Consider the following 72,089-nt stretch of genomic DNA (forward strand, 5'->3'; position numbering starts at 1 on the left):
TGAGAAGACCCGTGTAATAAAGGCCTATAATATTTCTGTTTATGGCATAGATTTCTCCTCAGATTAGGCCAATAAACCAATGGTAAAATAAAAATAAAAACGCTTGATCAAAGGCCCGGCCCGAGTATAGTGGTGGGAAATATCGGGCAGAGAATCTAAACACTGACTGGAACTACTTAGCAGGTGTCTGTAGGGCTATATCAGGAGTTAATGCACGCACTGCAGCCAATCAGAATCAGAGTATTCCCCCAGACCGTGGTCTAAACAATATTATTCACGAGTTATAAACAACCCCTACACATCAATATTAATGATAACCCTTCGGAAATTGCCATAAGTGAGAGATACAATTTCGCACGTTGAGCACACAGTTGTGTGACTCGTTTATTTAGTAAGAGAGAAACAGGAAATCAAAACGTGCTGAAGGTAAACAAATCACGCATGGGCTCTGACGTCATGAGACGCTCGTAATCCTTAAAAGGGACAGCGATCCCTGAACCACCAAGATAGTAAACGACATGCCTAACACAATTGAAAGAACAACACATAACAAAATACTGTAGGTGAATTATGTTACACTCACTACAACCCATTAAATACGGTATGATTTCTAGATGTCATGGCAACGTCCGCTCGCGACACTGGACTTGCGATCGAGGCATCGACGCGGACGTTCATTCACATAGCCAAAAAACAAGAGAATAGATGGCTAGATAAAATAAACATCAAGACATACAATTCTAAAAAGAACAGATGAAGCAGCTACCCTTTTTTCCTTCGCGGTTTGCCTACAGAGCAGCGCACCTGCATTTAATATATCTGTGTATTGTCACAATTTCTCAGTATCAAAGGTGAAAGTAGAAACGGGTGGCCAAAAGCTGTCATTTGTTAGTTATCACAGACAATTTTCAACAATGAAACAATGAAAATAGGCCTACGTGTCCCTGATCAAGTTTCAATAGATTAAATAACGTGACAGTGTCACGTATTTTCGTGAGACCATACCTGTACTTCCATGAGTATACTTAAAGGAAGTATACTATCCGCACTGTCTACTACGTTAATTTTTCAGATGTGAGTGCTGTTCCAAATCGAGTACTCCGTGGTGCACTAACCGGAAATTACGATCACGTTTGCCGCCGTGGCTCCTCCCCCGCAATAAACATCCCGCTTTGAACGGTGAACTCTTTACGCCTAGCAGCTATAAAAAGCTATAAAAACTACAAAATGACTATTAATGCAGACTATGTGGGAAATGCGCCGACTTTGGCTCAGCCTGGCTCCGCCTCTTTCGCTACGTAGCTAAGATGGCTGCCGTTGAGTACGGGGAGTGTCCTTCGATCCACACTTCACGATTAGCCCGTTTTGAGTACGGCATCCGGGTCCTTGAAGTATACTTCTTTTCGCCGGATCTGAATTGGAACGTACTGCGTACTCAAATTTTGGCTAGTAAGTACGGACAGTACGGGTATTGGAACACGGCACTGTACTTACGTGACACAAACCAGCACCGCAAACGTTCTCTCCCGCTTGAGATGACGTCTTTCTTTATAGGTTCATGGGTCTGATTCGCCGATTTCCCATGATGATATCCCCGGAGATTCTCGGGCATCTTCGACAATTTGGCTATAGATTGTCTCATTACACGCTAAATAATATAATTATAGCCTAATTATATATATAGCCTGTACATATATATAGGCAATATATATAATTAGGCAATATATATATATATATATATATATATATATATATATATACATATAGCATTTGTGGTTTTGGCATAAACATAACTAGGGTGCACTGCAGTGACGTGCAGTCAGGGTAGGCAAGGTAGGCACTGCCTACCCTGACAAAATTCAAACGTAAAAATGTTAATAATTTAATTTAATAAACTTGTATTTGTATTTGTACTGTGTATTTGTCTTGTGTTTTATATATGCAATATATACGTTATTCCAATTGTTTAGACGTTACGATGACAATTGTATCAGTTACGCAACATCAAATACAAAAACCGGTAGAATAAGCAGTGCCTTTACTGTCCATTCATTGTGAACGGCAACGAAAAACTAATGTGGCGCATGCGCACTTCGATCCTGTATTCTTTAACATCTACGCCGAAAGGCACAACTCTGCTGTGCCTTTGTACGTAAATATGTTATGCCAGTAATCATCTACGCTACGTATCAAACATGGACCAATCGAAATCGAGATATTACTGGACATTTGCGCAGCTGACGTCATTACACCGGCTACACGTAATCCCCGCGAAACTCAAAAAGTTAAAATGACAGCAGCAACATCTACCGATATTTTAGAGCTAAGAAATTTCTCTAAACTCAATTTTACTAGCAAAAATGAGCTACTGGCAAAAGGGAGGCCTATGCCAACACTTGATGCACTCTTGCAGAAAAAGGGACCGAAAATTGTTCGCTCGTTTCAAACGGATTGTGCGCCGCGCTTGTGCATAGCCTACTGTTGTCACGTAGCCTATTAGCCTAAACAATAAATGAGGTAATCTGGCTTTCATAACTCAGTGCCTACCCACTTACTGACTTCACCGCACGTCACTGGTGCACTGTACTATCTGCGCACACCCTTTCTGAAGCCTCTCTCTCGCTCTCTCTCTCTCTCTCTCTCTGTCCCTCCCTCTCTCTCTTTCTCTCTCTCTCGTAGCGTTTTGTGGAGCACGTTCATTGTCTGACAACACTCACATTCAGAAAGCATTGGTTTACATTTCGTTCTGTGTAGCACGCAAAAAGTCGGACTATCGTACTCTGGAACACGCTTCAATAGATTTACGTTTGTGCGCATGAGCACGCAATCGCGTGATACCGGGTTGTGTCGACACAAGCCAACTGACAAAACCCGGAAAGTTTGTTAATAAACGCCGCGGGGCTCAATCATGGACATAAAAAGAAGGCTAAATCTGTTTTGGTTTTGATTTCATTGAACGCAGCCCGTTCTTTCGCACAAACAAAGCCATTGGAAACACGTCTAAAAGCACTGATGAATGCATATGTAACCCAGTTCCTGTTAGGGACTCTTATTCTGAAGGAGGAGAACGGAAGTGTCTGCGTGTGGGTCGCTGTTTTGACTCTGTGTTGGGAGCGCTTGAAATAAAGTGGATCTCCCCGTTCAGTGAATGGAGTTAACCAATCCTTCTTTTATATATAACCCAAGTATACAGGGACGCTGGAAGTAATTCACAGTTGGGGGGGCTGAGAAACGTTCCGATGACGTCATAATGCGAAAGGTCAAACATAAATAAATAACGTTCTCGATAGGGTGTTACACTTGGTTATTTATATGCCTAGTAATCATGTGATAAAGGCTATAATGAGATGTCATCACAACCAACCTGTATTAGACCAGAGGTTTTAGAAATACACCATAAGGCCAACTTGTGAATGTGCTTCATTGAATCACACATGAAATGCAAGTATTTCTCAGAATATGTCTTTAATTAAGACCTCAAATATTTAATTACACGCACAAGGTACTGATATTATGCATTAGACAGTGTTATGAACAAGTAACATAGCCTAGATGAGGCTAACTGATTTGATAGTTTTAACAAACTTAACGTTAAGAAAAAAAACTCCTTCCTCCGAACTCCGAAGCAAACGCACGCATGCAAGCACGCACACAGTGGTGAACACCCTGCCTTGAAAGATCTGGAGAAGTTTTCGGTAACACTTTATAATAACTACACACAATTCATCATTTATTAAGCATTTTTTACCTATTGGGTAATGGTTTGTTCGCCATTAGTTATTTATTGTTCATACATAACGTATCATTAGTAAAGCATTTCTTCACACAGTTATAAATGGGTTTGTTCATAGTAAATAAGCCTTCTAAAAAAGTAATTTTACCATTATTATCTAGGTACTTAGGAATGTATAAGGCCGGTTAAAACCTGGAAGTTGATGATTAACAGACTATCTAGACCTACATTTGTTCATGCCTTAAATAAAATGTTATGATTTAGAAATAGGCCTCAACTAATAGCTGGGGTGTTAATACATATGTTACAAATACTTACCAATTAGGTTATCCATGATTAATACATGAGTTACTACGGATTAGTTGACTACATGGTGTGAGCCCATCTAAAGTGAGCACTTTCTATGCTTTCCAAAGCATTTATAAACGAATTGCAAACATAACCTGGACACAAATATGTATTATTCTATTTGGACATGCCTTCAGAACTATGCCTACGGATAGTTAGTGTTACTGAATCTTTAACAAGCACTTAAAAAAACTTCAATTCATGATTAACTCATGAGTTACTACTGATTAGTTGACTACATGGTGTGAGCCCATCTAAAGTGAGGACTTGCTAAGCTTTACAAAGTATTTATAAATGAGTGGCTAGCAGATACCAAAGAGACACAAGTTAAAACAAAATATTATTTTAAGAAAAGGGAAAGAAGCTATGTGCTGAAGTGCTGAAAACGTACAAATATTTATTTTAAACTACATAAATTCTTCTTTTCAACAAAGAACACACAACAAAAAAATACAGATAAAATATGAACAGTGGTATTGTACAGAAAATGTAAAAATTACTTTACAGGAACACTTGTAAAGCATAATACAAAATGCACATAATTATTTCTTTTTCAGTGGTAGCAGCTTACCACTGGCTTTAAGCGTGTTGACTGCGTCAACTATTTCTACATCGCCTAGAATTGTCAAGGCACAGTGTTCCGCAAATGCTTTCAATTTTGTGGAATGGGTATACGTTTTCAAAGCTTCCTTGTACTGGTCTGGGGCAGCAATGGAAAGCTCGGCGATTGGTGCATTGACCACCACTGTATTACGGTCAACACCGACCTTTCGAAATGCCCCAGACATGGTTCCAAGCCTCTTGTAGCATTTAAGAATCTTTTTGTACCGGGCCAAAGCCTGCTCGGGATTCCGGGCTGCAATTAAGAGAACATACAATTAGTGCTATCTATAGTAGTAGTTTTGTCATTTATATTACTGTACTCATATTGTACTCATCTTTAACACACACACACACACTATCTCCTTGCACACAAACACACACACACAACGGCACACACTATCTCCTTGCACACAAACACACACACACACAACGGCAACTATGCTCAGTATGTGTTGCCGGTGAGAGGCAGGAGAAGCTACAGTGGTGGAATGCCCACACACACACAGGGTGAAGGAGCACACACACACACAGAGTGAAGGAGCACACATACACAAAATCTACTTCCCCACACACACACACACACACACACACACACACACACACACACTACACTATGAATCTAGTGTGGCTTGTCAGCTACACACTTAAATCTGATTTCAATCTAGAATATGAGATGACCACAAGCTATTCCTCTAAAATTCACTGTGTGAGTGCTAGAAACAATCACACATGCAATGTCACATCATATGGGAGGAGCCAGCCTGGAGAACACAACACAGCGAAGCAGGAGTGATCTAGCACCCAGGTGAGTGGAAAGTGGTGAAATTAGTATTTCTAACCTCTTTGCAGTGTTTTTTCCATTTTAACCATCTTGGATGCCTTCTTTCTCCCTTTCCCCTTCTTCTTCCTCTTCTTGTCCTCTGAGGATGAGCTGTTGGATGATTCTGAGTCGGTACTCTTTGAACTCATCTCGGAGGAAGATGAGTCCAGTGTAGAGACACTACTGGAACCGGCAGTTGCTTTGGGCTCATCTTTTTTAAGAGCTGTTTAAAAAGATTAAAATACAAACATAAGAGTCACAACACATAATACATAACAACACATATGTGCACGCATACAATGCACAGATCCTGCAAGTTCATGGTCCCACTTTTTCCCCCACTACTTTTTAAAGTAATTGTAATACTAATGTGAATGTTAAAACAACAATCACAATACTAATGTAAATTGTATTCGGGAGATATGCGAATAACAGGTACACAAACACACGCAGACTGAGAGTCAGACGTTCCTGTCATTAATTGATAGATGTAGCCTGCTGCCAAGCAATAGTAGTACTATTTCCGATCGAAGCAAAGACTGCCTCTTAAACCAGAACCTTACTAAGCGAAGACTTTAACATCATGAGTTTGCGGTTGTGTGTTAATAACAGCAGTTCAATAACCTGATGGACTGTGGAAAGGGAATGTGTGAATCTGCTAATATGGATATAGGGCTTTGACTTTGGCCCAAAAATCATATTCAAAGTTTGTTTGTTTATTAATATTAATATTCAAATATTTATTAATACTATTTTGACCATTAAATGCCTTAAGTAAGACCTGGGCTGAATCTGAATACTTAGTAAATACTATTTCTGTTCAGTGTCTACTACTTCACCGTACTACAGCTATGCGTAGAACGCCTCTGAAACTCCACCGGACGTTTGGAGATGACGTATCTCCCCTCAGATGCCGGCAAAATTACCTTGATAAGTTACCTGTTTTCCGTCTTGTCATCGTTGCTATTAAATTAAAAATGTCTCTTTTTACTTAATTACTTACTTTACTTTTTTAATGTCTCTTTTTTTCGCCGCTTTCTACGACGTCTTTCTAACTGTACGTCCACACCAGGAGCGACCAAAGCGTCAAAGACGCTCTGGTCGCTCACAAAGTTTCGCTGCGAATTTTTCTGTTCGCTTTGGTCGCTCATGACGTACAATTCAATTATGCAGACGCATTTAAAGGAGCCGTATGCGTTTAGTAGGCCCTACAGACAGCCATATCAAATAGTGAACTCTCCCATACACCTTGGCCATATTGCCGAGACGGTTTTGCTTGTTCGATAAAGTGCTTCGACAACAAGTAGGACAGTGATTCCCCCCAATATAAAAAAAATCCTAAAATGTAGGCTAATTACAACCGAGAACAAAAAACCCTGCGTGCTGTAGTAGTTAAAATATGTTTCACTGATCTGGATCTGCAAATCATGATCTGCACTCATTCGTCGCATTCAAAACAAATAGACATTGAGACACATGGCTAATTTGCATACGTGCACAGGACTGGTTGGCTCCGCAAGGCAAATAATGGAACATATCTATCTATCTATCTAGGCCTTTCTGTCTATCTATCTATCAACGCGTGTCTAGTTTTAATGTGATGTATTGTGTGTATTATCCAGTCAGACTTGTTCTGTGTGGTATTGTAGGCTACTGTCCTGTGTGGGACGAACCACCTAAATGGATTCCCGACGATTTGTGTCGTTTGGTATTAATAAAGACTTGACTATGTTACGTATTTTAAGAATCTAAGCTACCCACACCAAAATGAAGCAGGACCAAACATATAAGCCGTAAATACTATACATAGCCACAAGGGGAGCAATACCTTATTGGAGGCTGCTCCAGCCACAGATAGCAGCACTTTTATATATACGAAGAAGCCGAAGTCATTACGTCACCCCGGCTACGCCCACTTGGCGGTCTCTTACCTGTGCACCCAGTGTGAAGAGACCAGAGATTAATAACCACACGCGCGCAGGGTCACGGGCCTCTGCCCGTGGCCCATAGATCAGAGATTTGCAGCGACACCCGCGAGGGGACATGGGCCTTTGCCCATGTCCCGTAGTAGCCAGAGTTATTATCTCTCACACGTGTTCCATTCTTTAGCTACAATTCCCTCCGTATAGCTTCAGTTACCATGCCGAAACATGCAGACGACTTTATAATAAATGAAGTGAGTTTAAAGCAACCCGGGATTGGACAACTTTCTTCGAGAAAACGCAACAACTATCTATCTATCTAGACTATTTAATTAAAAATTATTCACCTCAGGCTCCGTGAATAGTGGGGAATAGAGGGATAAAAGACAAGAGATATATCCCTTGTCATTTATCCCTCGTCTTGTCGATTAGTTTGTCGCAAAAATGACTTCCGGCGATTTGGTCGCTCAATTCGCTTCTGGTGTACTGTCCGTCCACACCAGAAGCGAATTGAGCGACCAAATCGCCGGAAGTCATTCACTTTCTATGGGCAAGAGCGACCAGAGCGACCAAAGCGACCAACGCTACCAGCGGCCAAAGTTGAGCGACCAGAGCGTCAAAAAGAAGTTGAAAACTTTTTAACTTTATGCAAATGACTATTATTCGCTTCAGCGACCAAACACTGACAGCCAATCGGAATGTAGACGCTCTTCGCTTGCGTGGATCCCAGGGAACATCGGCAGGCACTTTGGTTCCTACCTACCTTTATTCACTCACTGAACAAAATGTCGGCTGAAGTATTAATCGCGGCTGTAACTGGGCACCCGGTGTTGTACGAACCAACCCTTTTTCAGTTCAGAGATCGAAACGCCATAGTGGTTTGGATATCAAGTGATGATAAGCGGGAGTATTTATAGGCTACATCTAGAACGTTCGTATTTAAGCGGGAATCATTATAATTTGCTCTACATGCCACCAATCTAACCAACCAATCGCGTGTAGCATGCTTTAAACAAAACCAAAAAAGTATTTGAAATCGTCACATAAACAAACTAATCGACAAGACGAGGGATAAATGACAAGGGATATATCTCTTGTCTTTTATCCCTCTATTCCCCACTATTCACGGAGCCTGAGGTGAATAATTTTTAATTAAATAGTCTAGATAGAATAGATAGATAGTCAAGTCTTTATTAATACCAAACGACACAAATCGTCGGGAATCCATTTAGGTGGTTCGTCCCACACAGGACAGTAGCCTACAATACCACACAGAACAAGTCTGACTGGATAATACACACAATACATCACATTAAAACTAGACACGCGTTGATAGATAGATAGACAGAAAGGCCTAGATAGATAGATAGATATGTTCCATTATTTGCCTTGCGGAGCCAACCAGTCCTGTGCACGTATGCAAATTAGCCATGTGTCCCAACGTCTATTTGTTTTGAATGCGACGAATGAGTGCAGATCATGATTTGCAGATCCAGATCAGTGAAACATATTTTAACTACTACAGCACGCAGGGTTTTTTGTTCTCGGTTGTAATTAGCCTACATTTTAGGATTTTTTTTATATTGGGGGGAATCACTGTCCTACTTGTTGTCGAAGCACTTTATCGAACAAGCAAAACCGTCTCGGCAATATGGCCAAGGTGTATGGGAGAGTTCACTATTTGATATGGCTGTCTGTAGGGCCTACTAAACGCATACGGTTCCTTTAAATGCGTCTGCATAATTGAATTGTACGTCATGAGCGACTTGAGCGACCAAAGCGAACAGAAAAATTCGCAGCGAAACTTTGTGAGCGACCAGAGCGTCTTTGACGCTTTGGTCGCTCCTGGTGTGGACGTACAGTAAGCCGCTGTTAGTGTCGGGTCAGCCATCTCTTCTTCGTTCGTTACCAGACTCCGGTTGCATTGTGGGATAGCGTAGGGACCTACCGTTGTATACTGTGGCGGTAGTACGCATTCTTTAACGTTTTCCATACTACACAATGCGTACTGAGCATTCGGACGCGCTATATTTGTGGCGTACTACAAAATGCATACTATAAGTATGAGTATTCAGATTCAGCCCTGGATTGGGTTTTGCGAGATTGTTTTGCGAGGTTGGTTTACCTGCATTGCTATGGTTATCGGTCTTGCGTGTTCCAACGGTTTATTAGGTTTCTAATAAATCGCTGTCTAATCAATACTTCAGTCACTGCCTCTTCTGTGGTCATTACAATATTTTGAATAGACTGCGTCAGGTTCTCCGACGTCTCTCCCTCTTGGCCTGCCCATAACAGGTTCGAATATTAAGGGCTGCCTAATATTTGTTCGAATTTTGATTTATTTTTTGATATTAGAATTATATTCGAATTACGAAGTTCGAAGTCAAAGCCCACATTCTTGGACCACTCGGCAGATGACTGTGGCGGACTGGAGGCGAAGAGGACACGCAATGCCTTCCTTCTACCCTACTAAAAACAAACCAACACTTTGACTAAACATTGTGTTGGGAGACTTGCCGGATACTAGTTGTTCCTTGAGGAAATTTCTCTCCTTGGTCAACTCCTCTATTTTCTCATTCTGCCATTCCATTTTCTTTTTGCACATCTGCAACTCATGTGCTTTATTGTTTAGTGCGAGCTGTGCTGTGGGGGCTGCTGACGCACCTAAAAGAAATACATATGTCATTATTGAATTAATGTAGAAAATCTAATTAAAGTCAAATCACTGGACACTGGACAAATCACAGGAATTCAGTCAAATGTCTTTCTTCTATTCAAGCACGGGTTTCATAAAGTAGCCTATAAAACATTAACTGTTAGCCTATTAAAGTAACCTCATCTGACAGAAAGAAATTAAACTAATGGATTTCAGTCAATTTCCTTTTCTAACGCCTGTATAGCTTATTGTTCAGGTATGCAGTGCGAAATACTATACAATTAGTTCATTACAGACTGCATTCAGAGGTTTTCATTCAGTTATCTTATATAAAGGAAATTGACTGTTATCTTATACTGTCTTTATAATACGTTCACAAGATTAATTTGGTTTGCTGAAATCAGGAGAAACATGCTGAATTAATTTGTTGACGTTCCATGGTAGTTAGGCTACAGTAAACTCTCACTTCTTATTCATTAAATTGCTGATGCAGTTCAGTGCCCCCGCATATGAGTAGCTAGCTACTATATGTGACTGTACTGTATAAGTGATTAGCAAGCTAGCAAGCAATCTACCTCATTGTCAATCAATGTAAGTTTAAAAAAACAACAAAAACACATATTTATACTCACCAACACTGCTGCCTTCCGCTTCTGTCTCCTCTACATATTTTTTTCCTCTGGTCTGTATCCGTTTTCTGTTTGCCATTATTACTGATACTGTCCACCAACTGGAACAGGTGGCTATATCACTATAGAATAAGCGCGAAACCTTTCTTTGTACCACGTTGATGACGCGATTCCTACTGAACGCAGGCGTTAGATTCTATGACAGCACGATCCTGGCGGCATCATTCACCAGTGCAATGACAAGATTCAGCAGTGTGAGAAACCTTCTACATCAGGAAGTCTCTAAACAAAATGCTTGGAAGCTTATTAAGTGGTTTCAGAGGAAGAAACTTTTGAGAAGAAAAAAATGAAATGCAGTAAATGCTATCATGGCATGGAGCTGAAGAGAAGAGGAAACAGTGTGGACCAATATGCTTGGTAAGAAAGGGATAGCTGAGATGAGATACATTCAGTTTGAATAGCATGATATGCTGCAATTTTTTATTGTAAAAAAACTAAGTAATTTATTTCTTCAACTTCATATGGGACTAGACTGAGCCTACTTGGGGTGCACATGTTGCACACTTGAAGAAAGTAACTCTAAACAGTGTGCTGGGAAAGATTGCCTTCATTTATTTACACATTTACACATATTTCAGCTCACTTCATAAGCAACGACTGCTTCCCTTTTCCTTATCATGTATTTTGTAGTTTATAGTAAAATATGGGGACATGTACAATTGTGCTGATTGTATTTTAATTGTATGATGCACCTCTCTAAATAACAACAACGGTATGTTACTGTTTGTTAGGATCTGTCGACGGGCTGCACATTACAGAAAGCCCACACAAAAATCTGTGCGGCATAAGTCAATGTTCAGTCATTCAAAGGTCTCTCTGAAAAATTGGATGCAATTCATGTACAGGTAGGTAAGCAATACATTTCAGTTTTAAGAAATCACCTCGCCATTCTGTTAATTTAATTGATTATGGAGCCATACTTTTATTAACTTTTTATAGTTTTACCTTTTTATTTTAATTGATTACTATTTGTTTTGTAGCTGAACATGTTTAAGCCTACACTCAATGTATTATGATTGCATTATTATTCGTATTATTGTAATGTATGTGCTATTGTTGAGTTAACATTATATTTGTCATTGCTTGTTATTATTGGCTATGTTGGTACTTTTTAGTGTTATGCGTTATGTGTAAGGTTAACAATAGGTATATAATCTAACCACCTTTATACAACCCTATTAGCAAAATAACTACAAATGTTATTCCAAGGAATTATCAGTGCATGACAATGCAAAAGTGACTTAACATGTCATTGAAAGCTAAAATAGATAATGCGTAGAAAGACTGTTGTGTTGCTAGACATGGTGGCTGCTAGGTAGTAGAGACAGAGAGCCTTTAAAGTTCAGCAGTTAAGTGAGCAAGGACCTTTTGAAATAGCACCATGCACTTGAGCAGAGGAAGTGTAGAAAAGTAAAACACACCGAGAAAAATAGCCTATATTTTGAGTACTTGAAACATGCAAAGCATTTTCTTTTTAAAAATAAATAAAAGAACAAAATGAATAGTATAGAGTGCTCGGTTAATATGTGCTTGATTGTCTGAATATGATGTTAACCACATTTCTATGTTGAAGGTTCTCAAAGTATTTTTGGGTGCCGTCACGGCTGTTGATGTTTCAAACAAAACAGAGAGCTAGCATATTCAGTGGACAGGCAGCTAGTGGATCGTTAGGAGATGATTGCTGTATGTGACAAAATAAATGTTCTAGCTAAGAAACTGCGTAGCAAGACTTTAAGCCAGTCAAGCTGAATTAATTATTGAAGAAACAATACAGTGTATTGTTTTGCTTTTTGCTGGTCTCTTTGATTGTGTTAAATGTATTAACAGTACAACATTTTTTGTATTTACCTTTGAAGATTTGCACAGGGTCTTAGAATTAGACAAATTGACATGATGGAAGACGGCATTGCAGCCAGTTCAGCCACTCTGACCAAAATGGCCAAAAAAATAAGGGAGGTATGTGTGTTTGCGATGGAGAGGTTGAGGAGGCGGACACGTCAGCAGATTGGTGGGAGAAGGGAGTTTGTAGCTATTGATGAGAGCCATTTTCGACACAAACGAAAGGTATGTTTTTAGCTTTAGTTTACAACATTTTGATACTTGTGAAAAACAGTAATCAAGTTATTTTTTTATAGTAATATGATTGTATAATAGTAAAATATATAACTGATTATATCTGTATTGTTTTTTTAGTTTTTTTTCAAAGTATGGAAGAGGAAGGATGGCTGGTGGGTGGAGACGGCGGAAGTGGGTATTTGGGATGCTTGGCGTGAAAGGAGAGGCAAGGAGGCCAGTTTTGCGCCTTGTGGAGAAGAGATCCAGGGGGCATCTCGTGCCTTTAATAGTTCACCATGTCAGACCAGGGACATCAATTATAAGTGATGAATGGCGTTCCTACCGTGTACTCTCAGGGCTTGGGTACCACCATCATACTGTGAATCACAGTAGGTGGTATGTTGATCCGCGTACTGGGGCTCATACTCAGCACGTGGAGAGGGCCTGGCGCTCTTACAAGGAGCAGATATGGAGACTGAGGGGCAATCGGTCAGAAAGTCTGCTCTCTGACCATTTGACCCTCATAGAGTGGAACGAGTGGCTGGCGAAAAAGCACCACCATGGTGCATTTGGTCGGCTAATGCACGACATCTCAAAAAAATATAAGTAGGCCTAGGTAGTGTTAATTAATTGTACATGCATATGTTTATATTGTTGTTTGTTTGTTTTATGACAACATAAGTATGCATTAATTGTATTTTTTTATTTATTGTAATTTGCCTTTTTTTAATGTTTGTTCAATACCATTGTTCATAGCTTATTTTCAGTTTATTTTTTTCCCCCTGGGGTGTGTGATCTTAGTCACTGTTTAAAAACACAATTTGTGTTGAAAATAATTATAATGTATTTAGTTTTAAATAAATATTTGTACGTTTTCAACACTTTGACATTTCTTTCCCTTTTCTTAAAATAATACTTATTTTACTTGTGTCTCTTTGGTATCTGCTAGCTTTGAAAAGCATAGCAAGTCCTCACTTTAGATGGGCTCACACCATGTAGTCAACTAATCCGTAGTAACTCATGAGTTAATCATGAATTGAAGTGTTGTTAAGTGCTTGTTAAAGATGCTGTAACACTAACTATCCGTAGGCATATTTCTGAAGGCATGTCCAAATAGAATAATACATATTTGTGTCCAGGTTATGATGGCCACTCATTTATAAATGCTTTGTAAAGCATAGCAAGTCCTCACTTTAGATGGGCTCACACCATATAGTCAACTAATCAGTAGTAACTCATGAGTTAATCATGAATTTAAGTTTTTTTAAGAGCTTGTTAAAGATGCAGTAACACTAACTATCCGTAGGCATAGTTCTGAAGGCATGTCCAAATAGAATAATACATATTTGTGTCCAGGTTATGTTTGCAATTCATTTATAAATGCTTTGTAAAGCATAGAAAGTGCTCACTTTAGATGGGCTCACACCATGTAGTCAACTAATCCGTAGTAACTCATGAATTAATCATGGATAACCTAATTGGTAAGTATTTGTAACATATGTATTAACACCCCAGCTATTAGTTGTGGCCTATTCCTAAATCATAACATTTTATTTAAGGCATGAACAAATGTAGGTCTAGATAGTCTGTTAATCATCAACTTCCAGGTTTTAACCGGCCTTATACATTCCTAAGTACCTAGATAATAATGGTAAAATTACTTTTTTAGAAGGCTTATTTACTATGAACAAACCATTTATAACTGTGTGAAAAAATGCTTTACTAATGATACGTTATGTATGAACAATAAATAACTAATGGTGAACAAACCATTATTTAATAGTTTCTTAGAAGGCTTATTTACTATGAACAAACCCATTTATAACTGTGTGAAGAAATGCTTTACTAATGATACGTTATGTATGAACAATAAATAACTAATGGTGAACAAACCATTACCCTATAGGTAAAAAATGTTTTCATTAGCAAAACGCCTGGCTGGGAACGAAAAATCTTTTGGCTGAAAACTGAAAACTGTAGCTAGTGCTAGCTTCCCCGCTAGTAGCAGCAACAGAATCCACCGACGGCGCCGCAGCAGATAGCATCGCCGGCTCATCCAAGCTCTCCTCCTCCGGTCTGATTGGGGGGTGATCCTTTGATGGTAATGCTGGTAAAGACACTTGAATACTGACACATTCTACATTCGTAGTGTTTTGCCTTTTGGTGGAACCATGACCCACAGGATCTTTGAAAAAATCCGAAATTCTTTTCTGACTCATACTTTTTAGCTCTGTTTTTGCATTTCACATTCAGCCTCTCGCCACCAGGGGGGGCTGCAGCCCCCCCACTTCCAGCGTCCATGCAAGTATATGCAACAATAATTTGTACATTAGATTATTATTCATAGATTAGAAAACAAAAGGAAATCGTTAATAGTTGGAATTAACATGGGAATGAATGAAACACGCATGCGCATTTAAAAGACAGCGTTTACAGGAAGTGCGTCATTATTGCGCATCTAGGACCCCGAGTCGATCTGGAAGCCGAGTCAATCCGACCCCCACACTGGTTTGAAACTAAAACTGTGATTCTGAAAAAAGTGTAAATGCTATCGAAATTCCGTTTGGATAGTATTGAAGATACAAGTGTGTAGATATGTTTAATGGTTTGAATGATGGTAAACGGTTGAAAAAGGATTGAGTTACGATGTCATAAGAAGTAGGTGTATCAGAATGGGCAGACGTCTTCAATGAAAACAGCTGAAAACGAAGCGGTATGATACTAAAACTGTGATTCTGAAGAAAGTTTAAATGATATAGAAATTCCGTTAAATGGTTTGAACGAAGATAAACGGTTGAACATTTATTTAGTCACGTTACTTCTACAGTTGTACTGGGAAGTACTGGGAGTCAATGGGAGGACGGCTCTGCCGTCCTCCCATTGACTCCCATTTTAAAAAAAAGATAATATTTTACAAGTAGAATATCTTAAAAAGTATAAAATATAAAAAAAATCGGAAATTGAAGCGATTCCAAGCTATTCTGAATATTTTTAAATTTGAATGGGGTCTCTAGGTGGAAAATTGAGGAAGGAGATAGGTCCCAAAGTTTGTAGAGAATAATAAAGAAAATGTAGAAATAAAGAAATTTGGAAAGAATAAAACCTAAGAAGAACAATAGTTGAGCGCTGCATGCAGCACTCACATAATAAAACCTAAGAAGAACAATAGTTGAGCGCTGCATGCAGCACTCACCTAGTAAAACCTAAGAAGAACAATAGTTGAGCGCTGCATGCAGCACTCACCTAATTAAGGTAACTCGCCCCTCCCAACCTCCCGATTCTATGGGAGACGGGGGGGACGGGACGGGGGGGGACACGGAAACTAAGACGCTCTTTTATTTGACATGTTATGTTATGTTATGTTGTCTAATATTTATTTCAACATAACTACTGGTATTAAGAAATATAAATATTTAATAATATTTATATATTTTTTATTTTAAATCCCATATTTTTGGCGGCCCCTGCGGATGGATGCGCCCGGAGCATTCGCCTATACTGCCTATGCCCATGGGCACAATGGTAATTGAGTAAAGTGTAGAATTCTAAATCAAATATTTACTTGAGTAAGAGTAAAATTACATACTTAAAAAGGCAACTTGAAAAGTACTCGTTACCTGCGAAAATACTTTTTTACTAATTTTCGTTACTTGTAACGCGTTACTACCCACCAATGTGCTCAGGGCTGGATACAAAAGGATGCCAAGGCTGTGAACGGGGGCTGACTAGATCCTTAGATTGTCCAGAATGATTGCACAAGCCCTAAGTGCTGGTAGACTTGACTGGACATATCGCAGAGGAGAAGGGCTGTGGTGACCTGTAAGTTACGTGTCGGGTCAGCAAGGGAGCACAGAGGTAGCACTGGCGGTCAGAGAGGGGCGCGCAGCATACATGTGTGTGTGCACTTTCTAGTTGTGGCAGGCGGGCAGATGGATGAAACTTTCCAGAACCCATGTATAGAGATGCTTATATCAAAGAAGATATGATATGGAAGAAGATTATAAATTGAGATGGCTCTGAGATGGATAGATTGAACACTAGCAAGAGAGAGAAAAAGAGAGAGATGAGGGAATCTGAAAAATATAGGTTCTTGTCAGGCAAAGGAAGTGGGGGCGGTATGTTGGTGTAAGTATGTGTGTGTGTGTGTGTGTGTGTGTGTGTTAGGGCTGCACGATATGGGCAAAATATGATATCCCGATATTTTTTGGCTGAATGGCGATATACGATATATATCTCGATATTTTCTATAGAGTGGGTTAGATGTTTTCTTTGTAAGTCAAAAGCCAAATGTGAGATGTTGCAAGCACTTTTATTAAAACATAGGTCAGTATTACTGCAACATGTGATTTTTTTTATCGTTATTTTCAACAGAATTGAGTGAACATGTTTAAAAAAAAAAAAGGGACGTTTTTCACCTTCTTCACAAAATAATCACCTATGCAAAACAATATAAAGCTATAGGTTACACACATTAGCTACCATTAAGAGCATTGGCTTTGTCGCATTGTCCTGCGTACTACGGTGAGGGTTTCAGTGCCCCGTAACTTTAATCCCCCGCCCCCTCCCTTCTCCGTTCCATTTGGGAACATGTTTGGTTTCATTTCGCTTGTTTCGTATATTTTAATTAATTAATTAATTAAGAGTGTCACCAGAGGGCGCCCCCAACACATTTGCCGAGCGCCGGCCCTGGTTTCGGTGCATAAGAAACTGTCGAGGCCGGTGATGCAGCAGCACAGCCACAGAGTTTTACGCATTCCTCATACTGCACTTTGTGCCGCTGCTGTAAATGGCGGAACAGATTTGTCGTGCTTCCACTTTTAGTCGCAACGGTTTTGCTACACTCTCTTACAGATGACCTGCAGCTGCTGCTCATCTGTTTTTTTTAAACCCGAACTATTTCCACATTATGGAGCCGTTGTTTCTCCTTTTTGAAACAATTTCGTCTCCCGCCGCCGTCTCGTTTTCTTTACGGGTATCATCCATGCTTGTTGTGTTGTGAGGGGGCGGCGGGGGAGGGAATGAGGCGTCTTTGCACACGGCACGTTCGGAAAGACAGAGTGGGAGGGGGAGGGGTCGCGCTCACAGTCTCCAAGGCAAGCGCTGCAGACGCTTGAGGGGGAAACTGACCATTTTAACGCTTATCGATATAAACGATATTGTCAAATCTTGTATCCCCTTTGGAAATTATATCGATATATCGTGCATAGCCGATACATCCTGCAGCCCTAGTGTGTGTGTGTGTGTGTGTGTGTGTGTGTGTGTGTGTGTGTGTGTGTGTGTGTGTGTGTGTGTGTGTGTGTGTGTGTGTGTGTGTGTGTGTGTGTGTGTGTGTGTGTGTGTGTGTGTGTGTGTGGGTGGGGCGGGGAGGGCGAGGGGGGGGCAAGGTTTGTTTGTGTGTGTTTCTGTCAGTGAGTGGGAGGAGGGGCGTCAAGGTGTGTGTGTTTGTTTTGGGGTATATAAGGACAGATTTCAAGACATTTCAAAGAGTTACGAGGACCCTCTGGTATATGAGGACAGGGCTGTCCTCATAAAAATAAACCTTTTTAAACCTTTTCTCAGCATGTTTTAATACCCAAAAAGTGGTTTTCTCAAAAGTCCTTATGTACCAAAAACCTGACATATTTTGTATATTTGTGTGTCCGCCACTGCCCCTATCGGTGGTCGTGGTCCCTGCATGCTGCGACACACAAGCGCGGGAAATTATACACAAGCGCGGGAGATTATACACAACGCGCGAAATTAGACGCTAACTCAACACTGCGCATGCTCATTTTGATTGGCTGGATAGAAGAGAGCTACTACGTCTGTGATCACCAGATTCATTTGCTGGGAGTTCTGGAAATGCACATTGTGGAGAGGAGGTAAGAAATGGTAAATGGAAATGGTTTGGTAAGATTAACACTATTGTATTTAGAGCATTGCTAGATTGCTAGCAGCTAGCTGAAAACGTATTTTGTTTTTGTTTGCTTTTCATCAGAGGCGTCAGACTTTTACTAACGTCAATTCCGCTAGCAAACTACATTAAAACGTTGCTATTTATGCTTAGCATTAGCTTGGTAGAACGCTTAGCCTAAACCACGAACGGCACAGTGGTATTGAGGGAGGGGGAGAGGGGGTTACAATGGTGACTATCAATGTTGTTCTACTTTATTTGAAGTCTGAATTATTCCAGTTTCTCTGAAGAGGTAGAGGGACTCGCCCATCTAGAAAACGAATGGCCTAAATATTAAGTAGCCCAACATTAACTCCCACGTGAGGAAAGTATAGCCAGAGGTTATGGCTTGTCAAGCTTAATGTCCAGCGCTAGGGTTGTGCCGGCTGACCGACATCACGATGGAGAGCCACCATCGTGATGCCCCCCCCCGCCATCAGACACACACTCATCCTCCTAGTCTATTCTATAGTTAAGCTAAAAACGTTGCAGGGATTGCTCTGTAAATTAAATTAAGAATATAACTAATGCATATGCATGCTATTTTAAATACGGTAGCCTATGCCAGCGACGGGACTTCCGCGATCTGATCGCATTTCTCGAGGCAGATTACAGTGCCATGTCGCCAAACTATGACTGTGCGGCTGGAGAAGATGTACAGCGAAGCAGAAGCCTCGCTCCGTGAGATCCTGTCCATAACGGAGAAAGTTGCCATCCTCACCGATGCTTGGACAGCGTTGACTACGGAGGCGTATGCCTACCGTACCGAAACCGTTCACTTTTTTACTGACTGGGTTGTGCAGAGTGCGATCCTGTAGACCCGCTCAATGCAAGAGAGGCACACTGCGGAAAACATGTTCGGCTAACATTTTTCGTTTCCAAATATTTATTTAAAAACGAAAATATCTGTTTTAGTTTTTGTGTGTTAAATGAAATGGTTTTATATCTTAAACAAATTCCGTTGCAAATAGGAGGCGCGCAGCTATCGCTTGTTAGTGCCAACAATCATAACCAAAAAACAGAAGTCACAGCTTGGTGAGAAGTCACATCTTGGTGGTCTTCAATCTGGTTTTTAGTCAATCGTGTCTCTCTCCCAGATGATGACAGCAAGCTTATCTGAATGTTTTGTAGATTCCCCCTACTGTTACAAGCACTGCTGCCCAAGAGTCTATCAAAGACCGTTTCCAAGCCCAAATCATGCCACCCACAGTCCGTATTGAAGGTCAGTGACTGTTTGACTAAATGTTTTATCTAGTTGTCAATGGTGTGCTATAGATGATTGAGAAACATTTATGCCACATATGGCCATGTTTACTGAGATGTTTTTTACATTAGTTATGGTGGCCGTATAAACATATTGTGTCTATAAAGAATGTGAACCAGAGACAGTGTGGTTGCTTCTAGAGTGATGCACAACACCACCCTCCCTGGCCTTCTTCATATTCTTTCCTGTATTCTACAGAGACCAGAGAAAGACCAGAAGTCCAGTCCTGCAATATGACATCAGGTTGAATACGGCTGTCCCATTGTTTTACAATGGCTAAGGAAAGAAGTAGGTCACAACACAAAGCATCACCATCTACACCTGGCATAGTTTTATTGTACGAGGGCACAGGAAAATGTAGTGAACTATTCGTAAACAACAATTCTTCCGCAAAATATATTTTCTCTAGCTGAATTGTTGGCAAGTAATTCACAAATGCAGACAGCGTAACTTTTCTAAGGTGTACTAACATAGAACAAAATGCAGAGATGTGATGGGAATTTCACAACAGGATCAAATGTGATCCAGCCGATCATATTCAAGGGTCATTTTAATTGTTACTCTGTTTTAGTCAGTTCAACTGTACAATAACACAATTGTGTAATTGATGTCCAGTTCCATGGAACACAATTTTCAGTGTTTTAGTAAACATCTTGCAGCTACAGTGGAAATGTCCTCTATTCAGTATGGTTGGTTTTACTAAGAATGGTGTCCCCCCAACACAGTTTTTTTTCTGAGTGCGCCATACACTGGGAGTTCAATAATGGAAATGTCTTCTATTCAGTATGGATGGTTTTACTAACCATGGTGTCCTCTCAACACAGTTTTTTTTTCTGAGTGTGCCATACACTGGGAGTTCAATAATGCAAGACTTAGGCTGCATCCGAATACCTAGTACATACTATTTCTGTCTAGTGTCTACTACTTGACCATACTACACTTGACTGTGTAGTACGGTCTACAGACATGCGTAGAACGCCTCCGAACGCCGCCGAAACTCCACCGGATGTTTGGAGATGACGTATCTCCCCCCAGATGGCGGCAAAATGTACCTGTTTTCCGTCTTGTTATCGTTGCTATTAAATAAAAAAATGTCTCTTTCTACGCGAATGGCTCTTGAAATGGATATCTCTGCTAGAAGGCGTCGTCGTCGGTCATCTCGTAGAGCGACTTACCGGCAGGTTATGTTGTATATATGTGGACATTTGGTAAGTCATTTTTTTGGAATAATAATAATACATTTACAGTTATTTGTTACTCCGTGAAAAAGACGATTGAAGTTAATTTTTCCTTTTTTATTGAACACACACACACACACACACACACACACACACACACACACACACACACACACACACACACACACACACACACACACACACACACACACACACACACACACACACACACACACACAAATAAAAAGCCGCTGTTGGTGGTGTCGGGTCAGCCATCTCTTCTTCGTTTGTTACCAGACTCCGGTTGCATTGTGGGATAGCGTAGTGTGGTCTGTGGTTCACTTTGGCGGTAGTATGCATTCGGAAACGACTTCCGTACTACAGAATGCATACTAGAGTATTCGGACGCGCTAGATTTTTCGCATACTACAAAATGCATACTATATAGTATGCAAGTACGAGTATTCGGATGCAGCCTTAGAGTTTGATCAAGGATGTCATTAAAAGTCCAAAGGACAGTGTCCTTACATACCATGAGGTTGTCTGTGTTACAAACTGTCCTCACATAACATGAATATTCCCCTGTCTCACATACAGATGTAGAAACTACAGCACTTGCTTGTAAAGTGGCTAGTTAAGGAATATCGTTTTTCTCTTTAATACACATTCTTACTTGTGACATCAATATGTACCTATATGGTGCATTGTCAGCTGTTTCCTGCGGCTTGATGCTGAAATTTGTTATGCAGTGACATGCCTCCCTTATCCAAAATGATTGCTAAATCTTGTTAAATATTCTGTCTTTGCACATACTGTATGCAGTATTCCCATCTGTACCAGTTGATGCCTGTTCATCTTTGCATATTGCACCTTGCTGTGTTCTCAGCAGACCTTGCTAGTGGTCAGTTACAGTTTTGAGTAAATGTTGTTAACTTCTGGCAATGCATGTCATGCCTGCTAAGGGGTTGCAGCATGAATAATGTGGCGATATCAGGCCATTTTTCCATGTCTTGATGGACATTTTGAGTAGAATATCATCTGTCAGGGATGTGAGCTGAGTATGTTATGCCTATATGTTGTTTTATGACTTGAGGAAAGTCGAGCACTGAATCTCCCTGTGTTCTCTTGTACAGAGACCGAATCAAGATCAGGGTGTCAATCATCCAGAGCTGCGGCAAATTATTCTGCTTGTGAGGTGAGTTTGAATTTACCTGTGTTATGAAATTGACCAATGGTTAGAAGTACTGTGATGTTCCATGGAACACAATTTTCAGTGTTTTAGTAAACATCTTGCAGCTACAGTGAAAATGTCCTCTATTCAGTATGGATGGTTTTACTAACCATGGTGTCCCCCCAACACTGTTTTTTTTTCTGAGTGCGCCATACACTGGGAGTTCAATAATGGAAATGTCTTCTATTCAGTATGGATGGTTTTACTAACCATGGTGTCCTCTCAACACAGTTTTTTTTCTGAGTGTGCGATACACTGGGAGTTCAATAATGCAAGACTTAGAGTTTGATCATGGATGTCATTGAAAGTCCGAAGGACAGTGTCCTTGCATACCATGAGGTTGTCTGTGTTACAAACTGTCCTCACATAACATGAATATTTCCCTGTCTCACATACAGATGTAGAAACTACAGCACTGGCTTGTAAAGTGGCTAGTTATATCGTTTTTTTCTCTTGAATACACATTCTTACTTGTGGCATCAATGTGTACCTATATGGTGCATTGTCAGCTGTTTCCTGCGGCTTGATGCTGAAATGTGTTAGGTAGTGACATGCCTCCCTTATCCATATGGATGGTTTTACTAACCATGGTGTCCTCCCAACACAGTTTTTTTTTCTGAGTGTGCCATACACTGGGAGTTCAATAATGCAAGACTTAGAGTTTGATCAAGGATGTCATTGAAAGTCAGAAGGACAGTGTCCTTGCATACCATGAGGTTGTCTGTGTTACAAACTGTCCTCACATAACATGAATATTCCCCTGTCTCACATACAGATGTAGAAACTACAGCACTTGCTTGTAAAGTGGCTAGTTAAGGAATATCGTTTTTTTCTCTTTAATGCACATTCTTACTTGTGGCATCAATGTGTACCTATATGGTGCATTGTCAGCTGTTTCCTGCGGCTTGATGCTGAAATTTGTTATGCAGTGACATGCCTCCCTTATCCTAAATGATTGCTAAATCTTGTTAAATATTCTGTCTTTGCACATACTGTATGCAGTATTCCCATCTGTACCAGTTGATGCCTGTTCATCTTTGCATATTGCACCTTGCTGTGTTCTCAGCAGACCTTGCCAGTGGTCAGTTACAGTTTTGAGTAAATGTTGTTAACTTCTGGCAATGCATGTCATGCCTGCTAAGGGGTTGCAGCATGAATAATGTGGCGATATCAGGCCATTTTTCTATGTCTTGATGGACATTTTGAGTAGAATATCATCTGTCAGGGATGTGAGTTGAGTATATTATGCCTATATGTGGTTTTATGACTTTAGGAAAGTCGAGCACTGGATGTCCCTGTGTTCTTTTGTACAGAGACCCAATCAAGATCAGGGTGTCAATCATCCAGAGCTGTGCCAAATGACTCTGCTTGAGTCAGGTTTGAATTTACCTGTGTTTTGAAATTTACCAATGGTTAGAAGTACTGTGATGTTCCATGGAACACAATTTTCAGTGTTTTATTAAACATCTTCATTTTTTTAGGTGCACTGTGTCAGCGGTCAAAGTGGCACTTCTTCTGCGAAAGAGGGGATTGGAGAAGTTGGTGTCCAGCACCAGGAGGTGTCATCCCCTGTGTTCTCAGCAGACCTTGCCAGTGGTCAGTTACAGTTTTGAGTAAATGTTGTTAACTTCTGGCAACAACTTTGCCATGAGCATAGTTATTATAATATAGAAATGGCTGTCTGCTTGTCATGTGCATGGTAGTAGAATATATTACAGTTTTACATGTATCCCCTCTATACCCATGGTGTTTGATTGGAAGGCAGACAGGCTCTTTAAGCCCATACTGTGCAATGGTTTTTTTAGATGACCAGGGGAACTCTGCCTGTGTAACTTCTGGTTCACCTCATCTCCCTGACTCAGTTACTCAAGGTATGATTTAAATGCGGTGACTAGGCACACTAGGCACACTTGCTAATGTCAACACACATAAATCATATAAAGAAGCTGGGTGTATTTTGTTTTTAACAAGCAGTGTAATGAAATGTCATGTTAATGAAAACAATCCAACTTAATTTTTTAGCAGATCTAGTACATCCTTGCAAGTAAATCTTTTTTTATCTTCTAACCTTTTTTTTTAATTGTTCAGGTTTCCGTGTTTCATCAAGGCGGTGTACGAAGAGACCATGGTCTGGTGAGGAGATACAAGCCGTGATAAAACATCTGAGGCCTTTTGTTGAAAATGGTGTCACTGCCACCAGTGGGCAGTGCCTGCAGTGCAAGGAAAAGGAACACCCTATCTTGGAGACAAGATCCATTCAAAACATTCGAGATTTTGTACGTAACAGAGGCTTGGCCTTTAAAAGGCATTCAAATTCTAAACGCTAAATGCACTTTTGGATAGCTTGAGCCTTTCTAGGCATGTTTTACAAGTTGGTGTCCTGTGTTCAAAAATGGGTTAGGTCACTTCATTTATTTTGCTCACAGGCATTTTTTTGTTTGTTTGTTTTGCTTTGTGGTTAGCCTGGGCCTTTTAAAGGTCCCATGACATGAAAATCTCACTTTATGAGGTTTTATAACATAAATATGAGTTCCCCTAGCCTGCCTATGGTCCCCCAATTGCTAAAACTTGCGTTTGGTGTAAAACGAGCACTAGCTGTTCTGCTCGCCTTTGAAAAAACGGAGGCTCAAGTGCGCTGATTTGGAATGTCTGTATTGTTGACGTCATCAGGAATCTCATCTCCTCCCCTTACTCTGTCTGGCCCGCCCAGAGACGTTGGCCCGCCAATGAGACTCGACCTTGCGAGCGCCGGTCGAGTCTATTTTGATAATATTTTGATATAGAGCTCCAGGACTCCCGTGTGTTCTAGAATATTTACAGAACACGGCTAAAGGCTGTGTGCGCCTCGCCATTGCGATACATCCACTGTAAACAGAGCGAATGGTACCGTGGCTGCAAGCTGCTCAGGGCCACACCCCCACCCTCCTCCTTGACCCGCCTTGCTCCTCCTCATTTGCATTATAGCTACAGACACCAAAACAGCGCATTTGGGGGAAGCTCAATGTGCGACTGGCTCGGAGTGGCTGTAACTCTGCACCACGGCTGAATTTCGGGAACGTCTTTGAATACTGTGTTAGTTGCCCACTAATACCTATATTAAAGAATACATAAAATAGCATGTCATGGGACCTTTAATGTCAGGATTCACTTTTATTTTACTTTATTCATTTTTAAAATGCTGTCCTTTGTTAAGGAAGAGATTCTTGAGGGAACCAAATCAAATATAAGTCAGTGATTGAACAAATGTTGTGTTGTGTGTTAATAATGACAAACATATGATAATTGTATAATAAATAATTATTTTCAAAAAAATTGGCTTAAATGTAGATGAGTTAAGTTAATATTAGTATGGTGTACCTAATAAGCCTTTAGGTGAGTGTATACCCTCACTTTGTAATTAGTGATAATATCCCAAAGTAGATAAACATGTTTTTGAAGAGTGGGTTGGTAAGAAGCAAGTGTAGTTAGTTATATTTGGAGAAATTAGATTCCTTTATTCATGTTGATGTTAAAAGTCCAGGTCACTTCTAAAGGTCGATTTTAGGGGCTATGGGCCAGTAAAATGTTATCGTGTTTGATCAGAAAGTGAGAGAAACATGATTGCAGGTTAGCAGTTGGTTCAGGACATAATACTAGGGAGCAAGGATGCAACGATATGTGCTGGTGGGGTTGAGTTCGTCCTAGTGGATGCAAGCACTGTTTTTGTGTTATGCTCTTAGTTGATTTAATGACACTTGGCCCACCGGTAGGTAGACCCCATCAGATAAGAGCCGTGGTGTTATCTGTAAACTTTTGTAACTTGACAGTTTGATTGGATGAACTGATGTTTTCTAGAGGAAGAAGTGTAGAATGGAGTGATTATGCTCTTCATGTACTGTTCATCATCTGCAAATGATGTCTCGATGTGATGAGTTATTTACACTTAGTTCAACTTATGTGCCACAATGTAATGCACAACAGAGGTCAACAAAGAAAACAAAAATGACCTCTTAATATATTCCATATTATTATAATGGTGTGCCTCAGTCACTTAGGTCTTATAAACCATGTGTCCTCTCAAAACAGGTTATATTTGGTGTATGTGTATGGTGACCTGTCCTTATAGACCTTTTGTCCTTTCAAAACAGGTTATACTTAAGCTGTGTTCGAAATCGTTCCCTATACACTCGTTCCCTATTCCCTATATAGTGTACATGATTTAGTGCACTATATAGGGAATAGGGAACGAGAATTCGGACACTACGCTGAACATTTCTAAACGTCATTTGCGTCAGTAAATGCGCCGGGTATTTGTGTGACGCAGACAGATGCGCCCACATCATGTAAACATACCAGGCACTCACGAGGAAAGCTGGAGGTTGTATTGATGTTGAATGTTACATTTCCTTGTTCAAGTATTTTTTTATTAATTTTGAATGTTAAATATTCTATGTTAAATCCCAAATAAATTGTTGACATTTCTAAACGAAAGCCGGAGACTCCATCATTAAATGTATTCGTTTTCGCGGTTATTCAGCTTCTTCTTCTCCTCCGGAAAAACACGACCGCATTGCATTGTGGTATACGGGAGTAACATGTAGGGAACATCGTATGTACCCTATTTTAAGTCCACTATATAGTGCCCTATATAGTGGACCACTGAGAATTCGAACACCCTACAAAATGGCGTGCACCCTATTTAGTGCACTACATCCATGATAGGGAACGATTTCGAACACAGCTTTAGTGTGTGTGTATGATGACATCACTGTCCTTGTATACCACACTGTCCTTATAGACCTTGTTACAGAGAAGTCCTTACAAACCACCAGAAAGTCTGAAAAACAGCCATTTCTTATATCTCAGTTGTGCAAAGAAAATCTTTTAATTTTAAGTCGTGTATAGGTTCGCAGATTTTTTTCATGATTTTACATATGTTTTTTGTAGCTCTAGCACCACCGGAACCCGGTGTCCTCGTAAACCTATGCCCAGTCTGATTTGAGCAAAAAATTGAAAATTGTCCCTATAGCCCGACAAACGGGTATGTGTGTGTGTGTGTGTGTGTTTGTGTGTAGTTTATTCCCTGCTGAGACTGAGCTAGCAGAAGAGTGTGTGTGTGTATCTGCTGGTATGAATCGCATTGAGCCGGGCCTCAAGGCTGCAGGCTTAGGTTGCGTCCCATTTCTACCCCTTACCCCTCCGCCTTACCCCTCCCCCTTGGTTTGAAGGGGTAAGGGTGTCCCAATTCTCATTTTGGTTAAGGGGTAGGGCGAAGACAAAATGCTACGTAGCCCTTGAAACGAAGCCAAAACGTAGCTTGAAACGAAGCTATCCAATGACCACACTTCAAAGGGAGGGCTTCGAGGAAAATCCGGCCGAAAATGCATTTTTACTAGTTGTTATCATTCGGACTCATGATGTAAAGTTGACTGTATATTCAGCTCGAAGTCATACACGGACAATGCGATCTCTGAGCTCGATATAAAACATTACATAACGGTAAATAACCGTTGAACTATACAAGATTTTAGCGCTCTCTAGTGGCCAACCGAAATCGCCAAATAAACAAACAGCAGCGATGGTTCAAGCGAAGGACACGCACAAATGTAAGTATTTTCAGCACTTTAATTACGGCAGACTGGTGTAATAATACTATTTTCGAGCGGTTTTTAATTGTGAAGTTAGTTTTGAATCACTAGTCAAGTTTGTTTTGATTCACTAGTCAAGTTTGTTTTGAATCACTAGAAGCCGATGCTAATGTGTTCCGCTATCGCTATTTGTTGAGATAGATATCCGATAACCCTTGACATGACATGTTAAGGTTTCAAGTAACATTTGTGTGCAGTGGATATGCTTACTACTACTATTCCTTGGTTGATTATACCGGCGCACTGCTTTGATATCGGTAAAGCTGCCACCTAGGCTACGTCGCTCGCCTGTCAAACTGAAGATTTCCTTTTCCACCTTTACATCAGGGACACCACAGGAGACCAGACGGCTCATTCATTTCAGGGGGACCAGGGACAATGAGTTCCTAAAATCGAAAATGATCGCCAGAAAACAGTGGGAGTGAGACTTACGTTGTTCAATCTTTTCATTCTTGCGTCTGTTTTCTACTTTGGTATTTCTGTGTTGAGCTCAATAGCCCACTGAATGTCTGTGTCATTATACCAATTGCCTAATTAATGTATCAACCAAACGAGACCATTGTTTTTGTTGTAATTTAGTATTTTGGTGTGTGTGTGTGTGTGTGTGTGTGTGTGTGTGTGTGTGTGTGTGTGTGTGTGTGTGTGTGTGTGTGTGTGTGTGTGTGTGTGTGTGTGTGTGTGTGTAGCCGAGCTAAATTTAATTTGATTTTGTTTTATTTTTTATCATTGTTCATACCTTCATTCCACCAAATATTGGTTCCTAAGTAAGTTGGTTTCGTTGTTCCCTATGGCATGCCTTTTGTTTCCCTGGGGAGTGGTTTGGCGTTGCACCTGTGTGTACCTGTGTGTACCTGTGTGTGTGTGTGTGTGTGTATGTGCAATGACAACAAATAAAATCCTATCCTATCCTATGGCAATGTTTTGATATGTTGAGGGGAGTATCTTATGTCTGCATTTATTTGAAAGAGCATATGCACAGAAAAGCAGACGGACAGTTACAATGGAGATCCAGCGAGTTTTTAAAGCCATGTGACGCGTCGCATCACATAGGGAAGTTAACGCCAGCATTTCTGACGTTTTTATCCACTAATTCATTATGTTATGTGAGGCAACGCAACGCAACGTATGCTTGATCTGAAACATGCCTACTCGTGGCTTCTGTTGACATAGCAGTCAGCGACGATGAAGCCACGTAATGGAGGGGCGTCCCATTTCTTAGGGGAACGTTTTACCCCTCTGTATTGAGGGGCAAGGGGAAGGGGTAAGGGGGAGGGGTAAGGGGAAGGGGGAAGGGGTAAGGGGAAGGGGGAAGGGGAAGGGGTAAGGGCTAGAAATGGGATTGGGCCTTAATGAAGGCTGCTCTGACAGCACTCTGGGCACTATGTGTGTGTATGTATGTGTGTTTACGTAGATGCATGCTTTTGCATGGGTGTTAGAAGTTAACACGTATGAACACGCATGCGTACGTATGAATGTCTGTGCATATGTCTTTTGTGTGCGTGTGTCACTCCATAAGTTTATTGCTGTGTGTGTGTTGGGTAATCTAGTGTGCAGTGCATTATGCTTCCTCGTTGCTCCACTGATGGCTTCTAATCCATAATAAGATAAAGGAGCCGTTCAGCGTGCAGCAGCCGGCCCTCAGCTGGCCCGCAGCCACTCCATTGAGTCCTTGACTATGTGATGGACTGGAAAAACTGCTGCAGGTCCCTCGCACGCACACACATAAAACACGGGGTTGGGTTCCAGTTGCAGGACCTGCCTGCACGACTACTACTCTGGTGAACCATCTGTGTTTACTCTCACAGCTATTTATTCAGTTAGCATTCATTTAGCCTTCTTGTGAAACCACTGAATTCAGATTCATTTTAAGGTGCAGGTAGGACTTCGGCACATCTCTCTCGGATGCCAACAGCTAAGCTTTGGATCTTTTGAGAATTGAATCCAGCACCCAATGAGTACATCATAGTCCCCTCAGTATCCTGCCCCCTGCCTGGGTACTTGTCAGTGATCCTTTCAAAGTTGAAAAGTAGAAAATTCTCCCTTAAATTGCTTGAGGCAAATTATCCTTAAATTCTTGAGTGGTGTTTCTGTTGCTTGCATTATCATCCGGACCAATCCCAACCTCTTTCTCTCAGTTTCTTGATGACACAGCAGAGTGATGTACGATCTCCATGTTGAACACAATTGCCAAGTATCATTTACATACACAGATACACACACATGCCTGGCACACGGAATAATACACCAAGAGCATTGTAGGAATAGTGGTCAAGAGATTGTGTACCAGCAAGAGGTCATGCAACTGCCGAGTGCTGTTATGAAAGGATTGTTGGTCTTGTATTCAAAGTGTAGAATGCATATAGAATTTCCTTAAAACACTTTTCAGTCTATCTCACAGGGCCATCCTTTCTGCCTACATCCTCCTACAGCCGGGGAACAGGGGATGTTTGGAGGGGGACTGTAATGAGAAAAATTGTCAAGGCAGTTAGATTGTCAGAGAGACAAAAATAAAGTTGTTTCTGTTGCAACTGCTCCCAGCCAATCAGTGGCCTTCCTTTGAGACGTGTGTCCATACATGTGTCCATACATCTATATGTAAATTTTGTTGGGAGGAGGAGAGGGTAAGGAGGGGCTTTCGTGCATGGGAGAGAGAGCGGGTGACAGGGTTTGAACCTTTTCCATGTATGCCGTTGCTTCCCATATTTTGGGTGGAAATGACGAGCTTGAGTTTAGCCACTGTGTGATGATTAATCTTGATTCAATCAAAATTCCTTTTGCTTCCCTCTGTGACTCTGAAAACATGCACACACACAGGCACACACACACACACACACACGTACACACAAACACACACATGCACATGTACACACACGCATACAATCACGGCCACAGATGCAGACGCACACACACACCTGCATATACATCAACGCACGCAAACACCTGCACTCACATTTGTATGTTTATAGCTGCCGGCTGATATGAGGTTGTTGAAATTCTGGTCTTGTTCGTTATTTGGTTCAGAGCAGAATATTGACTATTAATATTGGCTCTGGCTGTTACAAGTGGTAATATGACTTTGTTTAGCTATGACAGTGCTGCACTTTACAACATAAACAATTGTAATAGTACTGTAGTCTTGCTGTATTCAACTAATTTCTTTGCATATGTTTTCATTTACTTTCATTTACTCTTATTTTATTTTATTTTATTGTATGACAATGTTTATATGTGAAGCAATTTGAGTCTGCCTTGTGTATGAAACGTGCTATATAAATAAAGTTGCCTTATGTAGTGTGTGTGTGTGTGTGTGTGTGTGTGTGTGTGTGTGTGTGTGTGTGTGTGTGTGTGTGTGTGTGTGTGTGTGTGTGTGTTCTGTTATGGTGCAGACCGTAGTCTCGCTATGTTAGCCTCCCCTAATCCCTGTGTAGCTCGGCGAGCCGGTCGTGCCAGTGCTCCACGCTCAGTAGACAGCCAGCCAGACATCCAGCCGGCCAGGAAGATACTATCCGAGGTATAGCCCAATGCTTTCAGCTGTGGCTCACCTGTCCCCCCTGTACATTTACAAACAACTCCTTCCTCCTGTCTGCGGAGGGAGAGACACAGAGCCAGAGAGAAAGAGAGAGAAATAGTTTCTGTGTGTGTGTGTGTGGGGTGGAGAGGAAAAAAGGAGTTGAAGAGAGCAAGAGGGCGGGCCGCCTTTGACCTTCGTAGCTGTGTCAATTTTCACATAAGGAACAAAGGAGAGGAAAGACTGTGGGCCCTATCTTGCATCCGGCGCAAGTGACTTAGTCACTGGCGCATGTGTCGTTGCTAGTTTACAACTGGCGCAGTGCGTTATTTTCCCACCAGCGCCACTCGCCGGTAAATTAGGGATTGATCATGCGCCCCAAGGGGCGGTTCGGCGGAAGGAGGAGGCCGTCTCTGAATACCATTGCGCTACTGACCAGGAAATACCTCGTTTAAAGTCAGTGGCGCGTTGTTCAGATGCTATTTTAAGGGCGCATGCATACATGCACATGCGATGCATACGGATTGCTTGTGCACCTCGCGCATACACTTTGCTTCTCTCATCTACCTAGCCGTAGCCTGGCTCCGCCCGCCTAAGTACTTCCGCTCAATTTGAATTTCCCTTCAGTACTAGGTCTGGACCTGCTGTATGTAATTTGGTTTTCTTGTGCCGCCACAGCGGCCACCAATCAGCGAACAGAGGGCGTGTCTGAGAACAATGACGATGAAGTCGTACGCCAGTTTGAGTTGTTGTTGTAGGTCGGTAGTTGATTTACAATGTGCAATTTTTCCCTGATAAATTAAATTCGACGAACAAAACCTGCAGCTGTCGTTGACGGACATTTTCGTGCAGACGCGCAAGGTGTTTGGTTTGTGTACAACCTGCGCGTGATTCCCGGCGCATGACATACGTCACAACCAAACGTTAGCGATTGGTTATGGCAGATCCAGAGTGGCACTGGGCAGTTCCAATCATTTTAGACTTCAACAGACACCCGCCTTCAAGTGAGTTAACGTTTGTCAATTGATTAGGTCCAGACTCTCTGTACAAATGAAATGAAATGAAGTGAAGTACGAGAGTCTGGTAGAACCAGGCTAACCTAGCCGCACATTCTTGGTAAATTATTTGGGAAAGAACAGCTGATGCAGCGGTAATAAGTTGTACTTTTAAATCAATGCATCTCCAAACACCGTACAGCAAACACATATTTTCTTGACACAGACATCGTGTAGGCCTACATGCCCATAACTTTTAGGATTGATGAGTAGGCCTATTTGATCGTGAAAAACATTGTTTTACCGCGAGTGAGTGTTAAAAAGAATGAATGAATGCGGGCGCGCGTGTGTGCTCTGTTTAAACACACGCAAACTAAACTATCCGTGGTCGGGTCGCGGCGGGAGCAGCTCAAGCAGGGGGCCCCAGACTTCCCTTTCCCGGGCCACATTGACCAGCTCTGACGGGGGGATCCCGAGGCGTTCCCAGGCCAGTGTTGAGATATAATCTCTCCACCTAGTCCTGGGTCTTCCCCGAGGTCTCCTCCCCACTGGACGTGCCTGAAACACCTCCCAAGGAAGGCGTCCAGTGGGCATCGTTACCAGATGCCCGATTCCCGAACCACCTCAGCTGACTCCTTTCTAAGTAAAGGAGCAGCGGCTCTAATCCGAGTTCCTCACGGATGGCTGAGCTTCTCACTCTATCCCTAAGGGAGACGCCAGCCACCCTTCTGAGAAAACTCATCTCGGCCGCTTGTACCCGCAATCTCGTCCTTTCGGTCATCACCCAACCCGTCATGACCATAGGTGAGGATAGGAACGAAGATCGACCGGTAGATCGAGAGCTTTGCCTTGCGGCTCAGCTCTCTTTTCGTAACAACGGTGCGGTAAAGCGAACGCAATACCGCCCCCGCTGCTCCGATTCTCCGGCCAATCTCACGCTCCATAGTTCCCTCACTCGCGAACAAGACCCCGAGGTAGCCTACTTGAACTCCTTCACTTGGGCAAACTAAAAACGTAACGCATAATATAATCAATGGCAATGTCTATTACCGCGGGGACACATGCATATTAGGATAGCATACAATACTGATAAGAAACAATGTTTATAATGTATTGCGTATATCATTAAATAGAACCACAGTTACCGCATATCATATGTTATAGCCTATCATACGTTTTCTTTGCCGAAATTTATTTGAGGACTCAGTATTTCTGAAGTTGTGGAAGAAAACCCCTTATTCCATGTGTGAATTAGGCCATATTATTTGGCAATAAACTAAGCCATTTGCTGTTTGAAATTCATGTGCATCTGTCTCATCGGAGAATGCAGACGCGCTGTCAAAATATCAACTCGTCCGATTCAAATGCGCTCATGGCTCTTAAAGGGGATGGGAGCTGGCACTCTCATTGGTTTGTTGCACGTTACGCCCAAAACACACCTACGGGTAATTAGGCTGCTTCAGACCAACCCTTTTGACACTTGCGCCGCGGCGCAAGCGTCATTTATCCGCCTGTAAAATAGCGATAGCGCCGTAGAACCGCCCACAAAGCTACTTGCGCTTCCCACTTGCGTTTCAGACCGTTAAAATAGGGCCCTGTGTGTGTGTGTGTGTGTGTGTGTGTGTGTGTGTGTGTGTGTGTGTGTGTGTGTGTGTGTGTGTGTGTGTGTGTGTGTGTGTGTGTGGGGCGGGGGGGGCGAGGGGGGGTCAAGGTTTGTTTGTGTGTGTTTCTGTCAGTGAGTGTGAGTATACACATTGTATGTAATGCTATTTTTACCCGTTCCCAGCATATATATCCTGGCAATGCACATGGGGAGAAAAAACAATTACATTGCATTCCTCCTCCGCCAGCGAGACCCCCTTATTGCCTGATATGATAAATCTCCTTTCAACCATCAAATGGTTGAAATCAAATGATACACATGCAGTGGATTCATTTGGCAGATGGGGCTTTGTGTTCAGTTGGCTCGCTGTCTTGTTCCACTACGTGTTTTGGTTCTGTGTGTGTATGTGTCACACAGTGTTTTAAGTCACAGCAAGTACAAATGGACATTTTCATTTTCAAATACTCCGTGTGTGTGTGTGTGTGTGTGTGTGTGTGTGTGTGTGTGTGTGTGTGTGTGTGTGTGTGTGTGTGTGTGTGTGTGTGTGTGTGTGTGTGTGTACGTCCCTGTGCGTGCCTGTGTGTATGTGTACATGTGTGTTTCTGTGTTTATTGCATAATGGTGGATGCAGTACAGGTTATGTTTGAGGCGCCTGTCATACTCCTGGTAAACAAGGTGAATGAGAAAGACTGCCCCCCCCTTCTTTTTCTTTCTCTCTCTCTCTCTCTCTCTCTCTCTCTCTCTCTCTCGGTGCTATCAGCTCACTAATGATTCTCCATTTATCTCCATCCAAAACACAATCTCATCAGGCACACCGGGATTGGATTCCCCCCCTGTAGGAAGATCATTGTGTGTGTGTGTGTGTGTGTGTGTGTGTGTGTGTGTGTGTGTGTGTGTGTGTGTGTGTGTGTGTGTGTGTGTGTGTGTGTGTGTGTGTGTGTGTGTGTGTGTGTGTGTGTGTGTGTGTGTTGTGGCAACCCCGATCCCACGGAGGAGTTCGAGCCCCGCCAGCGCCCTCTCCGCGGGCAGGTAGTCAGGGGGAGATATGTGCCGCTCGGCGCAGCGATGCGGGAGGGAGCATCGAGCGCACCCGCGCAATCACGGAGATGCGGAGCACCCGGCGGAGCAAGACAGCGGAGGGGACTTAACGGCCGCGTGGACACCAGTCAGGAGAACGCGACCGAACGGGAAAGACGCAGCGGGTGGAGATTACCCGAACCCCCGCTAATGCCAATACGCTTCCCCCCCGGACTAAGCCGCCGAAGACGCAGGGGATCGAGACCCCGCCCCCCGCAGCAGGACCAGACCCGGCGCGGCGCCCTTTATTCCCAGACCCGGAAGAACCTGAGTTCACTCCTTTGTTCCTTTCTTTCATAAGTGGTTAACCAAATAAACGAACGTTAACCCACGCCTTGTTTGATCCATCTCCTCGGGAAACCTCAGCCGCCGACGATCGGGGTTGCCACAGTGGTGGGGAATGCAGGCAACGCGATCCCACGGCAGACCCTAGAGGACCATGAGTCAACCCGGAGTCCCGGCCGCGACGCGGGAGGAGGAGATCGAGGTGCTGCGGCGATGCATGGCCCGGATGGCTGAGCAGCTCGCACGGGAGCCGTCCCACGCCGCCCCCACGAAGCGGCTCACCAAACTGGGACCGGACGATGACGTTGAGGCCTACCTGGAGATTTTTGAGCGGACCGCGGCCCGTGAGAGGTGGCCAGCGGACCAGTGGGGCTACATACTGGCGCCTTTCCTGTCCGGGGACGCTCAACGCGCCTACCGCGACCTCAGCACGGCCCAGGCGGCGCACTACCCCACGCTCAAGCGGGCCATCCTCGCCCACTACGGCCACAGCCTCCCAGCCCAGGCGCAGCGGTTCCACGACTGGGTGTACGACCCCCTGGGCTCGGTGAGGAGCCAGGTATCACAACTCGTCCGCCTGGCGGAGCGGTGGCTCGTCGAGGGGGAGGGTCCCCCGCACCTGGACCGGCTGGTGATCGACCGCTGCATCCGAGCCCTGCCCACCGGGGCCAAACGCTGGGCCTCCGGAAACCAACCCAGGACGGTGAACGACCTCGTGGAGCTACTGGAGAACCACCAGGTCACCCAGCGGCTGTGCGGCGGGGCGACCCCGGCCCCGGGGGGGGCGGGGGAGACGCGGACCGAGCGGCGCGGACGGACGCCGGAGAGCCAGCGCACCCAGGCACCGCCCACCCGCGCACCCGCCTACCCGAACCAGACCATCGCGGACCGCCGAGGGCCCGCCCCTCCGACCCAGAGAGAGGAGTGGAGGTGCTACACGTGCGGCCAAACGGGCCACCTGGCCCGCCACTGTCCCGGAGCCGGAGACGTATCCATGCCCACGGCCAGTCCGTCCGACAGGAGAGGGGGGGCCTGCCTCCGCACCACCTGCGGGTCCCACGAGAGGACCGACACCCCCAGCCTACCGGTCCGCGTGGGGAGGCACGACACCCACGCCCTGCTCGACTCCGGGAGCGTGGTTACGCTGGTCCGACCCCCTCGGACCCGACCCCGCCGGCTGCGTAGCCGGCCCGCCTATATGGCCTCCCACCCGACGCCTTCCCGGTCCGACTCGAACGAGTCCCCCGACAGGGCCCCGAGAGAGGCGGCACGACAGGCCCCCGCCTCGTCCACGGTGTCCCTTCCCCCGGGGACCCCGGACACGTTGACGGGCTCCGAGCAGGCCCCTCCGCCAGACGAGGAGGAGTCTCCGCCCCTCATCGACTTCACCGACTACCCCCTGGCCGACGGGGGAGGACCCGGCAAGGGAGGACAGTTCGCCACCGCCCAGCTGGAGGACGACGCCCTCCGCCACGCCTGGGGACACGTCCAGGTCCACGAGGGCCTCTCGCGGGACTCGGTGAGTGACAGGCGGTACCCACACTTCAGCACAAGGGGGGGGTTACTATACCGGGTGGTACAGAGAGGGGGTAAGGAGGTAGAACAGTTGCTCGTTCCAAGGCCGTACGTCAGCAAGGTCCTCTACATGGCCCATACACACCTATTGGGGGCTCACCTGGGGGTGGACAAGACGAGGGACAGAATCCTGGACCGATTCTTCTGGCCGGGGGTAAAACGGAACGTAGAGGACTACTGCCGGGCGTGCCCCGAGTGCCAACACACCGCCCCGAGGCCCACGGTCCGGAACCCCCTCATACCGATGCCGCTGATAGAGGTCCCGTTCGACCGGCTGGGGCTAGACATCGTAGGTCCCCTCCCCAAGACTAGTCGAGGTCACCGCTATATCCTAGTCATGGTGGATTACGCCACACGGTACCCAGAGGCAGTTCCTCTACGGGCCGCCACCGCCAAGGCAGTGGCGAGGGAGCTAATGGTCTTATGCAGCCGGGTGGGAATCGTCCGGGAGATCCTGACGGACCAGGGGTCCTGTTTTATGTCCCGGGTGTTGAAAGGCCTCACCAGTCTGTTACAGATCCGCCACCTCCGGACCTCCGTCTACCATCCCCAAACCGACGGGTTGGTGGAGAGGTTTAACAAAACCCTGAAGTCCATGCTAAAAAAGGTCATGGAAGCCGATGGGAAGAATTGGGACCAGCTGCTTCCGCATGTCCTATTCGCCGTTCGAGAGGTGCCCCAGGCCTCCACGGGATTCTCGCCGTTCGAGCTCCTCTACGGCCGGCGACCAAGAGGGCTGCTCGACATCGCCCGGGACGCCTGGGAGAGCCAACCATCACCCCACCGCACCGTTGTCGAGCATGTGGAGCAGATGCGCGGCCGGATGGCGCAGATCTGGCCCGTGGTCCGGGAACACCTCGGTCGGGCCCAGCAAGCCCAAGCCCGGGTGTACAACCGAGGGGCCAAGCTCCGCACCTTCAACCCGGGGGACCAGGTGCTGGTCCTCGTCCCGACTGCTGAGTGTAAGTTCCTGGCCAAATGGCAAGGCCCCTACGACGTCATCGACCGCGTCGGCGAAGTCAACTACCGGGTGCGGCAACCAGGGAGGCGCAAGACCATCCAGGTCTACCACATCAACCTGCTGAAGCAGTGGCACCCACCAACCGCCCTGCGGGATCCAGCCCTCCTGTCCCTATCCGCCCAACTACCCCTGCCCGAGGTACCAGTGGGGGACCAGCTGAGCCCCAGCCAGTCCCAGGACCTGAAGGAAGTGGTCCTCCAGCACCTCGACGTCTTCTCGGAGCGGCCCGGAAGGACCGCGACCGTCAGCCACGACATCAAGACGGAACCGGGAGTCAGAGTCCGACTCCGGCCCTACCGCATTCCGGAGGCACGGCGGGCCGCCATCCGAGCGGAAGTCACCAGCATGCTGCAGATGGGGATCATCGAGGAGTCCCACAGCGCCTGGTCCAGCCCGGTGGTCCTGGTCCCCAAACCGGACGGGTCGTACCGCTTCTGCAATGACTTCCGGAAGCTGAACGAAGTGTCGGCCTTCGACGCCTACCCCATGCCCCGCATAGACGAGCTAATAGAGCGGCTGGGGCCGGCCCGGTTCATTACCACCCTGGACCTGACGAAGGGGTACTGGCAGGTCCCTCTCACTCAGCGGGCCCGGGAGAAGACAGCATTTGCCACCCCCGACGGGCTGTACCAGTACACGGTCCTCCCGTTCGGGGTGCACGGGGCGCCCGCGACCTTCCAGCGCATGATGGACCGGGTCCTACGGGCCCACAGGGAATATGCCGCCGCCTACATAGACGACATCGTCATCCACAGCAGCACCTGGGACCGGCACCTACATCACCTCCGTGCCGTCCTGGGAGCGCTCCGAGCCGCCGGCCTCACGGCCAACCCCAAAAAGTGCCACCTGGGCCTCGAAGAGGCGTCCTACCTGGGCTACCGGGTGGGGAGGGGCAGCGTAAAACCGCAAGAGGAGAAGGTGCAGACCATCCAGACCTGGCCCCGGCCGAGGACGAAGAAACAGGTGAAGTCGTTCCTGGGCCTGGTGGGATATTACCAGCGCTTCATCCCGGCGTTCGCGACCCTGGCCAGCCCCCTCCACGAGTTGACGCGGAGGGCTCTGCCTGACCGGGTCGAGTGGACAGAGGAGGTCGACGAGGCGTTCTTGTCCCTCCGACGGGCCCTCTGCACCGAGCCCCTCCTGATCACCCCGGACTTCAACCTCCCCTTCGTCGTCCACACCGACGCGTCCGAGGTGGGCCTGGGAGCGGTCCTATCCCAGGTCCGGTCGGGCGAGGAGCACCCGGTGACCTACATCAGCCGGAAACTCCTGACCAGCGAGAAAGCCTACTCGACCGTAGAAAAGGAGGCGCTGGCTATAAAGTGGGCCGTGGAGAAGCTCCGCTATTACCTCCTCGGACGCACCTTCACCCTGGTCACAGACCACGCCCCCCTGAAGTGGATGGCCACGGCCAAGGACACCAACGCCCGGGTGACGCGCTGGTTCCTGGCCCTGCAGGACTACCACTTCCAGGTGGTCCACCGGCCCGGACGCGCACACGCCAACGCAGACGCACTGTCCCGGAGGGACGCCTGCCTAGGCCTATGCCGGGCAGACCCCGACTTGCAGCTGAGGGGGGGGGTGTGTGGCAACCCCGATCCCACGGAGGAGTTCGAGCCCCGCCAGCGCCCTCTCCGCGGGCAGGTAGTCAGGGGGAGATATGTGCCGCTCGGCGCAGCGATGCGGGAGGGAGCATCGAGCGCACCCGCGCAATCACGGAGATGCGGAGCACCCGGCGGAGCAAGACAGCGGAGGGGACTTAACGGCCGCGTGGACACCAGTCAGGAGAACGCGACCGAACGGGAAAGACGCAGCGGGTGGAGATTACCCGAACCCCCGCTAATGCCAATACGCTTCCCCCCCGGACTAAGCCGCCGAAGACGCAGGGGATCGAGACCCCGCCCCCCGCAGCAGGACCAGACCCGGCGCGGCGCCCTTTATTCCCAGACCCGGAAGAACCTGAGTTCACTCCTTTGTTCCTTTCTTTCATAAGTGGTTAACCAAATAAACGAACGTTAACCCACGCCTTGTTTGATCCATCTCCTCGGGAAACCTCAGCCGCCGACGATCGGGGTTGCCACAGTGTGTGTGCGTGTGTGTGTGTGTGTGTGTGTGTGTGTGTGTGTGTGTGTGTGTGTGTGTGCATGTGTGCTTGTGTGCACACTGTAATGGTCTCCATCTGAATCATAGGATGCTACAGCTGATCATCATTGCATCCGAAAATACTGGTTTGTTTTGAGAGGTGCAGTGGCATTGGGTGTGTTTGATCAGCATTACCGAGGCAAACAACACATGCAGGACAACCCTGATCAATAAGCATGGATTTGACCGTCAGGTCAGGCTACGCAAGCATCCAATGCTTACCAGAGCTTAGACTTCTATAGCAACCCTGCACCAAAGGGACATTGACAGAGAGAGAGAGTGAGAGAGAGAATTGGCATCCTTCTCTGAATACACAGGGTGCAGATGCAGCAGCTATAACATCATATAGACGAGTGCTGCAAAAAAGGGGTGTCTGAAAACAAGATAAAACCACTAAATTTGAGTTAAAATGTACTCAAAACAAGTGAAATTATCTGTCCATGCAGCAAGATAATTTCACTTGACAAGATTTCTTGAATTAAGATAATTAAATCTAGAAATAAGCATGTCTAAAGAGGTATTTGGAAGGCTTAAAATGCTGGTTTTAAGATCAGATTACTTATAATTGTACTTTATACAGCCCCAAATTAAGTGAAATATACTAAATATAAGCATAAAATGCTGGTTGTAAAATGAGATTACTTAAATTTTAACTTTTTACAGCCTCAAAATAAGTGAATTATACTAAATATAAGCATAGAATGCTGGTTTTAAGTCTACATTTCTTAAAATTAAGCTTTATACAGCCTCAGAATAAGTTAAATATAAGCATAAAATTCTGTTTTTAAGACTAGATTACTTAAATTTAAACGTTTTACAGCCTCAAAATAATTTAAATATACTAAATATAAGCAATTACATATTTAGTTTTCTTACTTTTAGCAAATTAAGCTTAAGATTAGTCAAATAAATATTACATTTAGAAAAAAATACTCTGTATTAGTGAAGAATGACTAAGCGCTGTCTGCAAGCTGGTTTATCTTTAAAGAGCCCATGCCATTAAAATCACATTTTTCCTGTTGTTTGTTAAATAACATAGGTCTGAATAAGTTTGTGAGCTGTGGTAAGTTTGAAATCTATGCAGTTTGTCTGCTGAATGCAATAGGCAATGAAAGGAAAAAGGCAGAAGAAATGAGCCGATCTGGATAAGGTGACACTGACGTAGCGTTGTCAAACTATTATTCATGGCCCTGCCCACTTGGTTGGTTCGTAACCACCCACAAGAATTCTGAAGGAGTCGTGATTGAGCTAGTGCTAAATGCTAATACGTGTATGGTAGTTGCTTAGTTCGTAGTAACAGGCTAGTTACAGAATTTTGAATGCAATGGCAGAACGACATCGAAGTACATGAACTGCGACATGCTGCCTGCCGCCGGTTGCCGCCGGTTGCCGCGGCGCAAGGCACCACCTCCGCGAAGCACCACCGCCCGGCAGCGGGCAGCCGGGCGGTGGTGCCTTGCGCCGGCAGCAGGCAGCGCGCGGTTCTGTCTACTACAGATTGATGTGGAAGTGGAAGAACCAGAGACGTCGGAGAGTCCTTTGTGATTCATTATATCGTCTGGACGTGCACACAGCTTTTGGCCGTGATAATATGTATTATTTGATATAGATATCTATGTATTATATGATATTATTTAGATATAGAGCTCCAGGACTGTAACGCAAGTGTTGTACACTTCCTTGTTATTTGGATAACCGTTCTGCTGTTGGTGTGATGGCATAACACGTCGGACTCTCGTCTATGGTATTTCTACAACTAGACCCGTAGTGGGGGTTATCTCAGCCATGGTTGAGAATGAATTGGGGGAAAGGAACTTTGGCTTTGACTCCCTGAAGTCATGAACCACGACATGGAGGAGAAAGGGATTGTTGACCGCGGTCGTCTCCCGCCGGAGCCTATGGACCACCGCCTCGGCTTCAGGATGCGGTGATTAGCGCTGACCGCTGCCGAGGCGGCGGGAAGCAGGGCTCAAGCGGGATACATTCGCGGCCAACAATCCCTTTCTCCTCCATGTCGTGGTTCATGTAGCCTACTTCAGGGAGTCAAAGCCAAAGTTCCTTTCCCCCAATTCATTCTCAACCATGGCTGAGATAACCCCCAATACGAGTCTCGTTGTAGAAATACCAGAGACGAGACTCCGACGTGTTATGCCATAACACCAACAGCAGAACGGTTATCCAAATAACAAGGAAGTGTACAACACTTGCGTTACAGTCCTGGAGCTCTATATCTAAATAATTATCCAAATAACAAGGAAGTGTACAACACTTGCGTTACAGACCTGGAGCTCTGCTCTATATCTAAATAATATCATATAATACATAGATATCTATATCAAATAATACATCACGGCCAAAAGCTGTGTGCGCGTCCGGACGATATAATGAATCACAAAGGACTTCGTCGGGTTCTCCGACGTCTCTGGTTCTTCCACTTCCACATCAATCTGAAGTAGACGCGGTCGTTGGAGATTCATAATAACCTATCGTCTGGAGGCTCACACAGCTTTTGGCCGTGATAATATATATTATATATGATATGATATAGATATCTATGTATAATATGGGTTTCTAAGAGCCATTGCGATACATCCACCGTAAACAGAGCGCATGGTACCGTGGCTACAAGCTGCTCAGGGCCAGGTGATAATATTATATATTATATAGATATCTATGTATAATATGGGTTTCTACGAGCCATTGCGATACATCCACCGTAAACAGAGCGCATGGTACTGTCAGTGGCTACAAGCTGCTCAGGGCCACACCCCCACCCCCCTCCTTGACCTGCCTTGACACGCCCACCGTATACAGAGCGCATGGTAGTGGCTACAAGCTGCTCAGGGCCACAACCCCACCCCCCTCCTTGACCTGCCTTGACACGCCCACCGAAACAGCGCGTTTGGGGGAAGCTCAATGTGCGACTGTTTCGGAGTGACTGTAACTCTGCACCACAGCTGAATTTCGGGGTCGTCTTTGAATACTGTGTTTGTGGCCCACTAATACCTATATTAAAGCATCATAAAATAGAATGGCATGGGATCTTTAAACCTTAAAATCTAAAGCCTGTCCTTATTTTTAGAATAATGGTGCAGAAATAACAACCAGAATGGCTTATAAGACAACATTTATTTAACATCAGCAAGTCAAGGTTGCTATAGACATTTGAATACTTTTCCATAAAAAGAAAAAAAATTAAACACAAAAGAGCAAAAAACTAAAAAAACACTTCTCAGCCCTCTCACTTATGGATTTTTCCTTTTAAATACAGGCCTCAATGAGGTAATAACTCAGTGATGCTGTATAAGCTTGTGCAACACAAAAAACTTTTGTAGGCACAGCTAACAATAATATGAAATACAGGCCTCAATGAGGTAATAACTCAGTGACTTAAGCTTGTGCAACACACAACTATTGTAGGCACAGCTAACAATAAGAACTGGCATGACAAAATACTCAGCTACTTCTCAATGAAAGACTTCCAATCAGCCATTGCTTTCTTGTAAGCACTAGTGGCATCTTGATCGTGGATTGTGTCACCAATTACCTCAGTGTGAATAACTGACAGGAGCGTTGCAACACATTTCGGATATCTTAAGTGCAAAGTGTAGTAATATGCCATTAACACCAACATCCCGTCTGAGAAATCTTCCTGAGGGAGGGTGGTCACAGGTACGTTACCCACAGCCACGATGGTGGTTGATCCATCAGAAAGCAGAACTGGGGAGGAGAGAGGACGCTTCTCCAGGTACAGGGCAGGGTCTTCGCCTGACTGGAACAGAATAAAAAGAACAATGTGTAGAGTGAGAAGACATAAAAATGTATTGAAAGTCAGGTGTATGTTCAATATAAAAATCATTTTTAGATTAAATGATCAGGTTGCAACCAATGACAAGCATTCTTAAAATAGTCATTATTAAAAACACTAATGAAAAATATTGATTTATTATCACACTGGAAGAAATAATCATGAATTACTTCAAAATGGGACAGGGGGGACATGTGTTTAAAAACATTTGTTTGACAGATCAAGGTGTAGGGATTTAGGATGGATAAAAAATTGATACAAGCTGATGCAAGGTGGTACATATTTAATGTCTGGGATGAATGAATGGATTAATTAATCAAAGATTTTGAAACATTTCTTGGTATTCCTTTCTGTGAACACCATTTGAGGGACACTAGAGGCACTTATGTCTTCCCCTTTTTGCAAAAATTAGGTCATATCTGTGATTGTGAAATTAGGGTGTATTGTTATGTGACATGCACAACAATGTGAGAAAATAAGAGGACAGTAAGGAATCAACACACAAAAATGTTTTTACCTTCAGGACATGAAGAAGTGCCTCACAGCTATTTCCAAGCTTCTTTGGTGGTGAAGTTGGTGAGGGGAAAAGGGATGGGAGTGCATTGAAGAGGGCAAGCGTGAACTCCACTAAAGAATAGAAAGATTGGTCTGAATGGTCTGAATATGGTATAAATCACAATACATTTGCATATGGAACAGCAACTTACCTCCACGGACATCCAATGGATGTCCAGGGCTTTCTTCCACACATCATAGAACTGCACCTTGGCACAAAAGTCTGCCCATCTTCCTTTCACTTCCTCGATGTATCTGCTGTTGGTGCCACCTACTATGCACCGCAGCTCATCCATTGCCTTAGACAGCATTGTGCACAGTTATTCAACCATTGGACATTTAGAACACAGATGGATAGACAGTAATTCAAGTGCAAGTAGTTATAAAAAATAAAAACAAACAAACATACATTTCGAACATCTCTAAAGCATGAATATGCCTCAAAGATTTTTGCAGGTCGGTCTTCTTCCCTTGTAACATCTGCATTAATGAAAGCCCGTCTGGCCTTAAACTCAAGGTCTAAAACTTGAGCAACATCGCTGTGAATGGGTTTTGCATTTGGCTTATTGTACATGTTGCTCAAGGTTTTGTAGTGCCTAGCCTGCATCTTCAGACTGTCCTGGCCGTCTGAAATGGCAGAAAACAGAGCAGACATTTCAAAGTCAACACAACATTATTGCATTATTATGCAGGTAAGTCTACTTCCCTTGTAACACCCAAATCAATTAACTTAATTGAATAAGGTACATACAATCATTTTATGTTGTTTATATGAACAATGGGAGTTGTCAGAAAAAACAGTTTAGACTCGGATTTGCCACTCTGAAAGTCATTATCACGGATAACAGGCTGAGAGGTGTGCTGAGGTGGGCTTACCAACATCATCCTTTGCAGGTGTGGTTGGTGAAGTGATCACAGTCCTGAGTGAGGAGCCTGAAGCTGATGCGGATGACAGCAGCAAGGTTTTGGTCTTTGGCTTCCTTGGGGGTCGTTGTACTGGGGATGCTTTTTTGGGAAATAATGAAAAAAATCTCAACGCTATTAAAAGCATGATAACAAGCAAAACAGGCAGATAAACACAGTGCATGCCTAACCATGAACTCTGGCTCGACAAATACGGACAACTATAGTTTCATTACATGATTAGACAATTTTTAGACAAAAAACAAGTTGTATGACAGCACCCCATAATTTTTTGCTCACAATTTGCACACCTGCACTGGAATTGTCCTCTGTCAGGTCATTGCTCTAAAGAAGTACGGTATTATCACTCGAGTTGCTTGTGTCTGTCCAATCCGTCTCCATGTCTTGGTTGTCTGCACTGAAGAGAGCCGTCTTTGCCACTCCTCTTTGTGGTACAGAGCCTTGCCTCTTCCGTGGGAATCTCATATTTTGGAGTCGCTTGTACATTTTGGTGTAGATGGTCAGCTGTGGTAAAAGAATGTTAGATACGCTGTTTGTCTTGTTGCTGACCTGCCCACAGTTTTGGTTTAGATAAAAAAATAATATTTAAATATGGCATGTTTGGAACATCATCCTGTAACATTGGGTAATAGTCTATAATCTTCTGTGACATGGCTCTCATTTCCAATTCTGACGGGTATCTGGCTTCTTTCCCCATGGGACTAGCATGCAGGATAGCAACCATACTGGTTATTGTGTTCCTTACAAGTCTGCAACATAGCTCCTTGGACATTTTGTATTTTTTTTACTTTCCATTGCAGAGCAGTGCAAAGTATTGACTACGCACCATGTCTAACTCAGAATCTGTGTACACCACATACTCTGGAGGGTCTGGCATTTTCATTATTTTCTCAGCAGATATGGGGGTTGAGGTTTGAGGCTAGCATGGTGGCATGGCACAATGGTTGGCATCTTGGTCTGTGGTATTTTCACACCATTTGGATTGTGTAGAATGAAAACAAAGTGCATTAGAACCATTCAAATTCATACTTTACTAATTTTTACTCATTCCAATTTGTGTTTACATTTTCACTGATGAAATTCCAAAGTTTCTTTCTTTTGAGGAAATTCTCGGGGCCGGGAAAAAGATCCCTCAGGTCATCCCGGCTAAGGCCTTTCAAAGCCTCCTCATCGACACTGGCAGCTGTGAGATACATGACAAATATCTATCTTTAGATAAAGCAGTAGCAAGCTACAGAACCAATCCATTTATTTAGTAAGGCTAAACACCGCAGCTAGAAGGTAGTGAAGCACCAGCCTCAATGCGCAGCTAGAAGGTAGTGAAGCACCAGCCTCAATGCGGCGGGCATTTTTGGTTAAATTTATTTGAGACATAGTTAGATTAACCTGACATTGTAAAAACACTCCACATATTTTACATTGTCATGTATTGATTCCCAAGAGTCCAAGCTTTCAAATGAGGTAGAATGAATGACTATGCTACATAACAATCTGATGAATGGCAGATGATTTACAATGTTGGGGGGTTGGGGGGGAAGGGTAACGTTCCCGCCGGCGGGACACTGCAGACCGCGTGTTTTTAAAATGTGGGATTTCTATTTCACAATCATATATTTTATATATGATTTATATATTAAAATTCTGACTCTTACTTAAAATGTTTAATCCTAAGCATATTTTAAATTCATTAAGCAAATGAAAGTTGAGGAAAAACCCAGCAAGCAGAAAAATGTTGGATTTCAAATAAGGTATTCAGTTATTAATAAAATACTATAAATAGCATCAATACATCAGATCTCATCTCATCTCATCGTCATCCGCTTATCCGGGGTCGGGTCGCGGGGGGAGCAGCTCAAGCAGGGGGCCCCAGACTTCCCTTTCCCGGGCCACATTGACCAGCTCTGACGGGGGGATCCCGAGGCGTTCCCAGGCCAGTGTTGAGATATAATCTCTCCACCTAGTCCTGGGTCTTCCCCGAGGTCTCCTCCCCACTGGACGTGCCTGAAACACCTCCCAAGGGAGGCGCCCAGTGGGCATCCTTGCCAGATGCCCGAACCACCTCAGCTGACTCCTTTCTAAGTAAAGGAGCAGCGGCTCTAATCCGAGTTCCTCACCCTATCCCTAAGGGAGACGCCAGCCACCCTTCTGAGAAAACTCATCTCGGCCGCTTGTACCCGCGATCTCGTCCTTTCGGTCATCACCCAACCCTCATGACCATAGGTGAGGATAGGAACGAAGATCGACCGGTAGGTCGAGAGCTTTGCCTTGCGGCTCAGCTCTCTTTTCGTAACAACGGTGCGGTAAAGCGAACGCAATACCGCCCCCACTGCTCCGATTCTCCGGCCAATCTTACGCTCCATAGTACCCTCACTCGCGAAGAAGACCCCGAGGTACTTGAACTCCTTCACTTGGGCTAATGACTCATTTCCTACCCGGAGTAAGCAATCCACCAGTTTCCTGCTAAGAGTCATGGCCTCAGATTTAGCGGTGCTGATCCTCATCCCAGCTGCTTCACACTCGGCTGCCAGCCGATCCAGTGAGTGCTGAAGGTCACAGGCCGTGTGGGAGAAATTAACCATTACTTTTATATTAACTATGAGTATTATCAGGCCTATATACATCAGGCATAAACATTAATGGTGGAATGTAGAGAAACCACACCTGGACCCAGAGTAATGGCCTGATAAGGCGCCAAGGACTTTGGGGCCCAAGCTACTGACATCCTCCCATTTTTAGATTAACTACAGGAGATGAGCACATACGTAAAGGAATGTAAGGCTAACTTTCCGTGCCATGTATGACCATTTTGAACATATACCAGGGCGATCATATTACATGCAAAACAGCTCAGTTGGGATGGATAAGAGAGAGCGGGATCGAAGCGCCAGTCAGTGTGTGTCTTTTGAAAAACCATACTCGGCTCTGTTGTGCCTGATTTGTGGGTAACAATAAAGTCTCTGTCATTACTTTTTCCGGACTCCCCGATTCCTTTTGCGTATTGCTAGTTGAAGTGAATTAGATAAGTCGTTAATAGAAATTGCTACGACAGCCGATGATCCAATGAGGACCACATCATCTGCAAAAAGCAGTGACGAGATCCTCAGACCACCGAACTGCAACCCCTCCCCACCACGACTACGCCTCGATATCCTGTCCATGTATATCACAAACAGGATTGGTGACAAGGCGCAGCCCTGGCGGAGACCAGCACCCACTGAGAACGAAACTGACTGGCGGCCGAGGACGCGAACACAGCTCTCGCTTTGGGAGTACAGAGATTGGATGGCCCTGAGGAGAGACCCCCTTACCCCATACTCCCGCAGCACCTCCCACAGTTTCTCCCGGGGGACCCGGTCATACGCCTTCTCCAGATCCACAAAACACATGTAGACCGGATGGGCATACTCCCAGGCCCCCTCCAGGATCCTTGCGAGAGTGAAGAGCTGGTCCGTGGTTCCACGTCCGGGGCGAAAACTGCATTGTTCCTCTTCAATCTGAGGTTCGACGATCGGCCGAACCCTCCTTTCCAGCACCTTGGAGTAGACTTTACCAGGGAGGCTGAGAAGTGTGATACCCCGGTAATTAGCACACACTCTCTGGTCCCCCTTTTTGAACAGGGGAACCACCACCCCGGTTTGCCACTCCTTTGGCACTGTACCCGACTCCCACGCGATATTGAATAGGCGTGTCAACCATGACAGCCCCTCAACACCCAGAGCCTTTAGCATTTCTGGCCAGATTTCATCAATCCCTGGGGCTTTGCCACTGCGGAGATGTTTGACTACCTCAGTGACCTCCACCAACACCATCAACCTCGAGCTCTGCCTCCAACATAGAGGGCGTGTTATTCGGATTCAGGAGTTCCTCAAAGTGTTCCTTCCAACGTCCGACACCCTCCTCAGTTGAGGTCAACAGAGTCCCAGCCTTACTGTACACAGCTTGGATGGTTCCCTGTTTCCCCCTCCTGAGGTGCCGGATAGTCTTCCAGAAACACTTTGGTGCCGACCGAAAGTCCGTCTCCATGGCCTCTCCGAACTTCTCCCACACCCGCTGCTTAGCCTCCGACACGGCAGCAGCTGCAGACCTTCGAGCCTGTCGGTACCCTGCAACCGAGTCAGGCGACCCCCAGGATATCATATCCCGGAAGGCCTCCTTCTTCAATCGGACGGCTTCCCTGACCACCGGTGTCCACCACGGTGTCCGAGGGTTACCGCCCCTTGAGGACCTAAGACCCTGAGGCCACAGCTACAGCCACCGCAGCTTCAGCAATGGAGGCTTTGAACTCCGGCTCAATGCCCCCAAACTCCACAGGAATGCCAGAAAAACTCTACCGCACTACTCGTTTGGGCTTACCAGGTCCATCCGGAAATTTCCCCCATTCCCTGATCCAACTCACCACCAGATGGTGGTCGGTTGACAGTTCCGCCCTCTCTTAACCCGAGTGTCCAAAACATGCGGCCACAGATCAGATGACACGATCACGAAATCGATCATCGATCTTCGGCCTAGGGTACTCTGGTACCAGGTACACTTATGAGCACCCTTATGTTCGAACATGGTGTTCGTTTTTGGATAATCCATGACTAGCACAGAAGTCCAATAACAAACGAGCGCTCAGGTTTAGATCAGGGAGGCCGTTCCTCCCCACCACGCCTCTCCAGGTGTCACGCCCTCGGCAACTCCGGAGAAGAATAGAGTCCAACCCTTATCCAGGAGTACGGTACCAGAGCTGAGACTGTGCGTGTAGGTAAGCCCCACCAGATCTGATTGATAGCGCTCCACCTCCCTCACAAGCTCCGGTTCCGTCTTTGTTGCTTTAAGTCTTAAAGTACTCCTTAGCCACATTAATAAAAGTCACAGTCGCAGCCCGGATTTTTGGGTTTATTGTGGTATTGACGGATGTGAACAGGATTTTAGAGTTTAACTCTTTCTTTCGCCACATTAAACAGACGCACCTTCGGTATTTAAGGACTGGATGCCCACCAAGCGGATGGAATACGACGCCTTCTTCTCGGTCTTTGGGACAGGAAACATTTGGTGTTTCAGTGTTTGCCAGCTGTAGCATTCCTGCAGTGGCCAGCACTGTGGCTATCCCACCTGATGCCTCTCTACCTGAACCGTCACCGCAGCCTGACGCTGACGGCCGCCTTGAGTCCGTAAGTTTCCACAATTCAATTTATTTTGACCTTTGAGGGCTTATCGTGCCAATTAGGTAGCTCTCTGTGTGATGCTGACTTGTTTTAAGTAATAATTAAGTAATAATATTTTTATATTTTTGTCCTACATATGACGATCTATTTAAATGGTGGCTTCATTGAATCCACACTGCGAGCGTGCGCATTAATCATGCAGGATTTGAGTAGCCTATGCACACTTTCTCTTTCATAGGCCTATTATTGTCTCCATTGAATGCTTAGTTAGTTATCGTCATACGACGTTAAAGGTAAAACAGGCAACAATACTTGCAATACAATTCGAGAAATTAATTATGTGCTCTTTGCACACAAAAATAAACATTTAAAAAAAACATTTAACATTTTCTCTTACCTTAGACGATAGAGCTGCTCAGGTCCCAGACCAGTGAAGCAAATGTGGGATTAAACTTAAGTCTTTCCCCTCTCGTGCGTCCTCTCAAAGAATCCATTTCAAATCAATTGCAACTTTGACTGTGTCCATCTACTCACTCTTAAAAAATGACAACTCATTTTATAAAGGAAGAAGCTGTTGCTGTGACATCCAGAACCAGACCTGATATTGCTAGATCTGCAGCGGCATTCGCCATCAGTGTCCGGGAACAGTGCCACTTGTCACAGGTACATTTATCTTCATGGGCAAATGCTTTAATGGTACTATTAATATCATATTTGTGAATAATTACTTGAAACAATATTTATAAAAAATATATAAATAATGATTTATTTCAATATTTAAATATAAAATATGGGCCTGTGATCAATAATTATAAGGGTGAAAAAATTATTTAAATTTTAAATATTTTCCCATAGAACTGTTAACAGTGTCATCTCAGGGGTGAGATGACACTGTTTGCCTGTTTCCTGTGCCAAAAAAGATAAGATTTCTTTGTGATCGATTCCTCTTATGTTGCTTTTGAGTACCAGTGTTATGAAACACTGAATTTGAGACCAGAATTGTGTCTTTGTGATAATATTGCCCACAGACATTAATTTGGAGCAACAATGTATTGGGTGATCAAGTTTGCCTGTTTCCTGTGCCTGTTTTGTTAACAAACATTGGTCATTAAACAATTCCATGGACTGTATGGTGAGTTGTTCTGAAGGCTTTATAATTTATCCTGACATTGTCTGAACATACTTGAAGTCAGAGCAATAAACTCTGTTTCTTTCAGATGCTTTTTGTGTGACTCTTGAATCAAGCAACTTCAGTTTGTTACTGAATCTTAAAACAAGCTTTATTTGAGAATTTGGGGGAGAGATGTAAAAGATCTTATTTTAACAGTTATTTACCTCATTTTAAGATTTCATGCCTATTTGAGACAAAAAATATAAGGTTGTGCTTGATTTAAGATTATAGTGTAAAGTTGAACACTTAAATAAGAAATTCACTCTTAAAACAAGATAAATTATCACTTCTAAATCTAAGTTTTTTTATCTTGATAAGATTCAAATAATTTGCAGTGGCACAGCAGGGCTAATCACAAGGTTAAGCGAAGGAGAAGGATATGAGAAGGATAACCGAAGTACAGCACAGAGGGAGAAAGAGAGAGAAAAAGGTGGAACAACAAGAAGGAGAGACGAAGAGGAGGATATGGGAATAAGTAGAGTGCAATGTAGGAGCAGGAGCGAGGGAGAGAGAGGGAGGGGATGCAAATGCTTTAATGGTACTATTAATATCATATTTGTGAATAATTACTTGAAACAATATTTATAAAAAATATATAAATAATGATTTATTTCAATATTTAAATATAAAATATGGGCCTGTGATCAATAATTATAAGGGTGAAAAAATCATTTAAATTTTAAATATTTTCCCAGAGAACTGTTAACAGTGTCATCTCAGGGGTGCAACAGTACCAAGCTGCTCTCATTGACACGCTAAGGGAGAGAATCAGAAGGGTGTTTGAAGAGAATCCAGACACAACTGCTCAGCTCCAAGGTGAGGCTTGGGCTACGTTTGATGCGTTCATGGATCCTTTCTCAACCACAGCATATGGACAGAATAAAACCATCCGGGAACTATTCAATCCAGTCAACCCAGAGGAAGTTGTGGTGTCCCAGAAGATTTGTTGGGTAAAGCGTGGTCTTTCAAGGGTCATGGCCGAGGCAAAAGTTTTTACTATGTACCACTCATTCAAAGTCTTAAGCAGTTACTGACCAATCCCAGAATCTTCACCATGTTAACCACTGTGCCACAAAGAAGTGAGGGATTCTTGTAGGATTTTACTGATGGAGCCCTTTTTACATCCCATCCATTATATTCTCAAATTGAAATATGTAACCCTTTAGGCCCCCATGCATCTGCAAATAAATTACTGATGTTTTATTATAGTTTATTTATTATATATTATATTGTAGATCCATAATTTAGGTCGAAGTTGGCTGCAATAAGACTCCTTGCTATTGCCAAGGCAAATTATATTTCTCAGTGGGGTGTTGATGTTATACTAAAAAGAATCCTAAAAGATCTGACACCACTACAATGGTGTTAGGATTGACACCCCAAATGGTGAAATTGAGTTGTTTGGTGCTGTGATAGCCATATGTGGAGACACACTTGCCCAACATGATATTGCTGGATTTAAACAAGGTGTTGGTTTTGCTTATAGCAAATGTAGACATTGTGAATGCTCCTTTGAGGATATGCAAAGTATTTTTGAGGAGAATAGGTTTGCTGAAAGAACTTTGGAAAAGCACATTAGGCAGTGTGTTGAAATAGATAAGGCAAGCACAGAAACATTGAAAGCATCCCTCAAAACCACTTATGGGATTAACAGAAGAAGCAGACTAGTTGATGTTCCAGCATTTGATCTGATCAAACAAACACCACAGGATATAATGCATGTCATTTTTGAAGGTGTTGCACCAATGGAAATAAAGCTTGTATTAAAAAACTTGATTCTGTCAGGACAGATAGAATTAGATGAGATTAACTCAGCTATTCTAAATGTTCCGTACTCACCTCTAGAAATACGAGATAAGCCATGTCCTATTAGTGTCAGTACTTTAGCTGCTAATGACAATAAATTAAAGCAGTCATGTGGACAAATGTTGATACTTTTAAAAATCCTACCTTTTCTTTTGAAAGATAGAGATAAGCCCCACCAGACAACGAGTATGTCAAATTTATTCTCAAGTTAATTGAGATTGTTCAAATTGTCCTTGCTCCTGTTATTTCTTTAGAAACTGTATTACGGCTCAGACGCATGATTGAGCAACATCTGCATCATTTCAAATAACTTTTTTCTGAAGCCAATGTAATACCCAAGCAACATTACATGTTACATCTACCAAGCCAAATCATATCTCTTGGTCCATTAATTAGAAGTATGTGTATGCGATTTGAATCTAAGCAGTTATTTTAAGCAGTGGGCTTCTAAGTTAAATTTAAAAAATGTCTGTAAATCGCTTGCAATCCATAATCAGTTCCTTGAATGTTGTCGAAATGGGCATTGAGCATCCAATTTTTGCTAGTGAAAGAGAATCGGGGCCTGTCTCAGCTGTCAAAAATATTGATTATGTTACGAGAACAGTCAAAGATTTTCTAGGCATAGAGGTCATGCAATCTGTTGTCTCAGTGAAATGGTACATCCTCAATGGCAATAAGTACATTAGTGGTAAATCTATGATTATTGTAGATGTAGATGGTGCTTTCCCAGTGTTCGGACTGATAAAATATATATTTGTGATTGATTCCTCTTATGTTGCTTTTGAGTACCAGCGTTATGAGACACTGAATTTGAGTCCAGAATTGCTGGCATATGAGGTGGCAGTTCCCATGTTGCCCAGGCTACAGAATTTGTACATGAACTCATTGACTGTATTTCCTATTTTTCAGTTCGTTTCAAGGAACATACGTTTGTGCCAATAAAATATAGTCTTTGTGATATTATTGCCCACAGAAGTAGACATTAAAATGGAGGAATGATAAGGGATGCATGGATGTATTGGGTGATCAAGTTTGCCTGTTTCCTGTGCCTGTTTTGTTAACGAACATTGGTCAACAAAAAAGATAAGATTTCTTTGTGATCGATTCCTCTTATGTTGCTTTTGAGTACCAGTGTTATGAAACACTGAATTTGAGACCAGAATTGTGTCTTTGTGATAATATTGCCCACAGACATTAATTTGGAGCAACAATGTATTGGGTGATCAAGTTTGCCTGTTTCCTGTGCCTGTTTTGTTAACAAACATTGGTCATTAAACAATTCCATGGACTGTATGGTGAGTTGTTCTGAAGGCTGTATAATTTATCCTGACATTGTCTGAACATACTTGAAGTCAGAGCAATAAACTCTGTTTCTTTCAGATGCTTTTTGTGTGACTCTTGAATCAAGCAACTTCAGTTTGTTACTGAATCTTAAAACAAGCTTTATTTGAGAATTTGGGGGAGAGATGTAAAATATCTTATTTTAACAGTTATTTACCTCATTTTAAGATGTCATGCCTATTTGAGACAAAAAATATAAGGTTGTGCTTGATTTAAGATTATAGTGTAAAGTTGAACACTTAAAATAAGAAATTAACTCTTAAAACAAGATAAATTATCACTTCTAAATCTAAGTTTTTTTATCTTGATAAGATTCAAATAATTTGCAGTGGCACAGCAGGGCTAATCACAAGGTTAAGCGAAGGAGAAGGATATGAGAAGGATAACCGAAGTACAGCACAGAGGGAGAAAGAGAGAGATAAAGGTGGAACAACAAGAAGGAGAGACGAAGAGGAGGATATGGGAAGAAGTAGAGTGCGATGTAGGAGCAGGAGCGAGGGAGAGAGAGGGAGGGGATGTGCATGGGGAGATAAAGGCTGAGTAATGTCATCCCAGGCCCTTGTTCTCCAGGTCTGATTAAGAGCCTCTTCGAGCACTCCCAGACGCCGCGCTACGATAGGCCAAGGTCATGGCAAATCACAGCACAGTGCTGCGGATTGATGCTTCACTTCAGCAGGAAACAACAGCATCTAATTTAGCCAATGGGCTTCTTCCTCCTCTCTACAGAGGAGAGGACAGTCCCTCTCGCCCAGGGGCACTGCGACAAATCTGTGTGTGTGTGTGTGTGTGTGTGTGTGTGTGTGTGTGTGTGTGTGTGTGTGTGTGTGTGTGTGTGTGTGTGTGTGTGTGTGTCTCCTGGCTCACTGCCTGTCCAGACGAGTGTGTGGGTGTGTGTGTCTACATCTCATTGTATGCTTGTCTCAATACTCCATAGCCTGTTATTCAGATGTGATTGTGTGTGTGTGTGCACTGATATATTTTCTGTGTTTTTGTTTGTTTGAGTGTGAGTTTATCTGTGTATGAGTGCGAATGCAGGCTTGGGTATAAGTCTCAGTAGTACTGTGCGTGTTTGTGTGTGTGACTGTGTGTGTGTGTGTGAGAGCGTTCAACCACCACCATTGACAGTCATTGGTAAAGGAAATGCATTGTGAATGAATGGAAGACGATGATATCAGTTTGGGAATAATATAATTGTAATAACTAGCTGGTTGTGGTTCCCCAAAGTTACTCTAGGTAATCACAGCTACTCTGTATCTCTACAGTTATTACTATACTTATGAGGATTTCTGTGTGTCGGGAGAAATTTTGTGAGCACACTAGCGCAGTGACTAAACAGCTGGATTTTCCAGACCTGGTTCTAATTGGGGCTACGAGATATTAAGGCTTGCAGTCTACTCAATGTACCGGCAAATAGCTCTTTTCACAAATACATCACACTACTAAAAGCTGGTACGCTACAATATGTAGCGACCCTGTACACAAGGGGGTTCTGGGTTCCCGGATTCGGATGTCAATTGCCCCGCTCTCTGCCAACGGCAGGAATGCATGCAATGTTCATACTCGTGCGCGCTGGTGATTGGGGGAGCAGCAGGGGGGAAACTGGTCCCGTTGCTGGGTTACTTTGTTAATGTATTATTTTTGGTGAGGAACCGTTTATACGTTTGTTACCGCGGAGCTACCGTTTAGTTATCGTTACTATTAAACCATTTAGAATAAACTGTGGATTCGACACTGCCTCCGCCTCGTATGTTTATTTTCACAAGGTAAACCTGGCAAAACCCTCGCTGTAAACTTAAGACCTGCAGTAAAGGTGGCAAACAATGAGTAAAATCTAATGTCGTAGAGGAGAAATAAGAGCATAAAACTTTCTTTCCTTCCCCAGGAAGGAAAGAAGGTGGAGGATGAGGGACTAGTGGGAATAAGGCTGAGCTGGTGGATCGATAATATACTCTGTGATCCATAACATATTAATAGGTGGAACACATTATCACTGGTAAGAGATGTCAAGTGCAAGTTTGCCTATGAATATTGAGCCGAGCAAAGGTGAGGGACACAACACTGCATCTGGGCCTCCTGCCAAAGACCAATCCCCCTCTCTCTCTCTCTCCTGCTCGCTCTCTCTCTCTCTCTCTCCCTCTCTTTCTCTGTCTCTCTTCTTTCAATTATCTCTTCAGCATGCTTTACTCCTTTCGAACGCTCGTCGTTCCTCCCCCTTCCACCAGCATATCACTGTGCCCCTGTCCTCCTCTGATGCCCTCTCCCTGTCCATTTCATTACTTGTCTTAATCTCCTGATTGGAGTGGTCAGCTACCCCCATGGCACACGCACGCACGCACACACACACACACACACACACACACACACACACGATTTAAATGATAATTTTTCATGCAAAGAAAACTAAAACATTTCGTGAAGAAGTTTGATAATTTTAGGTTTTATGTTAGGCCGCTTTGTGAACTACAGCTCTTCGCTGCTCTCGACGCATATGATATACGTCACCACACCCGCACATGGAACTCGGCACAGAGATGGCACATAGAGATGGCACATAACTAAAACTCTCCACATGCTCCGACTTATCGTGGTTTTCACCTCTTTCTATGCTTTTATCCTCACCTTGAAAAAAAGTGGTGAAGTGGAGCAGAGAGATCGCCATCTCTGTGCCGAGTTCCAAGTGCGGGTGTGGTGACGTATATCATATGCGTCGAGAGCAGCGAAGAGCTGTAGTTCACAAATTGGCCTCACATAAAACCTAAAATTATCAAAAAAAAATAGTTTTCTTTGCATGAAAAATTATCATGCAAAGAAATTATTATTATTATTATTAAATCCACAAACAACATATGTGTAATCCAGGGCATATAAAGACTGGGACCAGAAAATAATTATTTTCTCTCCATTGACTCCCATTCATATTTTTCGATCTCATAGGTCCCATGAGCCCTACCGGAAGGGGCGTGACTTCGCCACTCCATAGTATTGCTTGGCTTGCTAGTGGCGCTAGTTTCTTGAGAAGTCTACGCATACATAATGTTGTAGCAGTAGCTGCCCACATTTACAGATAAGACTTACTTAAACTGAATATAGTATACATGTTTCCAATTAAGAAAGATACTAATGCTACTTTTTAACCTGCAATTAAGATTGCAGGTTAGCGATATGTGAATGTCTGTGTGTGACTGCGTGTGCGTGTGTGTGCCCACATGTGTGTGTGTGTTTGCATGTGCATGCTATTGTGCATTATGCTTGTGTGTGTTCCGTCATGCATATGTATGCTAAAATCAGAAGGTCTGTGGGTTTTTCACACAGTGTCGCTTGTGTGTATCGTATTTGTGGTGTCCGCTGTTCTGCTGCATTTTACAAATCCCTTTTTCAGTGGAAACTATTTCTCATTCTGATATCTCTTAATGAAGCTTGATTCAACACTTAGTGTTGTTTGTCACAGCGAAATCCATTTAATTACAGCTTGGAGCAGCTCAGAATGATTGAGTGCTTTGGAGTGAGGAGATTTGAATAGATGAGGAGACAGATTATGCGCAGTGTGGTGTGTTTAACAATCATGTTCACAAGCGGCCTTACAATCTTAACTTTTTTTTTGTCTCCGATGATTCATTCTGACAAACTCTTCAAAACTTCATGAGCTTCCCGTGGGTCGGGGGAGAGGTGGTTTCATTGTATTTCAAAAGATGGTGAAATTGTCTAATTTGTTCACTAGGAGAGGCAACTGATGTCTTGAGGCGTGTGATCACAGGTCTTAATGGGTCCTCAGGATTCCCCTACAAGGATTTCAAATCACCTGTTATGGATGATACTTCTACTGAGTGATACCCTCATGTTCCAGAGTATGACCGTACTCTGCAGCCTGGATACATCCCACAATGGTGAAAGCTGCTACCATACTGAGGTCTGCAGCCAGGCAGAGCATATTTTCTCATTTCTTTCACTTATGAGTCATCAAATTAGATATGAGGGTTAAAACCTAAGACTGTGAAAAAACAATAAATGAACACATACATAGAGACAAACACACGCAGATATGTGTGCGCACCAGAGATGGAAATTAACTTTTTTGCCCACCAGCCACTCATCTTTTTTACCAGCCACTTTTTATATGCTATATATTTTTTAATATATGCGTACATTTTAATCAATATAATAGTAACAATAGATAAGAAAAGTGTTTTTCATACACATCAGTTGGTGTTACGATGACAAGTTTGGGGATAATTCATCTATACAAAGTATTTTCATTAAAAAACGAATTGACATATTAATAATAAAACAACATGCATGGCTACACCATCATAAGTCAATAGGAACATTTGTTTTTTTGTATTTACATGTGACTGCATACAAATGTGTCCACACAGACATGGTAACTGTTCCGTTTTCTCCCCACGGAAGGGGTAACCCGGTGTACAAAGGAAATTACTCGGTATTCCACTTTTGTTTGTTTATTCTTTAACAAAGGGAAAGCAGGTAATAAATCTGAAAGGTAAGGAATGCAATGTTACACTTCTCACGTGCATTACACAAACATCACCTGCATTCATCAAAATACCAATATACAACAATAATAATAATTCACAATCATTTATGTACACGTTTCAAGCGTCACCCATGCGCCATATTCAAATCCTATTCAAATCTCCGCAATAGGAAACTACAACTCCCAGAATGCCCCGCGGCAACCCAGGAAGTACAGCACAAATGCCGGTCCCTGCGATTCATTTAATCGACGTTCACAAAACAAAACAAATACAAACATGGATGGACACGGATGGGACAGCGACGTTACAATTCCAAATGGATTTATGTATTTGAAATGTTTATATAGTTTTAACTTTGGCTATTAGCAACGTACTGGGATCTACCGGAGCATAGAGATAAATCATTAGACGACATAGCAGGCAACATCATTTGACATCAAGAAAGCGGACAAGAAGACAAGAATTCAAAGGAGCTTACCAAGTGGCTGCACACCGGGTCAAAGTTATGTGCCAATAATACAACTCTTGCGCCACCTTCTTATTGGGCGAACACCGGTCACATGGACCCACAGAACACCGTTCTCTTAAAGAGGCACTACACCATTGGGCTGCCGAGCCTCAGACGTTCATCAACAACTCAACTAAGTAAATAAGAAACAACAAAACTACACAAACGGCAGACCTCCACAGAAAACACAACAGTAACTAACGTATGATAGTAAGCATTATATGCCCTTAACACTAATATTCAGAAGAAAATATGTGTGGCATTCAGTTAGGGTGACCAGACGTCCTCTTTTTCCCGGACATGTCCTCTTTTCGAGACCTAAAAAATGCGTCCGGCAGGGATTCCAAAAACGTCCGGTATTTTGCCTCGTCGCAAAAAAAAATAAATATATTATTGTTATTATTATTATTTTTATTTTTTTTGCCTCGTCGCATATTTGTGTTTCTGGGTCTTTCACATAACCTACTAGTTATTACCATTGTATATGTCTATGGTTATTACGGCCTTCCAAGTTCTGGAAATGGTATCTCCCTTACGTTCCACCTTCTTGCGCGAGCTGACTGTAGAGAGAGTCTGTCATTGGGCGACCGATCTCAGGGTTGCCAGAGCCACGATAATTATCCTCCAAATACGACCATTTTGGGCCTTTGGTACGTTACTTTGCCATTTCCAATCTGGCAACATTGAGCACCTTGCCGCTTCCACTCTGTTTACAACAGCACATTACATCTGCAGCCATGCCTAAACGTAAATGTAAGTTCACGGACGAACTAAAGAAAAAAAAAAAAGTAATTTATTATTTAGAATATTGTATTTGTTATATTTGAATATTGTATCATTATTGCTTTAATATATGAGGAGGACTGAAAAGTTTCTAATTTTCTTATTTTAATGTGGCCATATAAAGAATTTATTATTTAGAATGTTTTATTTGTTATCATTATTGACACATTTAATTGCCACAAAAAAGATTTGTTTTACATTTGCACTTTGCAATTTTGTTAAAGTTCAATAAATAGATGTTCATATTGTCATTTCATTTGTGACATTTGTATGCATTCACATGGTCATGGTTCGGCATGCTATACACTACACACCCCCCCCGCGACGAAGTGTCCTCTTTTTTACAAACTCAAATCTGGTCACCCTAATTCAGTCCAATGCTGAAAATATATCTGTGGCATTCAGTAGGCCAATGCTGTGGTAAAGTGTGTAAAGTATGACCAAGTGTTTCTTTCTGTTCAATAGATAGAACTTTATCAATCCCCTGTAGGAGAAATTTGTTAATGTTTGTCCCTATAAAACAATAATGGTAAAATAATAAATACAAAACACGACGGTAACTGAGTAGGTCAAACCGTCCAATCTGAAGGCTCTACTTAACCACTCCCCCTACTCACTTCCACCAATGCGAAGCGAACAGAACTGAGTAGGGGAGGGCGTAGCCTAACTAGTTTGTGAACGACCCAGAGAAACGCAACTCAAATTCAATGTGAACATATATGAGGTTTTAAAGGTCCCATGACATGCTATTTGATGTATTCTTTAATATAGGTATTAGTGGGCAACTAACACAGTATTCAAAGACGTTCCCTAAATTCAGCCGTGGTGCAGAGTTACAGCCACTCCGAGCCAGTCGCACATTGAGCTTCCCCCAAATGCGCTGTTTCGGTGGGCGTGTCAAGGAGGAGGGTGGGGGTGTGGCCCTGAGCAGCTTGCAGCCACCATGCGCTCTGTTTACAGTGGATGTATCGCAATGGCGAGGCGCACACCCTTTAGCCGTGTTCTGTAAATATTCTAGAACACACGGGAGTCCTGGAGCTCTATATCTAAATATTATCATATAGCCTACACAGATATCTATATCATATAATATATATTATCACGGCCAAAAGCTGTGTGAGCCGATATTATGAATCTCAAACGACCGCGTTGGGTTCTCCGACGTTCCTGGTTCTTCAACGTCCACATCAATGTGAATACACACACTGTAACGCAAGTGTTTCTTGTCGGTTCTTTGACGTGTCTTGTATTTCCACAACGAGACTGTCGTGGGGGTTATCTGAGCCATGGTTGAGAAGGAATTGGGGGAAAGGAACTTTGGTTTGACTCACTGAAGTACATGAACTGCGACATGCCGCCGGTTGCCGCGAGGCACCATCGCCCGGCAGCGGGCAGCCGGCAGCGCGCGGTTCAGTCGACTTCAGGTTGATATGAAAGTGGAAGAACCAGAGACGTCGCAGAACCCGACAAAGTCGTTTGTGATTCATAATATCGTCTGGAGGCGCACACAATATGTTATATGATATAGATATCTATGTATTATATGATATTATTTAGATATAGAGCTCCAGGACTGTAACGCAAGTGTTGTACACTTCCTTGTTATTTGGATAACCGTTCTGCTGTTGGTGTGATGGCGCATAACACGAATGAATGAATTGGGGGGAAGGAACTTTGGCTTTGACTCCCTCAAGAACATGAACCACGACATGGAGGAGAAAGGGATTGTTGGCGGCGAATGTCTCCCGCTTGAGCCCCGCTGAGGGACCACCGCCGGAGGCGGAGGTGCATAAGCGCTGCCCGGCAAAGATCCCTTTCTCCTCCTTGTCGTGGTTCATGGTCTTGAGGGAGTCAAAGCCAAAGTTCCTTCCCCCCAATTCATTCTCAACCTTGGCTGAGATAACCCCCAATACGAGTCTCGCTGTAGAAATACCAGAGACGAGAGTCCGACGTGTTATGCGCCATCACACCAACAGCAGAACGGTTATCCAAATAACAAGGAAGTGTACAACACTTGCGTTACAGTCCTGGAGCTCTATATCTAAATAATATCATATAATACTTAGATATCTATATCATATAACATATTGTGTGCGCCTCCAGACGATATTATGAATCACAAACGACTTTGTCGGGTTCTGCGAAGTCTCTGGTTCTTCCACTTTCACATCAACCTGAAGTCGACTGAACCGCGCGCTGCCTGCTGCCGGCTGCCCGCTGCCGGGCGATGGTGCCTCGCGGCAACCGGCGGCATGTCGCAGTTCATGTACTTCAGCGAGTCAAACCAAAGTTCCTTTCCCCCAATTCCTTCTCAACCATGGCTCAGATAACCCCCACGACAGTCTCGTTGTGGAAATACAAGACACGTCAAAGAACCGACAAGAAACACTTGCGTTACAGTGTGTGTATTCACACACACACATGTGGCGCTCGCACGGTCGAGTCTCATTGGCGGGCCAACGTCTCTGGGCGGGCCAGGCAGAGTAAGGGGAGGAGCTGAGATTCCTGATGACGTCATGAGCACAGACATTCCAAATCAGCGCGCTTGAGCCTCCGTTTTTTCGAAGGCGAGCAGAACAGCTAGTGCTAGTTTTACACCAAACGCAAGTTTTAGCCACTGGGGGACCATAGGCAGGCTAGGGGAACTCATATTTATGTTATAAAACCTCCCAAAGTGAGATTTTCATGTCATGGGACCTTTAATAAAATCCCGGACGATTTTGAAATTCCGACGCACATTTTTTAAAAGTGTGTCAAAAAGAGGGCATGTCCGGGCAAAAGAGGACGTCTGGTTACCCTACCGTGTGGCGTGTGAGCGTGTGCATGGGTTGAATTGCGTGTGTCTCACGCCGAACGCGTGAGACTTGAGAGCCCTGTTACCGATATTATCCCGGATATTGACAGTCGCAGTTCAGCAAAAGAGGCGTAGAGGAAGAAGGGGCCCGGATGTTGACAGTAATGGTTGTGGAACTGTGCAGCGCCGTATATAACGAATGTATGAGATATGCAAATTTGATCGGACCTGACTGGAAAGTATTACCCGCCACCATACAAATCCACCCGCAAATGGCGTGTGGCGGGTGTTAATTTCCATCCCTGGTGCGCACACACACCCACACACGCTCACATACGCACACGCCCACCCACCAACACACACAAAAACAGGGCAGGGGATTGGTAACCATGAACCTTGGAGTAATGTTGGGGTATGAGAGCTGGGTCACTCTATTGCCATGGTTACAACCATAGAATGTGTAAAAATGTAATCTATTTTTTATTCTCTCCACATGGTCCCTTGAATGAAGCTCAATGTGTGTGTGTGTGTGTGTGTATGTGTGTGTGTGTGTGTGTGTGTGTGCTTTTGCATCTGCATCTGTTTGTGTCCTGTTTGTTTGAATTGTTATTTAATGCTCCCATTCTTTTGCCAATATTGCGTACACAGGAACAGCTCGAAAAGCTACTGGGAGAAATGGAGCAAGAAGATAATAACAGACAGGCTCTCTAGACCAGAATATGGCCTCAATGCTGCTGTCCGTAGGTCACAATGCTGGCTTATTTTGATTCTCTGTCCCCTGTAGTCCCCTCTCGCTCCCTCGCTCTCTCGCTCTCTCACACTCTCTCTCGCTCTCTCACTCTCTCTCTCTTTCTTGCACTCTCCGTCTCACAGAAGTGCCCCGGGCCCTCTCTCTCTCTCTGTCTGTAGTTTTCCCCTTTTTTTTATCTCTACCCCCACTCTCTCTCTCCCTTCCTCTCTTGCTCTCGTGAGGCGAGGCTCTCTGAAAGGTGTTTTCCTGCTCTTGTCAACAGCTATGGCTGCAGCAGCCTCTCCTTGACCCTCCCTGCCCCCATACACGCACACATTCACACACACACACACACACACACACACACACGCATCTCCACCCCACCTTCTAACCCTCCATCATCCGCCCTCACCCTCACCCTCCCCTCCACCCTGCGCTTTCTCTCTCTGTCTGTCTGTCTGTCTGTCTGTCTGTCTGTCTGTCTGTCTGTCTGTCTGTCTGTCTGTCTGTCTGTCTGTCTGTCTGTCTGTCTGTCTGTCTGTCTGTCTGTCTGTCTGTCTGTCTGTCTGTCTCTCTCTCTCTCTCTCTCTCTCTCTCTCTCTCTCTCTCTCTCTCTCTCTCTCTCTCTCTCTCTCTCTCTCTCTCTCTCTCTCTCTCTCTCTCTCTCTCTCTCTCTCTCTCCTCTCTCTCTCTCTCTCTCTCTCTCTCTCTCTCTCTCTCTCTCTCTCTCTCTCTCTCTCTCTCTCTCTCTCTCTCTCTCTCTCTCTCCAGCAGTCTTCCTATCTGGAGCGTTCTTTCCCAGGATTATTTTCGTCTGGCAGAGCGTTCCTGCTCAGCTCTGATACTGGGGGTCCCATTTTGCTTCCTTCATCTGAGATAAATCCCAAAACTATGGCTGCATCCGAATACCTAGTACATACTATTTCTGTCTAGTGTCTACTACTTGACCATACTACACTTGACTGTAGTACGGTCTACAGACATGCGTAGAACGCCTCCGAACGCCGCCGAAACTCCACCGGATGTTTGGAGATGACGTATCTCCCCCCAGATGGCGGCAAAATGTACCTGTTTTCCGTCTTGTTATTGTTGCTATCAAATAAAATGTCTCTTTCTACGCGAATGGCTCTTGAAATGGATATCTCTGCTAGAAGGCGTCGTCGGTCATCTCGTAGAGCGACTTACCGGCAGGTTATGTTGTATATATGTGGACATTTGGTAAGTCATTTTTTTGGAATAATAATAATACATTTACAGTTATTTGTTACTCCGTGAAAAAGACGATTGAAGTTAATTTTTCCTTTTTTATTGAACACACACACACACACACACACACACACACACACACACACACACACACACACACACACACACACACACACACACACACACACACAAATAAAAAGCCGCTGTTGGTGGTGTCGGGTCAGCCATCTCTTCTTCGTTTGTTACCAGACTCCGGTTGCATTGTGGGATAGCGTAGTGTGGTCTGTGGTTCACTTTGGCGGTAGTATGCATTCGGAAACGACTTCCGTACTACAGAATGCATACTAGAGTATTCGGACGCGCTAGATTTTTCGCATACTACAAAATGCATACTATATAGTATGCAAGTACGAGTATTCGGATGCAGCCTATGTCTCCCCTTGCAGACTGAATCAATGCTCTCACACGCTCTCCCTCTTTTTTTGTATGTGAATGATGTTGTTTTTCTTTTACTCTCTCACTTTGACAAACACACACACACACACACACACACACTTCCGGTTCTGTGTCTTTCCTGGGGCAGCGGTTCTCTCTAGAAAGCTAACATCAGATAGCCCCCTTCCCCCTCCATCTTTCTCGACCCAATCCAGCAGTCCACTCCTCTTGGGAGGGATTTACATCTCATTTGCATTTCGTTTACATCTCATTACCAGTTGTTGTTTTTTTGTCCTCCCTGTTCCACTTAAGTCAAATGGTACTCAGGCCTCATAGGAAGTTGACCACGAAGAGTCAGCTCGGGCTGAAGGCCACCAGTGGCTTCAAAGAGAGGCCACAGACCTCAGCCTATTAATCTAAGCCACAGCAAGACCACAGTACAACACTGGGACATGACGCAGACGCAGAGCCTGTGTGCCGCTCCCTCACAGGGAGCCCGCTGCAGCCACCCAGCCACAACAGTTCCTTAAGAAAAGTGCAGGTAGAAAATATGATTTTTCTATGTAAATACAGATCAACTGATGTGTGACCGTGTGTGTAAGGTGAATGTGGTCTTCTTCACCTTGCTCTGTCTTAATTGCCTGCCGGTGCCCCTGTCGTAGAGTGCTCGATAGAGAGGAAGTGTTTTCAATTAGGATTTTACCCTCTCTTACAGAGGGTGTGTATGAGTGCGTGTGGGTGCACATGTTTGCGTTATTTTTTTTGGTGTGAGAATTATTTGGTAACCTTTCCAATTTCACACTTATTAAGTTTCCATGTAAAAGGCAGCGTTTTAGAAAGGAGCCCTCAGGATGGAAGAATGTCATTAGCGACTGCTATGGTGTCTGTGTGTATCTGCCAGGGACCTCTCCATGTGTATGTGTGTGTGTATGTGTGTTTTTGTACTTGCGTGTTGACTTTTGTGTGGGAGTGTCTGTTTTGTGTGTTTAGGTGTGTGTTTTTTTCTAGGTTTTATGTTCTATGAGGCTTCTCTCAGACACCCCATACCAGAGGTGTCAAGTAACAAAGTACAAGTACTTCGTTACCTTACTTAAGTAGAAATTTTGGGTATCTATACTTTACTGGAGTAATTATTTTTCTGCCTACTTTTTACTTCTACTTCTTACATTTTCACGCACTTATCTGTACTTTCTACTCCTTACTTTTTAAAAATGGCCTCGATACTCCTGTTTAATTTTGGCTTGTTGTCATACACAAACAAAATAACCTATCCAAATGATTTGCGCCATCGGATAGAGTGAATTTGATTGGTTGGATGAGAATACAAACATATACCATTCTAACACCCTATTGGTTTATACGCGATCCATGGCACCTGCGCATGAACAGAGCCCGTCTACATTCTCTGACATGACATAAATCGCGCCACATTCCAGCTACGAAATAGCAGACTTAGATGAGCGAAATGTCCCAACCAAGCACCAGTGAGGATGTTGGTAGCCAAGAAGAACAGCCAACCCTTCTACATCCCTGGCCATACCTGGAAGAATCTTTTGAAATGGTAGGATGCAAAAACAACTCAGTTCTTACTCCTTACATATTAAATTCCTGCAGCTAAGCTTGGATACATACATTTACATTCCCAATAAAGGCTTTTGATAACATGCCTCTGAAGTTTGACTTTTTGCACCATTCCAATACTTACAGGGAACTAGTCATCATATCTTCCGCTCCATGAAACACAGGTTAATGCTCAGTAGTACACATATATGGTTCTTTAATGTATTTGCATTGTACTAATATGCGTTCATTTTCAATGGGCATAAATGTGACTGAAACAGGTGCATCCCAATTTTTTAAACATTAACATTATAGTCATTAGATGGCCTTTAGAAAAATGTTTTTTTGGGGGAAGTGGGGCAGTGTGCTATAGAGGTGTGCTGTGTGTGTGTCACTAATTCACGGATGGGACAAATTCCTTGTATGTGTGAGCATACTTGGCAAAAAAGCTGATTGTAATTCTATAGGCCCCTGTGGAACGGCCTAAGCTTTTGTCCTTAATGTCATTTTTTTCCCTTTCATTACCTTTACTTTAATACTTTAAGTAGTTTTGAAACCAGTAATTTTATACTTTTACTTAAGTAAAAAGCTTGAGTTGATACTTCAACTTCTACAGAACTATTTTTAAACGCTAGTTTATACTTCTACTTGAGTAATGAATGTGAATACTTTTGACACCCCCGCCCCACACACACACACACACCCACACACACACACACACACACACACACACACACACACACACACACACACACACACACACACACACACACACACACACACACACACACACACACACACACAAACACACACACACACACACACACACACACACACACACACGCACACACACACCTCTTAAACAAAAATACACAGCTAAACACAGGTGTGTGTTTTTTCCGAGGTTTTATGTTCTATGAGGCTTACCCTAGACACCCCATACACACACACACCAAAACAACACACATACACACGCATACATACACAAACAAAACAGTAATTTATTAAAGAAGACACACATGCAGACAAATAAAATACATCAGCATATAGTTTCCTTACAAATTCTGTGAACAAATGAGGTGATCAGCCCATTCCATTTTTCCTGCTTGCAGGTTTCTCTCTAGGTAGACTGGGGAGTGTGTTTTTGTGTGTGTGTGTGTGTGTGTGTGTGTGTGTGTGTGTGTGTGTGTGTGTGTGTGTGTGTGTGTGTGTGTGTGTGTGTGTGTGTGTGTGTGTGTGTGTGTGTGTGTGTGCGAAGTGATTAATCTGCTCTTTGTTTCTCTCTCTTACTGTGCTTTCTGCCTCTCTCTCTCTCTCTCTCTCTCTCTCTCTCTCTCTCTCTCTCTCTCTCTCTCTCTTGCTCTCTCGCTCCCTCTCTCTCTCTTGCTCTCTCCCTGTCTCCCTCAGCCACTCTTGCTCTCTTTAATTTATGAATTGTCGTGTTGGGCTTGGTGCTGATAGGCCCGAAGATGGTATTTAACTAAAGAGCAGAGAGGCTGTTAGCCTCAGCATTCATCCAATCAATCTCACTAATGAAACCACCGTCTTCTCCACTGGCTCCTTTCTCCTCATCCTCCTCTCTCGCTCTTCTTCTTGCTATCTTTTCAAATTTTTTATTTGATACGTTCACATAATATGACAGTGTATCCTAACATTCATAGTTAAATTCCTAGTTCCATTCACTTCCTTCCTTCCTCCCTTTCTACCTTCATTCCTCCTATTCTTCCTTCCATCATTCCTTCTTTCCCTCCTTAATTCTTTCCTTCTTTCTTTCCTGCCTCCCTTCCTCGCAACCCGCTCCTATTGTTCTCCCTCCGTCTCCTCAGTATTCAAACCCTGATTCATATATCTTGTTTGGTTCTATAATTAAAAAATTTCATACATGCCAAATGTCCTTTGTACTTTCCTCTCCCAGCTGTTCTGAGTGGTGTCTGAATTCTGCATCTTGCTCTCTCTGCTCCCTTTGTCGAGGTTTGGATTGGCTTCCATGCTAGAGAAGCCCTATCTCCCTGCTTGTCTCAGCAGATGGTAGATTGACCCAGTTAGGGTGAAGATGGGAAAATGGATACAGATGTGAAGTGTTTGTTGGGGTGGTTCATGTGTGTGTGCCTGTGTGTGTTTTTGTTTGTGTGTGTGTGTTTACGCAAATGTTTCTATGTGTATTATCTTTGTCAGCGATGTATTAGTATATGTATATCAAAGATTTCATATTCCAGAATGTTAACGGTAGCCAAACCAATTGCTGACCTACGGATGCTGTAGATAAGCTATAATGATCTATTGCCCTGCATTCATGCCTGCTTGAATGTGGCGTAGTTTCTCATGGATATAATTGATTCCTTCAGCAATATAGTCAAATAAGCTATTATTTATTAAAGTATTTTGTCTTTGGAGTTGTCACCCACTTACACACACTTACACACACACGCACACACACACACAGACGCAAACACTTTTTTGACTAACTGTACTCCAAACACGTGTATATTTTGGTTAACACCTTTTTTTGTGACTATATATAACATGCTGAACTGCATCCAGTCTGTAGTTACATGGTAATTTGTTAAACTATTGAGGATATAAAAAGTACATTAATGACTGAAACTTCTTAAATCGACATTAGTTAGGTTCACCGTCTGCAGCCGTCTTGGTCTCTCACACTCTGGGCCCTATCTTGCATCCGGCGCGATTGACTTAATCACTGGTGCGTGTGTCGTTGCTAGTGTTCTTTTCCCTCCTGCGCCACACGTCGGTAAATTAGGGAACGATCTTGCGCCCCAAGGTGCTGCTCGGCTAAAGGATGAGGCGTGTTCTGGCGCAAACGTTCTGGTGCTATCTTGCAGTTTCAGAAACCACTTGCGCCATTTGAAGTTTGGAATTAATGTGCATCTGTCTCATCGGAGATTGCAGACACGCTGTCTAAATATCAACTCGTCAGATTCAAACACGCTCATGGCTCTTAAAGGGGATGGGAGCTGGCACTCTCATTGTTTTATTGCACGTTACGCCCAAACCACACCTAAGGGGAATGAGGCTTCTTCAGACCAACCCTTTTTAGATATGCGCTGGGCGCAAGAGTCATTTTTCGCGCCGGTAAACCAGCGACATCACCGTAGAACCGCCCACAAAGCTACTTGCGCTTGGCGTTTCTCACTTGCGTTTCAGACCGTTAAAATAGGGCCCTCTATCTGTTCCTGAAACAATAACCCCAGAAAAGGGGCAGAAATGTTTGTGTGGATGTTCCTCTGTGCATGTGTTTGTGTGGGTTTGCGACTTTGTGCATGTCCCCGTTGTGTTTTCAGACGTGTGTGTGTGCGTGTGTCTTTTTGAATACAAAAATTACATCCTATTGGTAAGCATGCACACACACGAGCACAAAAACACATACGCACACACACACACGCACACGCACACACACACACACTCATTGTATTTTAGGCAGGTTATGTTTGGAGCATGGGTATGTACAGTGTTGGGCAAGTTACTTCCAAAATGTAATATATTTCATATTACTAGTTACTTGCATTTGAAAGTAATACGTTTCTTTACAATATTACCTTCTGTGTAGAGTAATAAGTAATAAGTTACTTATTACTTTCACCAAAACAAACATTCAGGACAAGGCGGATGGGGGGGGCAAACATTAAAGTCTAATGAGGTCTATATTGCATCTGCATGTAGTGTGTACCATGAATAGCTGAATTACAATAATGTTATGATATAGAATAATTAAACAACCAAAACCTTTACACGACAAGACACAAACTCTTTTTCTATGCCTCATTTATTAGCTCCCGAGTTACAAAGTGCAGCCACACAAACATTTAACAAAAAAGTTGCATTTCCATGAAATCAAACATGTTAATAGTTTATACTATTTCAATAATAAAATAAAAGTGCACTTCAAGAATGACGTCTAACAGCCACCAGACAGGGCATGTTTTGTAAGTATTTTAGAACCTGAGCATATATCCTGCCCTGAAATAGCAGTAAATAGCAGTAATAAAAAAAGAGCATGAGAACAGAATAAATAATGAAACACATTCAACATTTCAGTCCCAGAGACTTTACAAGGAACTTATGCTTAGAGCCTATTAATGTTTTGGTTAGGACCAAACAACAAAGTCTTAATAGACTAAATATACAGCCAAACAAGGGCTTGAGTTTGTGTGGCTCGGATTGTAACCAAGCCCCCAGGAACACTGCATACTTCCGCAATCCACCAGTGCTCAGCGGCCAAGCCTGGTATTGCAGCTGTTTAAGCGGGCTGCGGACGGGTCCCTCAAATTATGGGACCCAGAAGTAGATATCTCCGTTCACTCCAATACAAGTGGGGAACAGGAATGTGTCTCCGCAAAAAATGTCTGGATATCAATCAAAGGCTCATAATTACCTTAAATGCCATGTCCTCAAAACGCCACCTCAAGCGTTTTATTAGCCGTTATCTCGCTGGGGAAGAGGGGTGTGCAGCTGAAAGGAGTCGTAGTGAAACAAATGGCATCCGAGAGGGCCTAGTTCAGTGCTCCGTTAACGTGTCCGATTTTTGGACTGGTTCATCTGC

General features: G+C 43.8%; 2 protein-coding genes across 3 annotated transcripts; one reads left to right on the forward strand and one right to left on the reverse strand.

Annotated features, from left to right (window-relative positions):
* The first annotated feature begins 35,423 nt into the window (after positions 1 to 35,423).
* Positions 35,424 to 40,114, forward strand: LOC130392754 (uncharacterized). The gene has a single exon (XM_056603259.1). It carries the CDS (start codon positions 35,681 to 35,683, stop codon positions 40,112 to 40,114), a length of 4,434 nt encoding a protein of 1,477 aa, XP_056459234.1. The 5' UTR covers positions 35,424 to 35,680.
* A 3,709-nt stretch (positions 40,115 to 43,823) lies between these two features.
* Positions 43,824 to 46,718, reverse strand: LOC130393834 (uncharacterized). 2 transcript variants are annotated; one of them, XM_056604591.1, is made up of 5 exons: positions 45,504 to 45,715; positions 45,037 to 45,254; positions 44,780 to 44,926; positions 44,590 to 44,699; positions 43,824 to 44,036 (listed from the first exon to the last, which is right to left on the reverse strand). In XM_056604591.1, the coding sequence occupies exons 1-4, from the start codon at positions 45,712 to 45,714 to the stop codon at positions 44,592 to 44,594; spliced, it is 684 nt and encodes a 227-aa protein (XP_056460566.1). In that variant the 5' UTR covers position 45,715; the 3' UTR covers positions 43,824 to 44,036; positions 44,590 to 44,591. The 2 variants fall into 2 exon arrangements, 1 of the variants encoding a protein (XP_056460566.1); XR_008897164.1 differs by lacking the exon at positions 43,824 to 44,036 and adding an exon at positions 45,831 to 46,718 and having other exon boundaries at positions 44,389 to 44,699; positions 44,780 to 45,254; positions 45,504 to 45,632.
* Between the last annotated feature and the right edge of the window lie 25,371 nt (positions 46,719 to 72,089).

This window comes from Gadus chalcogrammus, chromosome 12 (genome assembly GCF_026213295.1).
Source record: "Gadus chalcogrammus isolate NIFS_2021 chromosome 12, NIFS_Gcha_1.0, whole genome shotgun sequence".
NCBI lineage: Eukaryota > Metazoa > Chordata > Actinopteri > Gadiformes > Gadidae > Gadus > Gadus chalcogrammus.

Bases quoted from the DNA above. Each gene is read 5' to 3' on its own strand.
- LOC130393834 (XM_056604591.1), bottom strand. From the start codon at position 45,714: ATGCACTGTGTTTATCTGCCTGTTTTGCTTGTTATCATGCTTTTAATA. The intron at 45,255-45,503 runs GTAAGCCCACCT...CTGCCATTTCAG, and splicing joins ACCTGCAAAGGATGATGTTG to ACGGCCAGGACAGTCTGAAG. The intron at 44,700-44,779 runs GTAAGTTGCTGT...TCTATTCTTTAG, and splicing joins TCCATTGGATGTCCGTGGAG to TGGAGTTCACGCTTGCCCTC.
- LOC130392754 (XM_056603259.1), top strand. From the start codon at position 35,681: ATGAGTCAACCCGGAGTCCCGGCCGCGACGCGGGAGGAGGAGATCGAG.